Source organism: Meriones unguiculatus, chromosome 11 (genome assembly GCF_030254825.1).
Source record: "Meriones unguiculatus strain TT.TT164.6M chromosome 11, Bangor_MerUng_6.1, whole genome shotgun sequence".
Taxonomy (NCBI): Eukaryota; Metazoa; Chordata; class Mammalia; order Rodentia; family Muridae; genus Meriones; species Meriones unguiculatus.
Window position 1 is genome coordinate 111,827,095 of NC_083359.1, and position 72,089 is coordinate 111,899,183.

General features: G+C 47.0%; 1 long non-coding RNA gene across 1 annotated transcript; it reads left to right on the plus strand.

Annotated features, from left to right (window-relative positions):
* The first annotated feature begins 34,545 nt into the window (after positions 1-34,545).
* Positions 34,546-44,939, plus strand: LOC110559813 (uncharacterized). The gene is made up of 4 exons (XR_002477091.2): positions 34,546-34,842; positions 34,930-35,086; positions 37,998-38,208; positions 44,280-44,939. It is a non-coding gene; the product is annotated as an uncharacterized LOC110559813 (long non-coding RNA).
* The last annotated feature ends 27,150 nt before the right edge of the window (positions 44,940-72,089 follow it).

The window sequence follows — 72,089 nt, forward strand, 5'->3', positions numbered from 1 at the left end:
GTCTGGCTTGGAAACCAAGGCCTTCTGGATTCTAATCAGACAGGCTCAGTCCTGGCCTTTCAGAGGCTTTTACGACCGATGCCTGCCTGAGATGAGGAAGTTCCTCTTTGTCCACCAACAGGTAAAAAATCTGTGAGAGGTGATTCAATTTCACAGGCCATAAAGTTATATGCCCACTTCTTCTACTTCTTTTTCTTGTTTATTATGGTGGAAAACTTCTGAGTTCACCATCTATATTTTGTCAGCGGATGGAAATTGTTTTATCTTGCATGTTTCTCCTGTTGCCCTCTCCTCCTCCTGGCCTTGCCGCTTCTCACTCTGTCCCTCACCTGAGTCCTTAAATCTAGGCTGGCTACTGGCAGATGAAAGCATCTGTGGCACAGGCGCTGGGAGGCCTTCTCTCAGGGAGAGTTTGTGGGGAAGGAAGGTCAGATCAGGCAGCCATTGTGGGGCAGAAGGAACTACTTAGCCTCTGGTTCCTCCTGGGTTCCTAAAGTTTGCATATATAAACAGGTCTCATGTACAACGTGATGAAACAGCAACAACACCTAGATCCAGTGTTTGTTTCTTCTTTAGGCCTAGAAATCCAGGAAAGAGGTATGTGCCATAGTGTCTGCCTGTTCACAGCCCCCAAGAAGGCACCGTTTTTTCCTAAGTGTCTAATGGTTGGCATGGCCGACTTAACTAGCACTAAGCTACGATGGCCTAGGATTCACCTCGCCCAGCACTAAGGCAACCCATGGCGGCAGATTCTCCCTGTTGGCGGGTCTTTCCCACCGCTTCATTAGGAAAATCTCAAACCTTTAGAACGATGTAAGAATTACACTTAAATACCAGTCAGCCTGCCTGAGTCCTCCAGTGATCATTTCCTGCACCCCCCTCCCCCATCCTCCACCAGGCACCATCCTAGCCCTCTGACATTGTGCTTGCCATTAGCAGGAAAGGTAGCTGGGACACACAACTGTTGGCTGGAGAGCTTATTGGTAATTGGTGGAGGGATCAGAGCAGGAGACTTGTGTGGATGAGAGATCGAGACAGGGTCTGGAAATGAACACGTGGAAGGTTTTTCCTGAGAAAAGGAAATGAACAAGCAGCGTAAAGGAAGCAGAATCCTGCAACTGGCAGCTGAGATGCAAACAGCATCTGTTTGGGTTGCTGACTGGAGTTTCATTTTAGATGAATCTTGGCTTAAGAGTTGGACAAAATTTTCAACAATTTCTGAAATGGCCATAACCATATTTCTGCCAGTTGTTTTGTTTTCATTTATTTTTCTTGCATTTAAACATTTGTTTTTATTCCCAATGTTTTGGAAAGGCTGTATACCTAGATACCAGTACCTCATAGATACCCCCACCCCTGTTCTCTCTCTCTCTCTCTCTTTACACATACACACACACACACACACACACACACACACACACACCTTTTTTTTTTTCCTGTTAGTGTAATGAAGCAAAGATAAAAAGCTTTGGGTCTTTTATTACATAGTTGATACTGTTCCTCCTGAGTGATTGTTTCTCAAAATATCTCAACATTTCTCTTAGCTGCTCTAGTCTGAAAGTGGTGAGGATTATTCTTTCCAACTTATGTCAAGTAGAGACCTCAAATAAAACAGAACAAAACCTAGCAAAATGAATGACTGATGTCAGCCACAGTATTTTTTTTTAAATTGTCTGACTATCTCAGTTACTGTAACTATTTTTATTTGTGTGTGTGGTATTAGGGGTCAAGCTAGGTGGGCCATCTCTCTACTGCTGAGCCATACACCCAACCTCTCAAGTTAGAAAAACAAATGTTTGAAAATACCTGATCACAAAGATTGCTGCAAAGATTACTTGTTTTTCTTTTCTTTTTCAAAAAATTATTTTTTTAAGAATTTCATATGCGTATTTACATACTTTTCCTTCATATATGAGTATTAAATAATTTACATAATTTTCCTTTTCCTCTTTCCTCTGATTTCTCCCCTGAATCCTCCTTACTGCTTCTAAAATTCATGGCATTTTATTCTCTAATATTATTACATATATTCACACATATATTTGTAAATACCACTTGTTGAGTTCATTTAATGTTGCTCGTGTGTGTGTGCCTGTGTGTGTATGTGTGTGTGTGTTTAGAGGGGGCCACATGTGATTTCATAGCCTATTGTGTAGTTCAAACAGAAGACAAACAATTCATCTAAGGGGTTGGGCTGTCTTAGTTACTTTTATATTGCTGTGATTAGACACATGGCTAAGACAACTTATAAAAGGAAGTGTTTATTTGTGGCTTACAGTTTCAGAGGCTAACGTTCATGACCATCAGAGTGGGGAAGATGGCAGCAGGCAGTGACATTTTGAGCATTGACAATTATAAACTTTAAATGTCAGTCAATTCTGGAAGCTGTCAAAGGTGCTCTGCAACTTGCTGTGTCAAATACTCAGTCAAGATCTAACTCTTTATGTTACATTAAGCAAGCGTGACCATTGCTATAGCATATAAATTTGATTTATTTTAATAAATGATAAAATTATATGAATAGCAAACAATTATTTAAAAATACATTATTGATTTATTATCAGTAAATGTTGGCTTATATGTCTATAAACCAAGGAGTATTTGGGAAAGTGGTAAGCAGAAGTCTTCTGATCTTCATTTAGCCATGGTGTGTGAATTTTGGACAATTCTGACTTAGGCGAAGTCCAATTTGTAAACTCACAGTAGTTGTAACTTTGAAAAATAACTTCTTCCTAGAACTGGGAAAGCTAAAGCAGAAAGACATGGAGACTGCACACAGGACAGGATTTCTTATCTCCCAAGTGTAGGGAGAGGAGAAATTGAGCATCTTGGAAGTTAAGTCCATTGGCCAGGCTTCTTTGGTAACTGAGAGTGATCATTATCTTCTGCATTTGGAAATTAGAGGTATCTGAGAAGGAAATGTGGCATCTACTGGTTTCTGTCATAGTGTTTCACATATTTAACTCTTAGACCAATCCCTTGTGGTAAAACTTTAAAGCCTTAGATGTAGTTACAGAATCATCTGGGTGACATCATGGGGAACTCCTCTGCAGACTCCCCCAAATCCTTAACTTTTCAATGGTTGCCTCTCCATTCCTAGTAGGAGATAGTTCCTCCCCTGCTTGAGAGAGGCTGTTCCCTGATAGGTCAACAGGCATCATCCCAGGAACTGCCCATGTTTTCTTACCAGGTGCCCAGCCAGATACCATTGTAACTCCAGGGCAAGTGTTCAACTTCACTAGGACAGATGTACTGAATCCCACAGCAGATGCAAGGATTAGTCAACTGTTAAAGGCAGAAGCAATAAAACCATGGGAATGAATATTGAAAGTGTCCAGGGATGAGGCAGCATTCACTGATGTGGAACCCTGCCTAAGGATCTAGTTTTATACCCTGGAAAATACTTTGAAGTTTCTAAGTGATTCTAAGAAACCTGTAGAAAAGTAAGGTGTATGCAAAGCAAAACAAAAATATTGTGTTGCTGTAGAGATGGTAAATGAAGGGAAGTGACTGTTTGACTGGGTGTTCTTAGAGGTCAGAAGACCTATCAAAACATTTTTTAGAGGAAGATCAAGAGAATATTTTATCATGAAGAATGTGCTGAGAGTGCAGTATAGCATCACTCATTGTGTCCATGCTAACTCTTCTTTGCAGGGCATGTTTGGTAATAGAAGCAGCTATCACAAACTCTGACCATAAATGTTGATGCTTCCATGGAGGAGGAAGCTCAGGAGCCTCAACTGTACATCGCTGCTGGGGTTAGAGTTGAGACAATAGGCACTGACTCATTAGGGTTTAAGAAGATGATAAACATACTTAAAATACTAAGAGGAAGATAGATGGGCAGCGGAGGAGGAGGGTTCTTACTATAAACAATCAAACCTGGTAGGAAGGGAAAGCAGGAAGCCTTAGCCAGTCCACCAATGAAATGTCAGGACTCGGTGCATGGATTCTGGATCTTACACCAGACGCTGTTGAGTGAACCTTGAACAAGTCTAAAGATCTCTAATGTTACAGTGAATATGTTAGGAACTTTTTCTCCAAGCTTTGCTCCTGCATTCATGTATACTGGTGGAGTCCGGAATACCCAAACATTCCTAAGGTCAGATCTAGGGTTTGAGTTGACTTGAGACCCAGAGTGTTATCCCAGCACCCATAGCAAAGTGGGGGCACACAGGGACCAAGAAACAAATGAACACAAGATTAAAGTGGCTAACTGAGCCCATTTCTCGAATCTCCAAAGTTTATCTGGTATTAAAATCCTTTGTAGTTGGAGTAACCTATACACTGAGTCTCTGGTCTGTAGGGTAAGGTCACTGTTGTGAAAAATGCAAAGTAGAAGCTTCTGAAACTTCCTTTTCCCATAGCCAGGAACAATACCACCTTCTAGAGGGCAGTGATGGAGATGAGGTGCTTTCTATCTTCTGGGACCTTCTATTCCAACTCTATTTTACCATTTGTGGAATCTAAAGAAACAGATACATTTCTGCAGACAACTGTTGACCTGAATTCTTGTCACAGCTCTGACTAAAGGTCATGCTGAATATAATAGTTGTCTTAGGGTTTCTAATGGTGTGGTAAAACATCATGACCAAAGGTAACCTGGGGAGGTGTGTTCATTCCTGACAAAGGACTGTTAGGGCTCATGGCCTGAGGTGGCTTCCAGGGACGAGACTATAGAAGTCCTCAGTCAGAAAGTACAGGACCTGGCTTGGAGGGTCGGCTCAGAGATGAACACACGTTGGCTGTCTTGGAGATGGTGTGGAGGAAGCTGATTGGTCACCCAAAGCCATATAACCTGCCGTCTCTTCCCGAATAAATGAGTCTGCAGCTGCTCGCCCTCAGTTTGCTCTCACCCGACTCCAGGTGTCCGTGTGGTGACACCATGCTGCTCACCCCCTTGACCTGAACCCCCTGCCCTCACCCATGGACTGAGCCCTCGGGAGGAGAAGCAACAAGGAGGAATGCAGCTGGCTTTGCTGCTTCGTGGGTTCTTTATTCTCTTCCACCCTTCTCCACCCTTCCATCACCCTTCAACTTCCCACAGCACTCTATAGGAGAAAAAGAAGGATGAAGAGAGGGGGTATTGCTATTGTTAGACTACTTCCTGCTGATTAGGGAGCATCGAGTTCTTGGAGCAGGGTTGCTCTTCGATGACAGGATATCTAGTTTCTTCCGGTCCCTTTGCCTATGACCACTTGACAAACTGCAACAAACTGCAAACAACAGCAACCAGAACAGCAGCTCCCTCTGGGGCTCTCGGATTTACATACCCTCTCAACGGTCCTCAGATTCCAAATGTCAAACACTTGCAGAAACTACCTGCAGCTGGCAAAATCACGCCCCTGCTAGAACACGAGGCAAATCATAGTCAGCTGCTGTGGGCAGTGTGAAGCAGCCCCATTCCCCATAGCTGGGATTAAAACAAAAGCATATCCCATAACACTCCTGTGTTTTTAAAGAAACCAAATATCACTACAAAGGAAAAGGTTTATTTTATCTTCTAACGTGTAATCCATCACTTAGGGAGTCTGGGCAGGAACTCCAGTCAAAGACCTGGAGGCAGGAGCTGATGCAGAAGCCACAGAGATGCGCTGCCTACTGACTTGCTCTTGGCTCGCTCAGCCTGCTTTCTTACATCACCCGGCCCTGGTGTAGGGGTGGTACAGCCCACAGTGAACTGGGCACAGCCACATTGGTCATCAGTTAATAAAATGTACCGTAGGCTGGCCTGCAGGCCAGTCTGGTTGGAACACTTTCCCAGCTGAGGTTCTGGGTTACCAAATGACTCTCACTTGTATACAGTTGATATAAAACTAGAAGGCAGTGATCCAGCTGGAAACTTGACCAATTCTTTTTTCACTCATTAGGAAAGAGGGACAGAGTTGTTCATGTTGACTCCCTGTGAGAAACCTATTCCTGCTTTATCTCTGGGCTGTATTGACTGTCCCATGTCTTTATGATGTAATCTGAGAGACTTGGACATAGCTCAGGGTTTTACATTCTGATATACCAGTGATCTACTGACTACACAGTTTCTTCATAAGATAGTGCATGCCAGGGGATAGCAGATGAACTCCACAAAGATGAGACAGCTGGCCATCTCATAAGAGGATTCAGGGGTCTGATGGCCAGGGGGTGGGTCAGTCAGAAACACACATGTTAGCATCTTACACCCCAGTTATAAATAAGAAACATAGTGCTTTGTAAGACTTTTAATTTGGGAAAGGCTGCATTTCACACCTAAGTATACCCCTACTTTTCATGTCCTGGGGGATAAGGAGAAATGCCAACTCTGGCTGGGGCACAGCAGCTAGGAGCTCTACAAGTGAATCCAAGCTGTATGAGAACAGTGCTGTCTCTCTGACGTAGTGACCTCGTGGACACGGTACCCTAGAGGTGTAGGAAGAAGCGTGTTGGGATTCTCGGCAATTCCCAAGGGAGTTCCGAGATCATGGAAGCAGGCCCTGCCCAACGTAAACAAGCATTATATACCTTGTAAGAAGTTCCTGAGACACTACTGGGGCTCAACAGCTATGTAACTCTAGAGTTTGTGACATCTAGAGACCATCGTCATCACTAGATGAGTTCAGACTCACTAGGTCATAATGTTGGGCGGACCTACCACAAATCATCCTTAAGAAAGAAAATGGTGTAAGGAAGCCAGAGCCACAGCCATTGAGAGTCAGCACATTGTGTGAGCAGGGCTCTGAGAAGCCCATGTGCCCCACAGGGTGTACAGACATGCGTCCTCCAGTCTTGCTGCACCTGTCTCTCTCCCACCTGAGATGGATGAATGCCCAGGGCTCATTCTTAAAATGATGGCAGAAGTATAAGGTTCTGGGTTCTTCCATGCTGACACATTTTAACTTAGATGGAGTCTCTCTCTCTCTCTCTCTCTCTCTCTCTCTCTCTCTCTCTCTGTGTGTGTAAGTGTGAGTGTGTGGTGGTGGCGGTAGTGGTTCTCTGCTGAATACTAATTAAAACTATTCTCATCTAATCCTTTCCTCATGAATATTCAGGTTCCTCTCACACACAAAATATGCTCACCCCTTCCCAAGATGTCCCAGCCTCATCAAATTATGAATAGTCTCAGATTGTAGAATATCAGCATTTATATCAGGTTGGCTCTGTGTTCTTCATTTAGAAACTTGTGTACTGAAAATAACAGGTCCGCTTCCCTCCACACACCCAGCATTAAATGGTTGAACATGAAGAGCACAACCAGAATAGATGCTTCTATTTAAGATAGGCAGAATGAGGGACAGGCAAGCTAGCACTTAGCGTTCTGAAATGGTGATCCTACCCTGAGGGTAAGGATGATCATGAATGGATCCAAGCCTGTTGCCTGGGTGTGGATTGAGATTTGCCGTGCATTGAGATTTGCCGTGCACACAGCTCTTGGGTTTATTTTGACATTTGGGAACTCTTTTTATAATCTTAAAAGATAGAAGAGTTGGGCATGGTGGCATCCCAGCAGATGCAGCCATATCTCTGACTTTTAGGCTAGCCTGGTAGCCTTTGTAGTGGGTTCTAGGACAGCCAAGGCTATATATATAAAGACTGTCTCTCTCTGTCTCTCTGTCTCTGTCTCTGTCTCACACTCACACATACACACAAAGCTGAATTTCTTTTGCCATTAGCTTTCTGCCTGAAATGTAGAGGCCTGAGGTCTTCCCAAATCTCCTAAAGTGGGCTCTTCCAGTGTAGGCTTCTAACACTATTGCAGTACAGAACTCCCCAACACCCGATGGCCTGTCCACATGTTTGATTTCGTCAAATGCCCGTTCCAGCTCTTTCTGAGACACAGCTTTTGTCTTCTCCTGCTGTGTCATCTTCACTGGTTCTGTGTGAACATCAGAATTCCATACTCTGTAAGGCGACAGGCTTGGACTTCAGCAGCTCTCCAGTGCAGATGCAGACACCTCATGGAAACTGTCTCTATCCATCTGAGAGGTTGCCGTGTTGGAGAGCCACTGAGTGGAGGCTGTGGACTGCCTGCCCTGAACTGCCTTTTCTCTGAAATTGTGTTTTAATGGTTGCACTTTATTTGACAAGGAGAATTTCACTTCTTAGCCTAAGAGTATGGAATTTTCAGACCCCATTTTCTCCTAATTCTGCTGTGGCTGAGCCTGCCTTTTTCTCAGACTTTCTCCTCTTGCAATACCTTTAATGTGTAGTCAGCTAAAGCTGGCTCTGGTTTCCACATTTTGCTTCAGAATTCCTCTCACAACCCAGGATTTCAGTGGGTGCCTTTTCCACCCTCCAGAGTGTCACAAGAGGCATTTTACCAGAGATACTGCCCTCATACAGCACTAGGTGCCATTTTCTCAGCTTCATTGAATAGTTGTCTTGAGCTTGGCCATCTATTTTAGGATTTTGCTAACATAAGCATCCATTCGTAGGCACACATTTCTTTATTGCCCAACAATCACTGAAAATGAACCTCATTCTGTGTGCAGCCTACCCCGGCAGCACATATGACCTGCCACCCGTTGTTTCCGGTCAGCCTGCCCTTTCCAGTTGGTCCCCACAGGTAGACTGTGACGGCTGCCTCCTGCTTCAGCCACAGTGGCTTTGTTCAACCTGACACTTTACTTTATTTTGAAACTCATGAGCTATACAAGGCATTGGCAAACCCCAAGCAAACAGGAACACTGTGTGCATAATGTTTTTTGTTAATTTTTTATTTAACTTTTATTAATTACACTTTATTCATTTTGTAGAGTAGAAGGGAAAAGAACTGACCTCAGGGAACTGCACCTCCAAGGGTTAATAGACACACTGACAGAGGGCGCAGAGAGAAGGCCACCAGCAAGGCAAGGGCAAAATCAGGAGAGTGTGGGCCTGGTGAGGAGTATGCAGTTCACGGGGGCAGTTCTTAGGCTGCCTAGGAGGTATACATGGTATAAAATATCTTATTTTTCTTTTTCTGAGACAGGGATTTTCTGTATGTAGCCCTGGCTGTCCTGGAACTCTGTGTCTCTCTATAGACCAGGATGGCCTCAAACTCATAGATCTGCCTGCTTCTGCCTCCTGAGTGCTGGGATTAAAGGCATGCACCACCACTGCCTGGCTATATGCCTTTGTTTTTTTTTAATTACAATTTTACTTATGTATTTTGTGCAGGTGTTTGTGGGGTGTGGTGGTAATTGTGGTAGTGGTGAGGTCAGAGGAAAACTTTTGGGACTGGGTCTCTTCTTGGGTCATGTGAGCTGGATCAGGTTCGGCAGCAGGAACCTTTACCTGCTGAGACAGCGTGTTGGTCCAGGTAATGGTAAATTAATACTTATATTATAGAAGAAGAAATCTGTAGAAATTTGTAAGACGAACAGGGAAACTCGAGAATCTGGAAAAGTAACAAATGCTGAGGAAAGACAAAGGGCACATGATATTGGTCCTCTCAGCAATGCAACAGGACACCACGATATACCAGGTGGGGCTGACCACACCAAACATGCTGATAGAATCGGCAGAATTACAGAGGGTAGGGGAGACGTGGTCTGGACAGCTTTTGATAACTCGATACAAGCTAGAGTCATTAGGGAAGAAACCTCAACTGACAAAATGCCCCCACCAAGCACACAGCTGCGCACGGGTGAGACAAGGGTGAGACAAGGGTGAGCCATGGGTGAGCTGTGGGTGAGCCGTGGGTGAGCCGTGGGTGAGCTGTGGGTGAGCTGTGGTGTGTCTGCACTACAGGAAGTGCTGTCCTGGGTTGGTACTCCTGGGTGCTGTAAGAAAACAGGCTGAGCAAGCCGGTAAACCGTGTTTCTTCATGGCCTCTGCTTTGGTTTCTTCCCTAAGTTCTTTCAGCGATGGACTAGGATGTGGAAGTGTAAGCTGAAATAGACCCTTTCCTCCCCAAGTTGCTTTCGGTCAGGTCATGGTGTCTTATGTCAGCTCTAAAAATCTTAACTAACACAGGGTTTATCAGTTCAAAAGTAAGGCTGGAATAACTGGTATTGTACAGGAGAGAAGACTAAGCTTTAGATGCCACATATAGAAGAAGAAATGAAGAGTGCAGCAATCAATCTCATGCCAAGGAAGTTGGAAACCAAGAAAAAAGTAACCAAAGGAAGTTACCAAATCTTAATTAAGAACTGAAGCTGACTAGTCTAGTAACAGTTGAAGAGACTGAATCTATACTAAGGTTTGCTCATAAAATGATGGTTGTTTTTGTTCTTTAACAAAAATCCAGCCATTATACATTTTTTTCATAATTCATACTGATTGCAACTGGGAATTATAAATTATAATTATAATAATATGCAACAGACATGTTAATGAATATGGAATATGAGATATATTGTATATATGCAGGGAATAGTTGAAGAATAAAAGATAAACAGCAAAACATAGAAGAATGTGAACTGCAAACAGGAATTGAATTTATATACATCTCAACTCAAAAAAATGATGCTGATGCTGCAAATAGAAGTCAGCATTTTACAGAAAGTGTGCCAATCAGAGCTGTTATGTACTGAAAAATGTTAGGGCAGGAGAGTTGACTTAATGGTAAGAGAATTTGTTGCAGAGGACCTGGGTTTGATTCCCAGTATCCATATGAATCACAACCATCTGTATGTAACTCCAGACGTAGGGGATCCAGTACACTCTTCTGACCTCTGCAGGCACTGACACAGGTGTTGCACAGTCATAGACACACAGAAAACATGTATACACATAACATCTAAATGAATAAATCTGAAAAAATAAAACTTACTCTCTATGACATTTAACAAAACTTGAACTTTCCTATTTTATCTGGAAATACTCAGAGCGTTTGACCTAGGAACTCTGCTTCTCGGTTGGAACCTGGAGAACCTCTGGAGAAACGTATGTGCCTGAGTCTCAGCATGTTCCTGCTGGCACTGGTGGTGACAAATGGCTGGAACCCTAATGGGACAACTCTAAGCTTCACCAAGCACAGAAGGAGTAAATGGAGTACTGCATTACCAGGGAAACAAAATTAACCGCTGCAGTCCGTGCCAGCATAGATGAATCTTGGAGCTAGGAAACAAAAAGCAAGATAGAAATACAATGCAAGTACAGTGTGTCATAGAATAATGAAGAGCTTGGGAAAATGCACAGAAGTGCTTTCTGAGCAAACAGGGAGAAGGAGAAGGATGGAGATGGGATGGAGGTGCGCTCGCAGGTATTAGAAAGTCCAAGCTCTTCAGCCGTGAGCATGTGGGGCAAGTGTATGAAGCAGAGCAAGAATACCTGCATTTCATAGACAGCGAGACAGTGATGCAGCTCTGTGGTGACATCGGCTGACCTTGTGTAGCTTGTCACCATTCTTTAAGAGGAAAATGGGATGTCAGATTGAGTTTGGGGAACAGTCAAACAGAAGAACACATACTGTGCCCTTGTCCCCACCTCCAGTCCTGTCTCTTTCTCACCTTCAACCTCTGTGCTCATTTCTTCACTCTGTGACAAGGTGCCTGGGCACCATCAGGAGAGACAAGCTTTCAGCCCCTTGGCCTCAAAGGTCCCCATAGGCATTATCAAGGTCTTCCTTACTGTGCAGACAGCCTCAGAAGAGAAGGTGTCCAGGGCAAATAGGGAGTGTGTGCAAAACCAGCTACGCTAGGACAGTTTTAAGGTGAAAATGTGCAGGTCACTATTGAACATCTTTTGTTATGGTCAAGGGAAGACAAGGTCTCAGGATGTCCTGAGAGGTAAGTGCAGCCAAGCTCAGCTGACTCTCCACCTTAAAGAGGGCCGGAGCTTGGCAAGTTCATGTCTTCACGGTTCTCATTTTTGTGCTCTACTCTGTCTCCTTCTTCTGCCTTCTGTCTCTGTTCCTCTTAACTTTGGTTCTCGCCCTCTCTCTTGTTAGCTATATCTTTCCACACTCTTGTGCACTGATGATAATACTATTCAGATTCTGGGGAAAGATTAGAAACTGTGGCAAGGAAGAAGAGAGGACTCTTTGACCCCAGACTTCTTTGGATGTCTATGAATAGGCATGTGATCCTCAAACAGAAAGATATAAGACATAGCAAAGGAAGAATTAAATCCCAAGAATGAGAGTGGGCATATCAGAGAGAACCTTGATGCCTAAAAGATCAAGGTTCAACAATCGCGGGAGTTTGAAGGGACTCCTGCTGGTGTGTATGATGCTTTTCTACGTCGGGGACCAAAGCCTCCTCATGCTTGAGAAGCGTGAGGACTGTTACTGAAGTTCACAGGACAGCTAGCTGCGAGCTGCCGGCAAGCTGAATATCAATCAGGCAAATAACAGACCCGGGGTGACCACTGGAGGCTGGTGCGGCACTGACAGACGTGGGCTGCCCAGACAAAGAGAGATTAGTTTATTTCTGGCATGTTAAGGAAGCACTGATAAGCTTGAGTGTTCTCAGAGAAGATTAAATAGATGGTTGGAACACTGGGGACAATGACACAAGATGAATGGCTGCCAGCTGCAATCACGAAAAGACGGGCCAAGCCATAGCGAAGGGCCCAGGAGCTGCTTCCAGCATTTCAAGGACTGTAAAGCTCAAAAGCGCCAAGACCAAATCCACACAGCTTTAGAGGGCACAGCCAAGAACAAGGTCGAAAAGCTATAAGGAAGCAAATTTCCTTCAGTGTAAGAAACCCAGACATGACTGGGGTGTACGCAGTGAGTCACGGTTGCTCTCAGCTGCATCATCCGACTTTGGGAAGAGCTCAGGATGATCTATGGTGCCGTGAGCTGCCAGCACGCTGAGCACACTGGTGAATCACCTTGGACTAGCCGAGGCTGAGGACGGGCGGTTCCTAACTGAGGCTCTTCCAAGCCAGCTCCACAGCAGAGAAGGGGAGATAGGAAACCAAGGCGTATCACCCCACCCTGTCCCAGCATCGTCAAGGAGAAAGGTGTAAAAAATGGCGCCAGTGCTGTTCACCCCGTGCAGACCTGCTGAGTCAGGCATCCTTGCTTCCGGGGTTGTTGTTGGGGGGTTGGCGGGGTGGCCTGTCTGGAGAGTTCTACATTGACCCAGTGACCCGGAAGACTTTCTACACCAGTGCCCCAGGAAAGCTGCACTTTCTATGCTGGCTTTGAAGAGACTTTTTTTCTGTACTGTGATTGTCATTCCATTATCTACGATGATTGGACTCCATGGTCTTTAACAATTTTAAAGAACTCATGGTTTACACTCATCAGGTTTAATGAAGGCCTGGTGGAAGCAGATACATCTAGGATGTGGCTTAGGGGTGGGGTGCTTGCTTAGCATCCACAAGGCCCCAGGTTCAATCCCCAGCCACAATTTCAAAAGAGAGAAAAGATAATTGGTGCTGAATTCTGGTCCTGGTTAAGTTAAACAAAAATTATAATGATGATAGAAAAAAACACGTATTGTGCATTTAAGTAGCAACTTCTCTAAGCCTGGGAGCAGAGGTAGGGAGAAAACCAGGCACAACAAAGGCATCTGCAAGGACTGTTGGCATTTGGTTGATGGTTGCATCTGAGCAAGGCGGGGATGCAGGTACATGCCCTGTGTGTGTCCACAGACTTAAAAGTGACAGATACTTGCAAATGTGTACATATTTTTAAGTAAGGAAACTGGCATCCTGTATGCTTTATAGTATCAGATCTTTTACATGGTTGAGCAAAAATAATTTCAACAATATGACAGAATGACTCTTGTTTTTCTTGTGGAGCTCCTGTCACTTCTGGGTCCTTTTCTCTTTCCTCCCACTATTCTCAAGACTCTCTTTGCATCCACTAGCATTCGGCTCTGAGTCTCAGCATCTGTTTTGAGACACTGCTGGGTAGAACCTCTCAGAGGACAACTCTGACAGGTTCCTGTCTGCAAGCTTAGCAGAGTATCAGTCATAGTGTCAGGGGTTGGCACTCTCTAATAGGGTGGGTCTTTGGTTGGGCCAGGCATCGGTTGGGCGTTCCATCAATCTCTGCTCTATCTGAGCTGTCTTTATCCCTGAACATCTTGTAGACCATAACTCTAGTAGTGGGGACCACATCAGACATGGACTCACTTGCTATATATATTTTAGATCACCTTACTCAGGCAGGACTGCCTTGACAGGCTACCGGGGAAGAGGGCATGTTCAGTACTGATGCAACTTGATGAGCTGGAGTGGATGGGAAAGGGAGCTCCTCTTTCTGAGAGAAAGGGGTTGTGGGGAGAGAAAGTGGGACTAGAAGGGGAAGAGGATACAAGGATGTAAAATGAATAAAATAAATAAATGAGAAAATATGACAGGATGAGGAAAACGTGTTAATAGAGGTAAATGGTTTTTACTCAGCTATAGAAATTCTGTCTTAATGAAGTAATACATTGCTATATAAAATAAACTGTAGAAAATAGTTAAGATTAATTAGGGCCTAGTGATACATGCCTGCCATTCCTAGATACTCAGGAGGCTGAGGCAGGAGCATGTTAAAGGCTTGTTTATGCTACAGAGTAAGTTCAAAGTCAGGCTGGGCAGCTTAGTGAGACTCTGCCTGAAAAAAGTGCAAAGAGGTCTAGAGACACAGCTCAGTGACAGAGTTATGGTCTAGAATGACAAGGCCCTGCTGGGGGAGGAAAAGAAAAAGAAATGCCAAGGATGGAAAAAGCCCCCAGTGGCACACTTTCTCTAGCAAGGCTCCACCTCCTAAAGGTTCACAACTTCCCCAGACAGTGCCACCAATTGGAAATCAAGTACTCATTTATCACCAAAACCATAGCACATGATACATGTCTGTGCAGTGGGTGGGGCCTCAACTCTCAGAGAGAGAAAACAGAGTGTGTTGAAGGAGGAGTAGACAGTAACCCATGTGATCCCACCTCTTTCAAGATAAAGGAATTGAAAATATTAAGTATATTAGAAGGGCTAAAAGCACAATATGGTGGATTTGTGGCTTTATATTAAACTGTGAACCCCAGTATAGTGTATTTTCTCTTCAAGTATATAATGATGATGATGGTGATGGTGAAATGCTGATGATAGTGATGATGATGATGGTTGTTGGTGGTGATGATAATGGTGATGATGGTATGATGAAGATGATGATGGTGAAGGTGATGATGGTGGTGGTGATGATGGTGATGGTGATGATGATGGTGGTGATGATGGTGATGGTGGTGATGGTGGTAATGATAGTGATGCTGGTGGTGATGATGATGGTGATGCTGGTGTGATGATGGTGATGATGGTGTTGGTGATGGTGATGGTGGTGGTGGTGATGATCACGATGGTGATGATGGTGATGAGGATGATGGTGATGATGATGCAGTTAAGCATAACTTATCAGCATAATAAAAGTTGCTCCTAGATTCTCTTTAGTCAAAAGGAAAATACAAAAGAAAACTGTGGAGTTTATAGAATTGTATCTTCCTGAAGCTAATATGTGTTTGGAAAACACAGCTAGTGGGGAAGACTGCTAAATAATGATAGTATTAACAGGTCAGCAACACCCAAAATGAACTGCAACAGATGCTACAAGCTCCAATGAGTTGAAAGGTGTTATCTTCCTTTGTCTGTAAGAGAGAATCTCAATAGAAAGCCCACGCTAGCTTCAGATTCCTTATCTGCCAGCTTTAGACTGTCGGGGTGCTAGAACCACAGCCACTGTGCCCACCCTAGAGGAGAGGAACCTATTTACAATACCAACAAATGTATCTAGTGGTAAACTAGATATTTAGGATATTTTAAAATATCTGGTGGTAATCTAGATCCGTAAGAAAAGACACAAAGCATGTCTAGAAAGCTACAAAACAGCTAATATAATTAGCCATTCTCTCAGAAACGGTAAGAAAATCAGGTGGCTGTTTACAGTGTTCAAATCCACAGAATTGTAGAACACAGTTGACATGAACATAACAATTACAGTGCTCTTGTATGTTGGAAATTTTTATAATAAACTAATCTAAAATGGTTAATCCTTGTATTAAAAATAAAGGTATTCAAGGTCTAGTTCTATGATATTAAAGCCTACCTAGATCATTATATGAGTTAATTAAAATGATTTGATTAAAATTAAGAACTGGAAAATAGTAAGAGCTGGAGAGGACATGGTCTCCACAAGGAGAGCAACAGAACCAGAAAATTTGAACATAGGGAACTTCCCAGAGACTCATACTCCAACCAAGGACTATTCATAGAGATAACCCAGAACCCCTGCACAGATGTAGCCCAGGGCAGTTCAGAGTCCAATTGGGTTACATAGTAATGTGAAGCAGGACTGCCTCTGACATAATCTGATTGGCCTGCTCTTTGATCACCTCCCCCTGTGGGGGAGCAGCCTTATCAGGCCATAGTAGAGGACAATGCAGCCACTTTTGATGTGAACTGATAGACTAAGATCAGAAAGGAGAGGAGAACCTCCCCTATCAGTGGACTTGGGGAGTGGCATGCATGCAGAAAGGGGAGGGAGGGTGGGATCGGGAGGGAAGGAAGGAGGGGCTTATGGGGGGATGCAGAATGATTAAAGTGTAATTGATAAAAAAAAATTTCAACCAGACTTAGTTAAGGTAAATCTCTTTGAAATCTCTACTTATTGGAAAATTAATTCCATATAAATATCTCGGGCCTTTGGAAGGGACAGCAGTTTTCTCCACCCCACTCAGGCTGTGGCAGCAGAAGAGGGCTCCCATCTCCTCTCAGCTTCTGAGAACCGAGCAGAGTAAGCTTAGAGGGTGGGAAGCAGGGAGTGGGGCAGGAGCCACTGATACAGGGCTGTGCAATCCTGGGCCAGTGGTCAGGTCTAACTGTGTTTCCGAGGGACCTGTGTTGTCTCTTAGACTCTACTGGGGAGGGGAGTGGGGAGACAAAACTTCTGATGTAATCTTCAAAGATGTATTCAGACTATACTCCATGCTTGACTCGCTGAAAATTCCAGACAATTTACTCTTTCTTGGAGTTAATGCAATATGGGCAGAGGATGTTATCTCCTTCCATACAAAGCTGAGCTCTCACCCAGCCTCTCGTTGCGGCTTCTCACCCTCTAGGGCAGCTCATCATACCCTTCATGGTGAGCTCATCCACCTGCATGACTTTTCTCATTGTTGTGAGGGAGTAGTCTAGTCTGTGTTGGTGGGAAGGAATGGTGGCAGGAGCAATTGGTGGTTGCAGCACAGGCTATGTTTTGGTCTGGGTCATGACCCTTAAGGCCAGCCCCATGGTGATACACTTCGAAGCTCTACCTTTTACTTTATTTACTTTTAATTGATTAACTTTACATCCCAACCTTAGTTTCAACTACCTTCTCACCTCTCAATCCTTACCCCTTCCCCACCCGCCCCACCCACTCCTCCTCTTCTCTTCAGAAAAGGCCAGCCTCCCATGGATATCAACCAGCCAGTTGCAGTAAGACTAGTTGCATCTTCTATTGGGACTGGACAAGGCAGCCCAATAGGGGGAAAGGGTCCCAAAGGCAGGCAAAAGAACAGCCCCTGCTCCTGCTGTTAGGAATCCACATGAAGACCAAGCTGCACAACTGTTACATGTGTGCAGAGGACCTAGGTCATCACCACACATGCTCCCTGGTTGGTGGTTCAGTTTCCGTGGGCCCCTGTGGATGGGCCCAGGTTTGTTGATTCTATAGGTTTTCTTGTGGTGTCCTTGATCCCTCTGGCTTCTACATCCTTCCTCTCCATCACCCACAGGATTCTCTAATCTCTGCCTAATATTTGGCTGTGGGTCTCTGCATCTGTTTCCATCAATGTGTTGGGCGAGATCTCTCTGATGACAGTTATGCTAGCCTCCTGTCTGCAGGTATGGAAGAATATCATTAATGGTGTCATGGGTGGGCTTCCTCACATGGCAAGGGTCTCAAGCTGGACCAGTAATTGGTTGGCTGTTCCCTCAATTTCTGCTCCATCTCTACCCTCGTGTATCTTGTGGGCAGGACAAATTGTAGGTCGGAGGTTTTGTGGCTGGGTTGGTGTTTCAACCTGAAGCTCCTTTAAAAGTATCCAAGGCTCCTCAAAAGCCACGGACTGGAGACCGTTCCCACACATGAGCTGTCTCCACAGTTCACGTTCAAACCAGGACAGCGTCATCGCCCTGCTGATCTAAAACACAAAGAAGAAAAAATTGCAGATTCCAATAGTTGTTTAGTGTTGCCTAGTTTACAGTCTAGCTTTTCAACATATTCTTTATTTAACCCTCCCAAAGCCATAAGATCTATTATTTTGCCTTTATTATTTTCTTTTTGTTATATGTGCATGATCAAATGTGTACAGGTCCGTGTGTGTGAGAGTGTGTGTGTGTGTGTGTGTGTGTGTGTGTGTGCTCATCCAGAGATCAACCTCCAGTGTCATTCCTCAAGGACCATCCAGCTTGCTTTTTATCCCCCGACTAGCTGGGGGCTCCTGATTAGGTTGGGCTGCCTGGCCACTGAGCCTCAGTGCCCTTCTGCTCTATCTTCCCAGCACTGGCATCAGAAGCATATGCCGACATGCTTAGCTCTTCATGGGTTTTGGGGATGGAACTCAGGTTGGTTGTGTTTGACTCACCTCCGCAGCCCCATTGTTACTATTTTAAGTGGGTAAAGCCGTGTTGGGGTACTAAGTCATGGTGAGGCAGAGTTCTGATTTTGAGTTCTACGCTCATCCGTAGACTGGTGTTGTCACGTAGGATGCTATCTCCCTGGGCACCTCTGGACTGGGCCTCTTTATTTTGCTACCAGAATTGTGTCTTCGGGAGACACCTTTTCCCTTCCATATAAGACCATCCAAATCCTATCCATCCTTCAAGTGATGGGCATGTATTTCTTCTTGACTCCTGAGGTTCTGTGCCTCCCTTTTCCCCACTGAGCCAGCCTGGTTAGGCATGTGCGCACATATGTGCTCTGCTTGTGCTGTGTTGCCCTTAGTGGTGGTGTCTTACTGTTAGGACTCACAGTGCTCGCCTTCTGTCTCTTCCTTACAGCACAGAGCAGGCACACATGACGGAGTTTGGGGAAGTGCACGAGATTTTGCTTAATACAGTTTAAAGACATGCCCTCCCCCTGAACATGTTCCTCATACTAGGAATGTATGGTACGTAGAAGTAGTTCTTGTAATAAGTAGACAGGTTCATGCAGAGATAAAATAATAGTGTTAATGATAATAAGCAGTGATATAATAATCATGGTGATCTTATAACCTTGAGTTATAAGGGTCTTCTCATTCAGATTATAATGATTTGGATCAGTCTCATTTATTTTCCCAACATGCCTGCAAGCCAAGAGAAGGGTTGTCGGTGTAATGCTAAGAATGAAAACTTAGGAGGGGAACTTTGAACCTGAGGTTGTGTTTGAGTGCCAGTTCCAGCACTTGTTTGAGCAAGCTGCTTAAGCTCTTGGCGCCCTGCTACCTCTCTGCTCTTTATAAAATAGAAGCAAGATGCGACCAGGTGAGCGAATCCATCAGGAAGAAAATGAAGTAGGCAGAGTTTCAGCACAGGGGCTGGTGTGCAGCATATGTGTGTTATGTAGGATAGGTGACATTGGTTTAAGAGATGAGAAAACAGCATTAGACCCAAGATGCTTAGATTATTTGCTTAAGATGATATAATGAAAACTAGGACTGGAGATGATTACCACCCCGCCCCCACCATTCCCTGCTCCTTACTTCATGCTATACATGTTAGGCGCTCAAAATAAGGAAGATATCTGGGCTTTGTCCCCAGTTCCTGGGAGGTCATCTCTAAACCGTCAATGTTCCTGAGAAACAGGAGTGTTTTTGCTACTCATGGTGCTCCTGGAAGGTTCTTTCAGGAGATGGCTTGTGATGTAGCCCAAGTAGTTTACGTCAAGGGTGGGCCCAGGAGCAAGGCAGGCCATGCAAAGGAGCAGAGGCTTGGATCTGGAGTCAGTATGGGACCAAGCTCTGGGAGAGGCTGGAGGCAGTGAGAAACGGCCAGTGGTCTCAGTCGCCCTAAAAAGCCTTCAGGACACTGAAGCTCAGCTGACCTCCTTGTTGGTAGCACTTTGCACATCACCATTAATGGATCACGTGGTGCACACACGCCCCGGGGATAGGACAGAGGAAGTTCTGCTTTGGAGACTTCTCTCACTCTGGCTGTGCATATCTCTCCCCTGGGCTTTTTTGGTGGTTCCTGTCCTTTGGCTTGATATAACTGTGATGATAAACCCTGCACTTTTCTGAATTCTGCGATCTGTTCTCACAAGTGATGGAACCCGGAACTTGTAGTTGTGTTCTGAAGGGAGTCCAGAATCTGCGGTGACCTAACGTAGTTTCCATGTGACCTATGGCTCTACGTCTGGCATGTGCTGGTGGAGCCCACTGCAGCCCTTGACCATAGACCCTCAGCAATGACAGCAGATTCACCCCCAGAGACACGAGCGGGCTTGGGGAGCCTGGCATTTGTTGGCTGTTTTGGAAGGAGGTGTGCAAGGGGCTCATGGCGACCTCATGGTCCTTTACGTAGCAATCCCATCGACTTTACAAACGCTAAGGTATAACACATTCATACCTGGCACTGTGCAGCCTTTTCTCACAGAATCCCTCTCCAATCTCTAGACAAATTAATTTATCACCCAGTCTGAGGAAGAGACCAGGCAGGGTCTGTACCTGTGAGGTAACATTGGGTGTGGGGTGGGGTATGGGGTGTAGGGTGTGGGGTGGGGTGGGGTGTGGGTTGTGGAGTGTGGGGTGTGGATGTGGGGTGGGGGTTTGGAGAATAGGGCATGGGGTGGGGTGTGGGGTGGGGTGTGGGGTGGGGTGTGGGGTGGGGTGTGGAGTGGGGTGTGATGTGTGGGTTGTGGAGTGTGGGGTGTGGATGTGGGGTGGGGGTTTGGAGAATAGGGCATGGGGTGGGGTGTGGAGTGGGGTGTGATGTGTGGGGTGTGGAGTGTGAGTGCAGGGTGTGGGGTGTGGATGTGGGATGGGATGTGCGGTGTGGGGTGGGGGTTTGGGGAATAGGGCATGGGCTATGGAGTGTGGGGTGTGATGTGTGGGGTGTGAGGGTCACGGCGGACGGCTGCAGTATGGTGCTGGGGCTCTCGGCGCCCTGCTGGGGGAGTGCTGACTTGCTGGAGAAATGAGAATCATAAGTAGCATCCAGTCTGACTTCGGGCTGCAGACCCACCCAGGTCTGTTTGCAAAGTTTCACAACTTTGAGAACAGCAACTCTCCATTTCATCTGCTGTCTGCTCTGTTGGTACTAATGTATTTAGATAGATTCGTCTTCCGTGAGGCAGAGCCCAAGTTCATTAGAATCATGTGCTCTGCTTCAAAACCTCTCAATCTCCCCAGGTACACCCTGGGCTTTTCCAGTCGTGCTTACTAACCTTGGACGTAGGTATTAGGAACAATGCTAATGGTCTTAAATTGCTTTGTAGTCTCTTCTCCAGGATTATACTGGCAGCAAAAGAAAAAAATACCAATTAAGCCCTGAGAGCCATTTTGCAAATGCTCTTTCCCTTCAAGGGACCCCGAATGGAAAAGGTGCGGACAGAGCTCTGCTGTGCCCTGCATGTTGACTCCTTCCTTTCAAAGGGATCTAATCTTCTGAGTGGGCATCGGGCAATGCTTTGAATGCTGTATTAAGGCCAAAAAAAAAAAAGCTCTTCATGCATTCTGGATAATAGCATGCTGGAGCTTTGCTAATGCTCATCATAAGGGCACATTTGTTATTCATTACATATGGGGCTTTGGAGAGCTGTGCTTTTCCTTCAGCCCTCTCAGAGCAGACAGCAGACTGCTTCAAAACTTTCTGTTTGAAATTCTGGACTCAGCCTGGGTTGCATTGCTGCACATAGGGATGCCTTGGGGTGCTGCCGGAGAGCAGAGGTACTAATGGCAGTGGCCTCCAAGAGAGGAGTCGGCATGGCACAAAGACAAGGGCAAAGGCTCTTTAACCTCAGAAGTCAAGATGCACAAAGATGCGTACTCAAAAGAAAAAGAAAAGTATGGCTTCCAGGGAGAAGAGATTGGTCTGCAGAGATTTATACAGTGGATGGCAATCCAGCCATCCCACTTCAGCTACCTCGGCCACACTCTGAAGAGCATTAACTACAACGGTCCAAGCTGTAAGCCATTCAAGAGTTACCAGCTGAGCGGGAGACGGCCTATGGTGACAATAGAGTGCCACACAGCCTTTGAAGGAAAGGGCCTTTTGACATAGGTTAGCATGTGTGCATTAAGTGAAAGAGGCCACACACAGGACAGTACTGTGATTCCCTTCAGAGGAGACAGCTAGACAGATTCTTAGGGACAGAAAAATGGCAGTGGTTGCTGTAAGAGGGAGGGGAGGAGAATGAGGAATTAAGCGTTTTCCAGGTGCACGTGGTCCCAGAACGATATGCTCTTAGTGACACTGAACTGTTGCATTTGGAATGTCTAGAATGATAGATCTTATATTTATTTTATCACTGTTAGAACCAACACGGGCATGAAACTTGAGATTCTCCTCATTGTTTGTGCCAGGCAGCCCCCTGTAGTCTGTCCCTCCTTCTGGGGCTGCAGCACCTCATGCCAGAAGGGAGTAAGCATATGAGGCAAAGTGACCACCCAGTGACTGCATGCATGACAGAGGCGCTGCGCACACTGAGGCGCTGCGCACACTGAGGCGCTAGCCACAAAGACAGCATTTGCGCTGTCCGAAGAGTTGCTCAGCTGCAGAAAGGCCACGTGAACTCCGCTGTTTGGTGCCCTCTCTTCCACATTCTATGAAGTCCGTCCTGCTAGCTCTCGGGGAGTTACCCACCTTCCTTCATGACTGATTACAACCCGAGGTTCCATCATTTGTCAGAATGACGCAGAACTTAGAAAACATTGTGTCTATGGCCAATGCTATGTAGTAACCGATAGGAGTGAACGCCACAGGAAGGGATGTGTGTGGCAAGACACGGGAGGTCCAAGACATCACCTTCTGACCTGTGGTCTCACCCTCCCCATCGTGGTGGAGTCCACTGGCTTTGTGTGAGGTCTCGCGGAGCCGTGTGCTGAAGCTCACAGTGTTAGACACCCTCTCTCTGCCTGGCATCGAGAACCGCCTGCTAAGGTCCAAGTCTGAATTATGTTCTCAGGTGCTCTGAGCCTTTTGATATCGCGCGATGACATTGCCATCTACATGTTCATGCTCAAGAACGAAGCAATTAAGTCACAAAAAATTCCAAAAAATAATTTTCAAAATGTTACCTCTGTCTGTACATCTGAGGTCCTAGGATCCTGATTAGGGGTTGCAAGGGAATGAAGAAAGGACAGATACCTTGCACAGAAAAGTTGGAGGCAGGTGGGCTGTGGGCACTCTAGTGAGCCTCGGTCTCAGAGATTATTAGGGACAGCACAGAAGGGTCCATCTTGGTAGGAAGTGTCTGTAGGCTGTGAACATCCAGAAGGAGAAAGCTGCTGTTGCTAGGTTTTGTACAAAGTGGTTATTTGTAAACACTCCTACTTGCATACATTATCAACATTTGCACTCAGAGCGTAGGATAGCGTTTAAGCCTTGGGGGGAAAGGCTTTGCTGATATTGACATGGCTGTGTCAACAGCACATATTCACTCAAGGCGTCCTCTGCTCTCTACAAATGTTAAAAGTAAGTTTATGATTCTGTTCTTGGTTGAGCTCATTGCTATTGTGGCATGCATGTTGCCTGTCCCTAACCCCTCCCTTGAGGCTAAGTGTTAATCATGGCTCATCATGGGTCATCTTGTTAATCTAGACTCAGATGTGGTCCGAGGAAGCTTTTTGTAGCACTCAGGGGATTTGGGGTATCTTTATTTTAATTTCAGTGTTGTGCTCTAGCCAGGAAAAACAGGAGCACATTATTGCCTCGCAGGACCCACTGACACTATCTTCCTGTTCCAGATAATGCCTCCTGCATTCTGGTCATATGGTTGGCTATGATAGATATCAATTTTCCCAGCTGTCTGCAAAAAGATGAAGGAGAACAGCCCTGACAGAGCCTTTCAGTGCTGTTTGATTCACATCCCTGGGCTAAAGTGCTGTGACTTGCCTGGGAACTGATGGCCAGCCACAGGATGAGGCTAGTCCCTCCGTTCGGCTTTGTGAGCCAGCGCTCCTGCTGGTGGGCTGGGGATCGCATGCTCTCTGATTCCTCTTAGAGCATGAAGGAAATATTTCATGCGGTGTTCTAAATGTTCTTTTTTCCCGTTTTTCGTGGTCAGTGGATTAGCTAAGATTGATTTTTCTGCATGGCTAGGAAAGGCCTTAGGTTAAAAGATAAAAAGGTAAATTCCTTTTAAATGTAATTTAGATTTTCCCGCTGGCATTAGTTCCAACATCAACTGCAGAATCTCTTTGCTGTTGCAGAAACACCTGGGCCCCTACCATAGCTTCAGCAACTAGCAAACCTGGTTTGTAGCACAGCTCTGCAGGGTGGTCCAGGAGGATCTGCCATGGGGGGGGGGCCCTGTTCTCTTTTTCTTATCTTCTTCCCTCTTGTGTGTGTCTCTCTTTTTTCTCCCAGTTCTTTGAGAGCCTGAAGCTAGAACACACACTTGTTTGTTCTGTTCTGTTGTTCTTTCAGGCCAATGTATATTTATCTTTTGCAAAGTAAAGAGCTCAAGGGAGAACTGTCTCTGAATTACCGGATGGCAAGGAGAGCCAATTGGTTGAGCCAGGAACCTGTCAGATCAACATTGGCTAGAGGGGTGCTGCTGGCCAAGCAGGCACTTAATGGACTCAGCCTCGTCCAGGCCAGCTTCTTTGAGGCAGCACATATATCCTGCCCGATTGCTGCACTGATGTGATGAATGACCCAACCCTGCCCTGGGTGGCTCTTTCACTGTCCCACACAGCACACTAGCAATCCTGTCTGTGCTGTATATTGGCTGGTGGCTTTATAAATTGCACCATGGCAGGGATGGGCTCTCTCTGGAGCCTGAAGCAGGCTAGGAAGGACAATAGTGGGAAGCAGGAGATAAGATGCAGGCACACGCAGAGTGGAGAGGAAGGGTGTTACACTTCAAGTCCACAGGGTCACCCCAGCCGCCCAGACGCATGTGTGTGAACATCTGGTCCCCAGCTGGCGATGCTGCCTTGGGAGCTTGTGGAGCCTTTGAAAAGAGGGCGGCTGAGGTTCGGTCTTTGGAGGTTATAGCCTGGCTTCGTCTCATCCCACTCTCATCTCCTGCCTGCTTCCGTGTGAGCATGCAGCCATCCCACACTCCTGACAGTATACTCCGAGCTGTCATCACCACACCTTCCTGCATGGTGGACTGGAACCCTGAACTTGTGACCCAAAATCACTCCTTCTGCAAGTCACTTCAGTCAGTCACTGTGTCACAGCAACAAGAAAAGTAGCACAGAGGCTGGAGTCAGACATTCAGTGGATAGTGATAATCAGGGGAACCTGCTTGGAAAGCAAGAAGTGCTTACACTGCAGCCTAGGCCAGATTCCCTCTGCGCTCAGCACACCTTAAAGACTCATAAGCATCTGTCTCCCTAAAAGGGGAAAAGTGATATCATGATTTTGCATTTATGGGGGATGTGGACTCCTGTCTTATTCTTCCTCCCTCTTTCCTTCATTTTCTCCCTTTCTTCCTTTAGTTACTGATGAGATTTAAAGGACACCTGGGTGGTTTTTGCATGCTTCAGCCATCCTCGCAGTTGAATCCAGAGATATGACTTCAAGGTGGCCAGCTGGTGAGAAAGCTGTTCCTTCCACCTTCTTAGCCTCATGACCTCAATATATGACCGAGGGGAAGGGTTAGCCAGCTGGCCGAACCACAGTGAAGAAATAAAACAGAAGTCAGCTTGCTGTAGAGGAATCAGGAGTCAGGCAGGCCCAGACCAAGCACATGCAAACACAGAGGATCGCCTGGTGCTGGTGGAGAAGACCTGGCATAGTCAGAACCGCTCAGGCTGCACATACTGCAAGACGTGTGACTATGCGTGGGTGGAATACACAGCGTCATGCCAGCCAGCCAACGTGTGCTTTCTGTCACCATCACAAAGCAGCGAGGCCAGACAACATGAGAGAAGAGGACTTTATGGCTCCCACTTTCAGGCTCTGGCGCATGCTGGCAGAGAGGGCGGGGGAAGTGAGCAACTCACAGTTACCACACACACCAACTTTCTGATCGCTGCCTGTGGAAGTAAAGTGACCAGAGAGGGAGGACATTAAAGCAAAGTTCAATTGGAGAAGCTGGAGAAGATGGAGAAGAGGAGCAGCTGAAGATAGTAGGCTGCACACAGCAGGCTGTGGAGGTTTATTCCCGTGCACCCTTCACACACTTGAGCATGAGCTAGAGCTGGGGGTAGGGGATCTTTAGCTTTGGAGCATGGGCAGCAGCTAATCCCAGGAGCTGCTGGTTTCATTGGCCTCCTGTTCTGTTTAAATCCCTGGGTTGGGTCCCTGCTGCCACTGACAAAATTCCTGAGAGGATGGTGGCAAACACATACTATTTGAACAGGAAACACTTTAAAGAGCCCAGTTAACTTACCAATCTCACTTTCTTATTTAGTTTAATTTCGGTGACACGAAGGTAGAGGCATCCCTAGTGAGGGATGAAACAGGTAAGATTGTGTAGAAGAGATGTAGGAAGGAACACATGTTAGTTTTAATAGATAACAGGCTGCCAGCAGGGAAGTGAGGTGATAGGGAAAAGCAGACTACAGTTTGTTTAAATGTCCATGAGTTGAGTCTTTGGTGTCTGTATCTGACCTTTTTCTTGATAGAGTTCACTGTCTGTCTCTATATTATGGTAACCAAACCAAACCAAACCAAACCAAACCAAACCAAACCAAACCAAACCTAACCTAACCTAACCTAACCAAAACAAAACAAAACTGAGAATGAATGCCTTGCTGGTTGCTTCTCCCTTCCCCTTCAGCCTGTGGTGCCATGTATGTTCAGGATGGGTTTTACCCCTTTAGTTAATCCTATCAAAATACCCTCCCAGATGCAGTAAGAGCTGTGCTTTACTAACCTTCACAATGTCATCCCTTGTCAACTGAACCTAAACACTTTGCTTTAAGCCATACCATTCCCCATTAGCACAAAGTTCCTGCTCATCTCAGGATGGAGCGATTCAGTCCATCTCAAGGGTCTTGAAAGACCAAAGTTATTCAAATGTTCAAGTCCAAAGTGTCCTCTGAGACTCAAGATAATTTCTTAAGTGTCATCCAGTGTAAATACAGAAGTTCAGAACATCCCCATTCTGAAAGGGGAGTGGGACAGAAAAATACTAAGTCTGGGAGACCAAACCAAGAGTCAAACCCAAAAGAACTAACTGTAAGTCCTTCAGTTCCATGTCGTGTGTCTGGGGCACTGGGCACTGTCGTGTGGCCCCACTGGGGTGAGGCAGCCCAACCCCCACAGTCCTTGCCGGCTACAGCCCATATGGCCTCTATCTATGAGCCAGATATGCAGCTTTCCTTGGCAGACAGTCCAGTTCCTGGCTTAATTCCTGAGTTCACTGTTATCTCCAGTGTCTCTATTGCACGTCACGAATTGCTTTCTCTGGGGCTGTCTATGAGGTTCTGACCCTGCTCTTCATTGCCTGGCCTCCAAAGGTTTTTGTGTCCAGGACCTAGTGACCCCTTCATTCTGTCCTTCTGAGAAACATGTACTTCCTGAGTGGTGTTTTGATCTGTGTCCAGATTCAACAGCAGCCAGGATGCCTTGGGCCTAGGAGCTTATCATGGGAGAGATTTCTTAGGTACCCCAAGGTAACCAGAACTCTCTTTGAAAAGTAAAATCTTTGAACCCTTGAGTGCAAAGTGGAGTGGAGTCTGGAAAGTTCCTGAAATGTCCTCAAGCTCTTTCCTAAGATACTCTAGCATGTTTGAACAACCCTAATATGTTTCTCATCTGTAATTTCCTTGGCCTTAACTTATTTTTTTTCCTTCTGCACAACTCCAAGTTGTTCAGAACTGTCCCCTCTGCTTTTGCTCACAATGCTTGCTATCAATCTAGCTAAACACAGCTAGAAACAACCATGCTGCAATCTGACTGATGTGCTCCTTAGGATCAATCATCCCATTGATTTTAAACTCCACCTCTGACAAAGTCTCAGGACACAGGCAAATACAAACAACATCCTGTCAGAATCTCCATGAATTTGCTCTCAGACCCAGTTCCCATGGTGTGCTGTGGTTCCACTTGACGGGGGTATTTACGTCCTGTCCAGGTTCTGATCTGAACTCCCACTGGGTTTCCCCAGGCAGTCTGGCTCCAGCCTCATAGAGCTTGCCTAGTGCACATCTCCAGACCTTCCCAAGTTTCTCTTACAAGCCTATTCCAGAGGCACCTAGGCCACATCATCAGGGACAGTGACAGGAATGACACAGCTTCTCAGTGATGACTCACACCAAGTGTGATAACTTTAGGGAGGAAGATTTATTTTGGCTTAGAGTTTCACTCCGTCATATGGCAGGGAGGGTGTCAGAGCAGAGTGGTTCAAATCATGTCGGGAGTGAAGGTGGGGATGGGGATCCTTTCTCCATTTTCTCTTTGATACAGACTGTAAGGTGGTGCCACCCGCATGGAATAGATGTCCGTTCACAGTTAATTATCCCCGGAAACATTGTCACAGGCATACCCAGAGGTGTGTTCTATGAGTTTCCTAGGTGCTCCTCAATCCATCCAGTTGTCAACCAAAGGTAACCATCACATTCCCCAGAGAAGGTAAACAGATAACTCCCTGTGCCTACGGGTCCTAACCTCATTCTCAGTCTCATTTTCTCTTGGGACAGCAAGAGAGCCCCCAGAATTCCCAGATTCAGACTCTTTGGTGTCAGGAAAGGCTTGGGGTGAGGTTCTATTACAGTCCTTTTCTGGATTTGCTACCATGCCAGGGTACAAGATGTGTTCCCTGCTTGGGTGTTAGCTAGATGCTCACTGTTGCAGCTGGGAGTGGGGTCAGGCCTACTCAAAGGACATCGTCTGAGAGCAAGTGTGGTCCAATTTGCTTCGAAAAAAATGGAAATCTTATTTTCAGACTAGGAAAGGTACTGGCAGGCAAAAACAACAGATGTCTACCCCAGATGCCAACAAAAAGTCAAAATCATAAAAACAAACCAAGCGTAGCTATGCGCTAGTTTCTGGAACGCGCAAGGAGAGGGTCACATCTACCCAAGGAAGCGCTGCTTAAACCACGACACATCTGGCCACATCCAAAGGAAAGTCTTTTCTGGCAGCCGACTCCGGTCCAAGCTGGCGTGGCTGGGGCACATGCACCCTGTTCCAGAAGCCAGTTCCTCTCTAGCAGTGCGAATGTCCCAACTATCTTTTCTATTCTCACAAGCTCTGGTCGCATTCTTAGCCACGCTACCTGGCTCCTGGTATCCTATGTATTCTTGTCTTGTTCTGCATAATAATCGGAAAAGACCAGTTACACTGACACCTGGTGAACATGTCCATCAAAACAGCCTCATTTTATGAAAAGAGACACGAGATGTTGTGGCGTGAGTGGGAGCCCAGCAAAGGGAACTTGTAAGGGAAGAACCAAAATATTTAAAAGGAAGGGGAAAAGAATACTCACTCACTACAAGAGCAGCCCTTATTGAAAGAGTTCACGGAGCTGGTGGCATCACCCATATGCCCAGTGCTGATGAAGAAAACATCAGATTGCGTCTGAGGGCCAGAGCAGAGCTGCGGGGTAATTATCAAAGTCCCTCCATCCCCGTGATAACAATCCTGGCAGGCCGTGATGGCTGCTGCCAGCAGAGAGAAAGAAATTACCCAGGTTGATGCTTCCAAATAATTGATAATTTGCCTAAATGAACAAATCAAGTAAGACTTAAGTGTTGGCTGGGATTGCTACCCAGCAGCGTCAAAGTATCTAATCGCCCGGGGCCTCACATGGCTGTGTATGTGCGAGCGTGTCCTCCTCCCATCCTCCCCCTTTCTCTTTCTAAACCAAGCATAATTGTTTAATGGCATTGATGGGGAATAGGCTTGGACATTATAAATGACACTGTGACAGAACTGTCAGCTGGTGACAGCTCACTGACAGCCCCAGTGAGAAATTAATCATTTGAGATGCTTCGTGATTTGCTCATTTAATGGCGCAAATAAGATTGTGCTTTCTAATCACACAGCATCCTTTACTTACAGAGTCCTCATCTCTCCCCAGGAGGATGTGGTTGTTTTCCTGTCAGTGAGATGGGTGCCAGCTGGGTTACAGTTTGGGACTGTTTGGAGGTAGTTCACCCCCAAGGAGCAAGGAGACATTTTCCCTTGGGAATTTTTCACTGCAGCGGAGTCTGAATTTAGTTTTCCTCCCTTGCTACTTGTTTAAGAAGGCTTTCAAAGGGGAAGCCCTAACCTGTTGAGACACATGCTAATGAAGATAGAGGGCTAAGGAAGCAGCAGAGCTATTTTTAGTCAGATAATGGGGAGTAAACGGGCCACCCTGTGGTATGCTAAGAGATGCCTCACTCATTTCTGCCGGGACTCCCATAGTCTGCTGGGCAGACATCTGTTAATTGCTTTCTCTTGGACTTCGTTTGACATTTGGAGAAATAGAAGGAGACTACTTACCTTTCCCCCTCCTTACACTCCTAAATGCTGTCTGTGTAGGGTTTTGGAGCCAGAGAGGAAAGGAGGCCAGGTGAGTTTGAGCCTGCTCTCCGCTGGGTGTGCCTCAGGCGCTGTGGCCTGGTTTGGTGGCACGCCGGTGTAACTCCAGGCAGTCCGAGGCTCTGAGGCTTCCTCCCGCTGCCTGGACCGCATTTGGTCAGAACAGTGCCTAGCTCTGCTTATCCGCACATGTGCACACCAACCCGAAAACAGGGTCCTAAGACATCGTACATGGAGGAGAGATGCTCAGTGCCAACGTGGCCTTCTGTAACACAGGACCACACACAATGAACATGCGCAATGGCGATTTAAGACAACAACATAACACATTTCCCATTTTACAATGAAACACCTTCTCTTGCTAGTTGTGTGCCATTGGTGCTTGCTTGAGGAGCAGTACTGTCAACCTGCCAGGGGTCAAGGACTGAAGGTTGCAGCTGCTTTTCTCTGCGTCTTCTAAAGTGCCTGCTCACCGGCGCTGAAGCGCTTTGAGACTTAGACCTACTCTGAACAATGGCTGCTGGGCGCAGCAAAGGCCTCTTGGACTGCCCACTGACTGGCAGTGACTATACAGGGGAAAGGGGCCTGCCTTTTTTCGTCACAGCAAGGACAACCTGTGGGAAGCCTGGAAACTGCAGCAAGCACTGTTCACATGCTTATTGTTTTACCCATGTTTGCAATCATCCTGTGAGTCTCACAGAGGCTAAGCAGTTGACTTCCCAGGGGCACAAAGTAATGGAGCTGAGATGTAGCCTCAGTCATGATGGAGGAGGGAGGCTGATTTGTAGTCACACATTGCATCATGCCCCGAAGTCACTACACTCCCAGCTTGAAAAAGTCACATGGTTAATATCTCTCCCTGACCTCTCAGGCTTTCTTCATCACAAGATGAAGAAAAGGGACATGGAAAGAAAAAGAAAAACAAATTTACTAAGGTAAGTAGAGCCTTCAAGTTGGGGATTTATGACTATCTAGTCCAGGCTTCTCTCCCGCCTCTCCCCGGTACAGCTCTGAACCATTCCATGGTCTCTGCTAGGCCGCCTCTTGCCTGTTTGCCCACTGTTCCCTTCTGCTCCGGAAGGGATGCGGAAGGAGGTGAGCAGGCATGTGGCTCAGTGGTAGCATTCTTGTGAGCAGGCATAAGTGAAACCTCTAATGCTACAGCAAGAAGACAGGATCAATAAAGACCCGAGGAGGGAGAGGATAGAAGCCCCTGCCGCCCCCGCCTGAGAGAGCAGAGCTGGAGAACTCTGCGATGCCAGCTTCCTGCGCTTCTGCCGAGGGGCTTTCGGGGTCCAGCCTTCAGCTGCAGGCATGAACAAGACATTCAGGTGAGGAACTCCCATCTGAGCCCTCATAATCTGGGACACTGTCTTCCCAGTCAGCCTGGTCGCCACATGGCTGGTGTTTGCAATGGAACTGTCACTTTCTGGGCTCTCCAGAGCTGAGGTACTGATTGATCAGCCTCCATGGTGACACGAGCCACCTCTTTACAGCAGATCTGCTTACGTTTGTATGTCTTTGCCATCCTGTTCACTAATGCAGATGTGTGCACACACGCACACACGCATGTGTAGAAACATGTACACACATGCATGCACACCCACACACGTGTGTATACGTGTACACATGCATGCAAACCTGTACACACATGTATATGCACACAAGTACATACACACACACATACACACACACACACAGTCTAATAGTTCCTTTCTTTGGAAAAGCCCTGACTAGTTTATGGGTTGATGATAATGACAAGGAAAGTCTACGTTCAGCTGTCCTCAGCCCTGCACCCTCATTTCTGGCTCTGTGGCTGACCTGGGTGCCGGCACCACACTAGAGGGCCTTTGTGTTGGCTCTGCTTCATCTGTTTGTAAGTCCCAGTATCCCTGTACTATACTGGCAGTAACTGTAAATAGTCACAACGAGAGTAATTATGAGTTCCATATGATGCCTACATGTTTCTCAGCAGTGCTTTGCAATCAGTTCAGTGTCTGTCAGCTTTGTTAGGCAGCCTTTGCTTCCTGTCAATCTGTTATCAGTAATGTCAGTAAAGTAACTTACTTGCCCTTTTCATAAGTGGAAAAACTCTAGATGAGAAAAGAGGAACCCTCCTCTCAAATCTCTGTCTCCTACTTTCTTGGAAGGGATGTGGGGTCAGAATGGTTGAAGGAGTGAATTTCCTTGTGAGTAAACTGCCAAGGTTTGTGGAAGCAGAAAACCTGCAGGTCGTGGCCCCTGAGCTACTTACTGGACAGGTGGCAGCTGGGCTGTGAGTAAAGTGTCGGGGTAGCATCTGATGCAAGGCTGAAGAAGAGAGACTGCTGGGGACAGTGGCCATTTCTGGAGTGACAGTTCCTGGCTTCCTCAAACAGAGATGTGGAAAGGGAACAGATTGCCAGGGAAGCCTTCATAGGAGGCCACCTGGGGGCTTAGTATCTTGACTCACGTTGGCTTTTGTAACCTCCCAGTGTTCCAGATTCTTCCTAAGGAGGAAGGAGGTCTCTGTGATGGGCGTAGACGTTCGTGGGAAGAGCCTGTTCTGGGTACCGTCTGATGGTGGAGACGAACGTCAAGGTTGACTGTTGCAGGCTGCCAGTGTTCTTGCTGCCCCCCCCTGCCCCCGACGCTTCTCATTTCTCTCATTCACAGGAGTTGTGAGGCCTCTGTGGTCTCAAGCCTGTGACTGACACCTCTCAGAAAGCAGCAGGATCTTATTCATGCATACAATTCAAATCAGACAGTTCCAGAATCCACATTTTATTCTGTTTTATTTTTAATATTAACACACACCAATTATACAAATTAATGGAATTCACTTTGATATGTCCATACAGGTACACATACCCACTTTTCTACCCTCTCCTATTCCTTCCTGGGATAATCCCCTCCCTCGTCCTTAATAATTCTTCTTTCATGTCTTTTTTTTTTTTTTTTTTAAATAAAGAAGACACCATGTCTTTCCAATGTCTGGCTTACTTTGTTTAACATAATGATCTTCTGTTCCTTTCATTTTCCTGCAGAAAACAAGAATTTGTTTTTTATGGCTAAATAACACTCCCCTATGTTTATATGCTTTTTTTTTCTATTTGGTGAAGTACTGACAAGCACAGAGATCAGTTCCACGCTGTGGTTTGTGGATAACATTGCACATAGGCAACACGCAGCTGTCTCTTTGGTGTGCTGACTTTATTTCCTCCATCTTTGCATGCAAGTGAGAGATGGCTGGGTCACATGGTAGATCTGTTTTTAGGTTTTGAGAACCTGAAATGCCATTTTCAATAGTAGTTTCCCTCATTTACATTCCCTCCAGCAGTGTACAAAGGTTCCTTTTATCCATACCCTTGCTAGCATGTCTTCTTGGTAGTAGCCATGGAACTCCGCATTTTAAAGTTGAATTCTCTTGATTCTAATCCTTAAAGTTGCTTGCTGCCTACATCCATGCTTCTGTCTGAGGTCTAAGGTCCTGACGACACTAGCTGGACCTTTACTGCACCCACCCTTTGCCATCACGCCTGAGTCATCCAGGCGTGTAAGGCTCATCTTTCCCCATCAGTGTCCCCAGGGCAGGCATGCAGGAACACATGAGCGCCACTTCCTCTTCCAGGGTCTCTCTCTCTTCAAATAGTTCCTGTAAAATCCTCCCAGGGTTTTCATGATGGCCACTGTCCTCAGAATGCCAGATACAACTCCACTTTTCACATTCTGAGCTGTGTCCTTGACTGCCTGTCCATCTGACTGTTGGCAATCACTCGACCCCTCTGTCCTGCTTTTTAGGTTTCTTCCAATTGTTTGCTCCTGAATTCAGCAGGCTGCAGTATGTCTGATACCTCTTTGCTTCCCTGCTGGCCTTTGTCCAGCAGATGCTCAACCCTTAACTGTCTCATCTTATTTCCTTCCTTCAGTTTGAATTACTTAGGTGGTATGATAGAATATACTTTACAAACAAGGCTAAGGTGCGTAGAGAAGTCAGGCCTGATCTCTTCTTGGCCCAAATAGTCTAATAAAGTTTATATATATATATATATATATGTTTATATAAGCATTTTTAAATGTTTGTATGTCACATGGTACTGTGTGTATGTATGTGTGTGTGCATGTGTTTCTGTGTGTGTCTATTTGCATGTGACTGCCCATGCAAAATATGTCCTATTTCTGTTTTAGGAGCCTGTTTTCATCTAAGTAGCATCATACATGTCTTACTGTTCCAATGAAACACCATGTGCAGGGAGCTTACAGAAGGGAAAGGCTGGTTTGGCTTACAATTCCGCAGGGGTGCATCCGTCATGGCGGGGAAGCACAGCGACAAGCATGGCGGCTGGAGCTGGACGGCGAGAGGAGCTGGACGCTGGGAGGAGCTGGACGGTGAGAGGAGCTGGACGGCGAGAGCTCATGTCACAAACTGTAAGCACAAGCAGAGCGTGTGAGCTGGAAGCAGCACAAGCCTTCAGCTTCCCGAAGCTGCTTCCGCTAACACACTCCTTCCGACAGGCCACACAGCTTACATCTCCCAGAGACCACCGGCTGCGGACCAGGCCCTCAGTACACAGGCCTATGGGACATCGTTATTCACCGTCAGGTGTTGGCCATCTCTCCACATGGGACCTTGGATGAGGTGTTCTGGCTAACCTGCAGAAGCTGGCCGAAGGTTTTAAGTTTTTGTACCTATATCCTCTTTTACACAAGAGATTTCTATGCTAGTCCAGCTGTATGGAATAGGCTTACAAAGCAGACAATGGCTGATTTTAAAAATTAATGAAATTTATATTAAAAGAATTCTTTGGTATACATATAATTCTACCATTTATCAAAGATTAAATTTGCGTACTAATGATAGATATGCTTTTTGTTTTTAGGTAAGCGATTAAATCTTGTCCAAATATCTGACACTGTAGGCATATCACATCCTCAATGTTTTCAGAGATGATTGATGATGTGATTTCATAAGAGTCAATGCTGAGAACTTTGATTTTCATAAATACATACTCAGAACCGCCAGAAGTATGTTTAGGGTTGTACCAGAAATGGTTGGAAATTCTGTTTTAATCCAAAGACAATATTTAATTACTGATTTTTTAATTTATAAAACTCAAGCCCGAAATTAAAATAGCACAGTTTCAAGTCAAATAGTCCAACACAGTACAATCCAAGATAAACTAATTTGATACTTGTGTGCTGGAATGATGTAGAAAAATATTAAAGTCTTTGCTGTCTATAATTGAACCATTCTGTTTCCATAGAGCAGAAACCTTTGTACACTCAGTGAAATCCCTGCAGTTCATGACGACAGGAGTCTCAATTCTGAGCTGATGAGCTTTAGATGGGTGCTACGTGGTGTGGTGGCTTGCACAGAGGGCAGAGTTCAGGCTGTGCGCTCAGAGCCATGCCTGCAGGGGTGCGGTGGGGCCCAGGCGGAGGCCTCCAGAAACTCCTCGATGCACTACACGTTGTGCTTAGAATTAGTTCTGAGCTGCTGTGGCTCAGCCTTCACGTTCAGGCCCCTGGCCTCAGACAGGGCAGACAGGGCCAGGCCTGGTTTAAGAGCCCACTCCACAGGCCCATTTGGCCTTCGCCTCTCCGGTGATCATTAAGCTGTTCAGGGCTCAGGTTTAGCGATGTGGCTTTACTAAGCACACAAGAAGGCCCCCAGTCTGTCTTCTCAGGCCTCCCGCTTGTCTCCCCGCTGCGGAGTGGAGAGCAGCCCCTAGGCAGCTCACACAAGGCACCTTCAGGGCCGGGAGTACGGAGCGGGTGGGCATTGCCTCCATTCCACAGAGGAGCAAAGCAACTACAGACCGACCTAAATCGAGTCTAGTCATGGCTTTCCTCTTGCTTTTTTTGTTTGTTTGCTTCTTACAGTGCTGGAGGTAGAACCCAGGGCCTCACACATACTAGGCAAGTGCTCCGCCCGCTGAGCTCTGCTGCCAGCTCATGAGTGAGGGGTGTTAATTGAGATTAACACACGTTCTCACCCCAGTTCCTCATGCTCACTTCTTCTACTCACACTGCCATGAATCCCATGGTGGGGGAAGCTGCAGGTCATATTTCTTTTCACCCTCTAATATGTCCTAGTTACACAATAAATCTTAATAAAGCTTGATTGATTATTTGGAAGACAAATTAAGGCTATCATCTTAACTAGGGAAGTATTTTATTTAGGTAGTTCAGCAATAATAAGAAGATGCTGGCATCCTAGATTAGCTGGTTAAAATATTATTAGAAGTTAATTCATATTTTAGCAGATAATTCCTAATTAATTTGCTGTAGTTATCTTGTTAAATGTCAATTAACTTTCTCCACATCCCTTATAGGTTTCTGCCATTCCTAAAATGTAATTACACAGTTATTGCTCATGTACCTTTACTGCTCGTACGATCTCCCAGTTAAATATAAGTCAAAAAGATTTATCTTCCCAGTTCTTAATAACATCACTAAATGTTCTAATTAATAATCAATAATCCATTTGCATAATTAATTGGGGAAGGAGTCCTAGTGGGATGGTGCTTGTGGCTAGCTCCTCTCGGGCTGGAATTGCTATCTCCTGCTGCAGTCCTGGCCCAAGCGGAGAGTTTATCTAAGCTGCTCAGGTCCCTCCAGGCACAGTGCGGTGGTGCAGTGCTCCATGGGAAGTCCTTATTTATGCCGCCGCTTAACAGTATGTAATATGAGTGTTCCTGTGTAGCAGAACCTATTTGTTGGATATGAATTTTCACAGACATAGGCTCCAGTGAACAAAAATAAGTTAGCTCATTTTCCTAAATGGTGATTTAATTTTCTGCATCTGAATCCTCAGAAACTTAATTTAGTCACTTTCAGACAATGTAGTATCTGCTAAGGAAAATGAGGTCAGAACTCAGTTATACTGTAAATGACTCCTAGCAGGGGCAGGGTTCTGGGGAAGCACAGTCCTGGGCACAGGGCTCACCTCTCTTGGTTCTAGGCTGCCATCTTTAGAGATGCAGTGAAAGTCTGGTCCCACATAGGGTCCATTTCACATAGCTTCGTGTTCAGTCACATTTTATTATGGTTTTCCTTGGCACCAACCTCAGCCTCTGGAGTTCATGGCTTTGCTTCAGCTCAGGGATCACCCATCAGCTGCTTCATTTCCCTCTCATATGTCTGTGCCTATCAGTTCTTCCCCACCACCTTCCTCCTCCTCAAGCTTGGACCAGCTCTCTATGACCCTAGAAAGAAGAGGAGCTTATCAGGGGTCTTCATGGTGTGCTAGCACACCCATGCACTCTCCTTCCTGCTTGTTCACACATGCAGAGGCAAAGGGTTGTGAAGGGAATGCTGAGGTCTGTGCTTGCCTGTGGGCCCCACGAGGCACAGGTCTCATTGCCAGACACAGTGACTCTTTTTCACTTCCTCTGTGAGATCTCCGGAGAGTGGTTCCAGCTCTTCCTTCTAGCCCCTCCTACCCCCTGTTTAAGGAGGCTGTAGGCAGAGGCGGCTCCACACAGGGCTGTCCCTATTGTAAATTTTCTGGCCTTCCCAGAAACCCTTGCATTGTGTCTTAAAGAAACTGACTGTGCCCTGCCTTTCTTCCTTTGTTCTAGGTTGAGAAGTGGCCTTGGAACAAGGATGGTCACAGGGAGTCAAGGAAACAATAAAGCAGATATCCTCTCAGAGAGGTACTCAGCCACACCATTATCCTGTCAGAACCAAGGCTGCAACACGTGGAGTCATGTGATGCTCAGCCCAAAGAGGGTCAGACCAAATGTGCACCACAGGGGCAGGGAGCCACGCATGTTCTGAGGGTTCAGGAAGGTGAGAGCCAGACAGCTGTGAGAGCCACACAGGGGGTGTGAGTGAGTGTGGACCACAGCTCTCAGAAGTCTGCTGTCTAGTGGAGAAAAGATGTTTCTATGATTTGTTTTCCATCCCAATTCTCTGGCTTCATTTAAAACATAAGTTTATATGCTTAGAGCTGAAATCCCACTGTTCTACTGGCTTCCAAAAGGCAGGAAATGTGGTCTAACATAAAATCCTGCTATTGTTCATTGAACTACCAGTTGCAACTGGTAGCAGAAAAGAATGCTTTGATTTGGAGAAGAAACTGCTGCATCTAAGCACACCCAAGCCTTTGTGCCATTGTACAGAAGAACCGTACTTTTCGCCCCTCAGGAAGTAGGTCACACATCAAGGTGCGCACCGGGAAGAAGCTGCCCCTCTCAGTGAGATGAACTACGCACCAAAGCTCCCGAAGAGCTAGCCGTCGTTTCAGCGCTGGCATATTGGACAGCGGCCGGCACCCTGGGAGGGCTTTCCCCATCTTCAACACTCTGACCAGTCCTTGAACAGCTTAGCCACACAACGGTGATGGACTGAAGAAAAGTTTATGTGTGCCTTCTAGTCTTTCCTTCTTGGTGTGTCCTCTGCTTTTCCTGTCCTCGGGCTTTTTGGGGATTAGCTGCCATGGAGGAGGACCTCCTTGAGGAGAGTGGTGCTGAATACAAGATGTTTAATCATTGATAACATGTCAGGAAACTCTGAAAGGGATATTGATACAGGACGAACTTTGTAGACTGTCCTCAAACAATGTCATGTGAGTAAGTTAAGGCATCTCTCTAGGGAGTGGGCTCAGCTGGTGGGAACCTCAGGAGAGGTGCAGGAGGCAGTCCTTACGAGCTGTGATACTTTGTTCACATCAGACCTCTCTGAGCCTCATTTTCTCTGTCTGTAAATTGGGGGCAATCAATGCACTTCATCGCCTGCTATGAGGACTCGCCAACGACATGGCATAGACACTGTAGGTAAAGTATGCCTTCAGGTTGCTGTAGCTCTCTCAGCCATTCCCACCATGATTACTCTATGGATTCAGTCGAAAGATCTTGATATAGGTAGTAGAATTTTAAAATTTGTTAATGGAAGTAGTTGCTCGTCCTACTGACATATCATAAATATTTCTATGCAGCCAACAAATGCCCCTCCTTCCCCCATGGTGGCACAGTTAGGCAAGTGCTGAGGAGGAGGGGTTCTGTAGAGGGTAGTGGGAGTGTAGAGGCCAGTTAGCATGTGAGGAGAGCTCCTGGTTTTCAGTGACTAGCGCAACAGCTGAGAGCTGGGCTGAAGACATACACAAACCACGTCTCCATAGCTTATATTTCGCAAGACTGATCCATGTTGGCACATCTTCATACTGAGACAGAGCTTTGCATAGCATATAGCCAGGTAGAGAGACACTTCATGAGTTGTTGAAACCTGGAAGAATTATGAACTATAGGAGAAATAGCCACCGAGGAATAGCTAAGACATACTTTCCCTCCTCCATCCCCCATCGACATTGCTGCATATGTGCATCTTCGGGCTCACAGGAACAATCACGCACCCCATATATTCTCCTCTTTTTATGGCTCTTATTGGTGGAGCAGCATTACTCAAGCTCGGCTCTCCAATCTCCCAAGACGATTTCTTTTGCATCTGTGTTTATATGGATGCCATTTGAACAGCTACCCTCCACTCCTGCTTTCTGCTCCCACTCCACACTTCACATATTATGAACTTATTTAAACAGAAATCATTCTCTCTGGGTCTGTTTCTTTCCTATCCGTTTTACTCCTGCCCCATCCTAGCACTTCTCATCTGACATCAATGCCGCGATACCATTCTCTGATACTCTCATTTCCTAAGCTGCCTCTGTACCTTTCTGGATGGAGGGGGCAGGGATATAGAGCGCTGGTGATTTACATTCAGGATAATGCTTCTTACCCTGAATGCTTCTGGAAGTGTTACATCAATATTTAAGAACAAATATCTCACCAAGGACCGTACTTCATACGTGCAAGACGATTTACAGTTAGTTTTAAAATGCACTTTAATTTTAGGGATGCAGGAGGAAAAGCATGGCTTATTATGCAGACTGCTCCAAATGTCTGTACTTGAGCTGTGTATGGTTTTGACCAGTGTCTGGGTGTCCAGCCTCCCTGTTCACAGGCCTCCACACGTATCTCCTGAGCGCTGGAATCACGGTATGGTAGAGATCGTGAAGTTATGGTTCTCCATTTATTAAGCAGCTGAAATATTGAGAGGCAAGTCTATCTCTGAACAGGATTGTATTTTAGGTTAGTAACATGTTCTAGTGACTTCTATTGAGTCAGAGACTGTGTTCTGTTTCTCAGATCCAGGGTAATCTGTTACTCCCCCTGCCCCCTCCCCAGTTCTGTCCAGTTTGTGTAAATGGGACAAAGAAGAGGATTCATCTACCAAGGGTGAATGTTTCTCCTTCCTAAACCAGCCTCACCTAGATGAAAGGCCCAGAGCCTTTGCCTGCTCCTGATGCCAGAAGTGGGGTCAGGTGAAATGTATGAGCAAAAATTAGTCTTTCGTGTCTTTGAGGAAGCACAGGTGGAACCAAACTCTGGTAGCAACTTCTTGGGTCATGGTGCTGCATCACTGTTACACACGGCATTCCTGGCGTGGCACTTATGAACAGACAAACAGACACCTATCCATCTGTGTGTGCGTGATTAGGTAAAAGATTATCTCACAGGACATTGAACCCTGAATTGAGAAACACTTTGCCAAGTAGAAATCTTTTTCAAGGGTTCATGGTCTATGTTAAAATTGCCTCATGTGTTAAGAACATTACCTGCCTCACGTGTAAAGACTAATCCCAAGGTAGGCTTTAGAGCCCAGACCATATCGAGACCCTTGTTCTATTTTTTTTTCTACCTTGAGAGAACAAAGGGTTCCAGTTGCCCCCCCCCAGCAAAACTGTTTTATTAAATATACAGACACATTTATTTCACAAAAATTTTAGCACCATTTCTTCCTGTATTCTGCCCTGTGAGGCTGTCACTTCAGAGCCTGTGTTCACATAAAACCACTTTCAGCTACAGGCGAGACAAGAAGGGAAGGAAAGAGCAGTTTTGAAAGTAAAGCTACAGACCTAGCATGGGAAGCAAATACAGGTGGCCCTTATCTGGGTCTCAGTCTGCAAGACCTGCTATTGTTCACTGCCTTTCAAGAGCAGAAGCGTCCAAGCATTAAGCAACCTCACTCACTCTCTGGCAGCATCTCTCTTTTCAGTCCTGTCCATCCTGGGGTTCTAACTACGTTATTTGGAACTTCCGCTAAGAAATCTCAGCCAGGTTTACTCCTCGCTAACTGACTATCTCCCTTTGAACCTCTAAACAACAAAACAGAAAAGCAGTAAGTTTCAAGAGGATGTCAGTTGAGACCTCCTATTTGAAACTTCTTTCTTAGAAGTCACCATCTAAACCTGCACAGCTGGAGACAACAGATGATGGAAACAGCTGCAAATATCCCAGGTGCCCAAAGAACCCCAGTTACTCTAAACCTGTGGGGTTAAAGTGCTTACGAACCACAGTGGAATAAAAGTGTCCCTCATTGCTCAGAAAACTCACTGCTTGCTTGCTTGAGGTTATAGGCATGTGCTGGAGCTGGTTCCTAAGATCCTTAAAGTTTAGTCCTTCTGGTCTTAAGAAGTCTTATTAAATTCAGTGTTTAGTTTGGGGCCATAGTAGGGGCATTTGCTGGCATTGAGTAATTCCTCCACCCTCGCCAAAATTTCCCGAGCACACCCATTCCTGGGTGCTCATCAGCACACAAGGCAGTTTCTTCTCCCTGAGCTCAGCTTTATTTGGTTTCTGCTCCATCCTGCTCTGTCCTCAGCGGGTCTGTGGAAGGATTGACTCTATGGGGGTTGGAAGATTCAGAGATGAGCTGTGCTTCCTCAAATCTCAGTCACTGGGTGACCTCGGTCACCTCAGGTTGGGTCAGCAAGTCAGCCTCAGATGGGATATTGGTTGCTTTCTCTGTCTGAGGCGGATGAAGAGATCATTCATCACAGGTCATGAAGACAAAGCCTTTGTAGTCACCAATAGCATGTTTTTATTTCCAGAGTTTTCCTCTGCTCTTCTTCCTTTTCTTGACCTCTGAGGTCTGACTGATTACATTAACAGCCCATGCTACTTCTGTATGACTAATGGCATTCTGATACCAACTTCGTGCAGTCCCAACCCCTCCCACACAGAGGAAGGCTATGTGGGATGTTTCATCCTGGTGAAAATGCTTGGCCATAGGAAGGAGACCATGAGTTTCCTCACCTAAGAAGTGATTTTTAATAAAGCAGTTCTTGCAGAGTACCAGTGCTGTGTGGAAACTTAGGATTGCTGCCTGAGGTGTCTGGGTCAAGTTCGAACACCTCCGTCTGATCACCTGTGTGGCCACATGCTTGCCTACGATGTGGAGAAGAGTGAAGGCTGTTCTGCTGTGAGGCAGCTTTGACTCCATCTTGAGCAGGCCCCTATCATTCATTTCCTGAGCTGGTTTTGAGCTGAGGGGCAGGTCCAGTTGCTTTTGGAGTCATTTTGAGTTGGAAAGGGCATAGTGTCAAGTTTTGTTTGGGGAGCCGATAAGGACAGGCTGTGGGTGCAAGGACTCTGACAGCCTGGAATCAGCCTTGGGCTGGTTTATTTGCTGTTATCTAAACTGATAATCATTTGTCTGTTTGTTGTTCTTTGGCATGCTGGTGCCTCGCTCTAATCTGCTCTGATAATGACTGAGGTAAACAAGTTGAAAACTTCTCACTCTTTCCAAAGGCCCCACAACAGGGAAAACAAGACCCAGAAAGCAGCCTTGTCAGGGTGAAGCAAAGGCAACAATTACATCATGGATTTATTCTTCTCACTTTTTCCATCTTCACAGCTTTGGAATCTGAGCTGGGCTTGGGGAGGATGTGGGCAGGAGGAGACGGAAGCTTGTTCTTGTTGTTGGAATTAAAAGTTCTCTTTTTCACATAGGCCATGGCCAAGCTGCCCAATGTCTGCAACACACACATACACACACACACAAAGGAGCCTCACCTTATTCAGCCTTCACAGAGCTAACATCCAGGAAAGGCCAGCCTCCCTGAGTACAAGTCTTACAGGCAGCTTGTTCATCTTCTTCTCCTTAAATGCTGTTTCTTTCCCAAATTTATTCTCATGGATTTCTGGTCACAGTGACAACTATTGAAATCACACACCTTCCTTGTGAAAGTTTAGCCACTCTCTGTCAGCTCCTTTCCATCTCATTTGGTCCTATTCTCCCCTTCATTCTGGAGAGTGTCAGAACCCTGACTGGAAGCCAGGGCCCTCTGTGGAGGCTTTCCTTCTCTCGCTGTCTCGCCAAAGCTCCATTTTGGTAGTTTGGTGGAGTTCTCATTAGGGCTGAACTGCTTTAATCATTGTACCCCCCAGCTCTCTAACATGTGAGAAGATGGGGTGCAGCCTCTTAGGAGGCCGGGGCGGGATGTATTAACAGTGTGGGGCATGGCCGGGTAAATAGAGGAAAAGAGTGCCAGTCAAAGGAAAATTTCAAACGCATAAAATGTAGTTATTTCTCTTCCCATCAACATTTCTCTCCTCTCATGTGGGTCCTTATGTGAAGCCACCCTCCCCTTTTCAAGTCACAGAAGGCATACACTACATGCCTGTCATATGTCCATATGTGCATATGTGTGTGTGAGTGTATGTGTGTGTATGTGTGAGAGAGAGTGTGCATGTGTGAGTGTGTGTGTATGAGAGAGAGTGTGCATGTGTGTGTGTGTGTGAGCGAGAGAGTGTGTGTGAGAGTGTATGTGTGTGAGAGTGTGTGTGTGTGTGTGTGTGTGTGTGTGAGAGAGAGAGAGAGAGAGAGAGAGAGAGAGAGAGAGAGAGAGAAAGAGAGAGTCACTCTTTTGTCTCTAAAAAACGTCAGTCTTGGCTCTGGGTCAGAGAGAGAGGAATTCTGAAAACACGTGTCTGGAGTGGATTAACAACTTCATTCATTTTAAAAATCCCACAAGCATTGTCATTCATACAGGAGACATTAACTAAACACCTACTGTGTTGCAGGTTACAAGAAATGCCCAGGATGCAGATGATGAATGGGCAGTACGGCAGGCAGTGAGAAATGATGACCAGAGCTCACGTCCTGACTTACGCTAGGCCAGCCACACTTGCCAACCTATCCCATCCATCAAGACAGGGGAACACAAGGAAAGAGGAGGACATAATATAATGCACACTTGGATGTAATCCGTGCAACTCTGACTGTGATTTAAGGAGAAGAGGAAAAGCAAGAAAAACGCTTCAGCTGGAGCAGGCTGCGAAGCATATTTAGAGAACCATTTCCATTTTAGTAGCGTGTGTCTTTCCCATATCAAATGACGCGTCTGGCAAACACTAAAGCGCAACACCTTTTGGGGCTCTAAGTGTCTCAACAATAGATGAAGTCATCTTAAAGGGACCACAAAGCCACTTAGCATCTGGCACTTTGTCTCCACCCTGGTGGGGACAAGAGAGAAGAGTGCTTGAGTGGCAGAGCACGCGTGGCTCCTGTCTGGATGACGCACAGGGAGCCCTGTTCACCATGTGACCTTCTCATTGAGCCTGTGAGGAGATGACTTCCCAAGTGGGGTGTAGTGCAAAGGTATTATCCTTCATCATTACACAGACGGTTTCCACAGAAATCACAGCAGCATGCAAAACAAAGAATAAAAGGCACTTACAAAGCCTGGGAACAACCAGTATTGCCGTGTGTAAATATCTGATTTTTCAAAATTCCTGTGTGTGCGTGTGCGCGCTCGCATGCAATTGTGTGCCTGTGTGCACACAATTGTATGTGTTTAAAGCAAAGCTGGATCTACTAATTATTCTCTTTTTTACTTAACATAGACCTAGAGTTGTGGACAGGTAGCTTCTGTGAATTCTGGGTTTAATGCTCTGCTTTTACCATCATGCAATTGTTTTAAACAATATTTATTTTTATCTATTTAGTTAATGTGTGTGTGTGTGTGTGTGTGTGTGTGTGTGTGTGTGTGTGTGTGTTAATAACTTCCTCAGTCTCCACCTTGTTTTTCTTTGAGGTAGTGTCTCTCACTGAACTCAGAGCTTGTTAATTTGGCTAGCCTGGCTGTCCAGCAAGCTGCAGGGATGCTCCTGTCTTTACCTCCTCAGCTCTAGGAGTACCGTGATGTCTCGCTTCTTTTGCGAGTGCTGGGGGTGTGAACTCAGGTCCTTGTGCTTGTGTGGCAAACACTTTCATGACCGAGCTGTCTCCCCTGCCCACCACCAGGGACTCCCTAATTTCCCCCTCTGTCCTGTGCTTTGTAAATGAAGTTTGAAGAGATGCTTGTAAGAAGCAGCGGTGGTACAGACAATGTGACAGCCTCTTCCTGCTGTGCTGCTCACAGGGAACTCACAGTGGCCCAGCACAGAGGTCTGACGGGCCCACAAGGCAAGGTCCCTTCTTGAAATCAAAAGTGAGCATAGGGTATCTGCCTACACCCAAACGCTGGCAGTTGGGAGAGGCCACTGTCCTCTGTGAGCCAGAGCATGTTTGTCATGCAGAAAGAGAACGAGAAAGCTCTGCAGAGCACGGAGCTCAGAAGACCCACCGTGTCCTTCTTAGCTCATGCTGTCAACCTTGGCAGCCACCATCAGACGCGCCAGAGCAGGGAGAAGAGGGGACAGCACGTCCTCGTTAGTGAAACAGCAGAGGGAGTTGGTAGATGGCCTCTGTGTCAGGAGGTGAAGCTGATTTTATTTTTGCCCAACTTTTCCCCGGTGCTGGCAGAAGGAAACTGTGTAAGAAGAGCAGAGCAGAAGCCAAGTGATTTGCTGGGGTCGGGTGGGGCTGGGATGCACATGAGTTGAATGCTTTTATTTGTATTTTAAACGGTACTGTTTAGTTCAGTTCAGGCTAATGGTTTAAACAGTAAGTTTTCTTTTCTACTTAGAACATTAGATAACGGATTTCAAAGATGTCATATTAAATCAAAGGGGTGATCACTGAAAATGGGTAGTAGTGCCTTTTGCCTCTCTCAGGGACTCCGCACGCGTTTCCCATCAAACCCCACAAATCATGCAGCCAGTCTTGGCTGGATAATACATCGGGATCATTTTTACAAGTCATTTAATGTAATGTATTATTTATCTATATCTTCCAAAGGACTTTACAAAAGAGCAGAAGGTCCGTGCCTTGCTGTGCCTGTCACAGGGTCCCCACAGAGCCATGCATTCAAACCTACACTGAGACCTCATTGCTACCCAATGTCTAGTACACATTACATTCATTTTTGTCTCTGTATACATACTAAATGGTGTGTGTGTGTTCATGTGCACATGTGTGTGGAGACCAAAGATCAACCTTGAGTCTCACTTCTCAGGTATCATATCCACCTTGTTTTCTGAGACAGAATTTCTCACTGGCTGGGAACTTGCCAAATAGGCTAGGGCGATGTCCAGTGAGCCCCAGCGCTCTATCTGTTTCTTCCTCTCCAGCACTGGATTAGAAGTGTGCCACCATGCTCAGACTGATTTTTTACAGGAATCCTGGGGACTGAACTTGGGACCTAGTGCTCACAAGCCAAGCACCTTACTGACAGACGCATCCTGGTGTTTGGATTCTATACGTTTGAATGAAAGGATAACACCTCCACATTTACTCCAGGATCTTACAGAATATCCAGCGCTTTACCTACCGATCCTCTGTGAGCTGTAAGCACGACTTTAAAGACCATTGTTAACATCTGCACAGCAAATGGCTTCGGTAGATAAGTGTGTTTAACTTAGCTTCTACAGCTTTGGGGACATTTAGATAGTTTACAATGTGTTTACAATTAATTGTTCATTATGATAAGATGAAAATCTTACAAAATTAAATTCTTATATGCACACATGGTTATTCCCTAGAGCAACATGCAAGCAGGATTTCTGAATCAGTGCATTTTGAAGGGTGTGGAGATATAGCCACAGGGAAGTTTGTATCAACTTGTAAATTTCCTCTTACTATATCATACAACCTTCCGGTTCCTAATCACACCATCTCATCCTGTCTCTGCCAATTTCAATGCCTTATTTATTTACCAAAAACACCTTCTTTGTACCAGGCAGTGTAACGGAGTCACAGAGACAAAGTGACAAGCAAAATAAAACCCAATTTTGTGGGACTTTCAGTCAAATGTCAAGTAATCCCATAAAGTTCTCTGCATTTACGAAGTTGATGATTCTTGTGAAGGAAAAGAAAGGACAGTCTGTAAAGGACAGTCTGTAAAGAGGGCTTGACTTACCCGCAGCATCAAGAAAGTTTCCCTTAAAGAACTCGCATCCAGGTGTGATTTGAGGGGATGGGCAGAGAGACAGACCAGGGTGTCACAGCAGGGAGTGCCAGCCCCGTGTGGCCTGGGGCACGAGGGTCAAAGCAGGGTCTTGGAACCCGCAGAGCAGTTTGACAAAGCGCAGAGGCAATCAGGAGGGTGAGGCAGGAGAACCATCATGCCAGATGTAGTTATCTGTCTGTTTTTCTCAAGAAAGCTTTCATGGAAGACTGGTGTGCTAATTCATTTTGTATTGTCAGTGGTTGACTTTGGATTTCAGTAGCAGAGCTGAGTGGGTTCAAGAGACTTTGAAAGAGTTCATGTAACCTAAAACAGAAAAAAAGTGCTACCTGCTAGGCAGTACCTGGCTGCGCAGCCTTCACCTCAGAGTGGTGGGGTGATTGGGGTTGTAGCGAGTGGGCTCTGTGAGGAAGCATATTTGGAATGGACTTTAGGAGGCTCGAAATGCTGTAAGCAGTCAGGAAAGATGACTGTGGTGTTCCTGGTGAGAGCTGGTGTGGGTGATGACACGAAAGACCACACAGAAGAAAAATGAAAAGGATGGAAATTGGTGGGTGAGGGGAGGTGGTGCCTCATATCACCTCAGGTTTATGTGGTGGTCCCTCGGTTACACGTAGGGAAGGTGGAAAAGACCCAGCAGCCCTCCGCTGGCTACTCATGCTTTATTAGCTTTACTCTGGTGAAGGCTCTGAGCTCAGAGCAGTGGTAGTAATCTGCTATCATTATTTGGCCCAAACGCGCATTCTGTCACAGTGTACATCTTCTGGGTTTGCATTTGTTGTTAATGTTTCAACGTGAGAGAGTCTCTCCAGTGCCTGGGATGTGCTAAGACTGACTCTCTTTAAGGGCATACAAACAGAAAGCAAGCATTGGTGAAGAGCATTAGAGCTGAGCCCTAAGCCAGCTACTGGAGCAACGGGCAAAACTAAAGCCCTAAAAAGAATCGGAACACCGCACATTCCACCGGGAAACAGGATGAGCTTTTGGGGGCAGCACAGGATCATGAGGCTGAAAGCGGCCAGCTGCAGCCCAGGAGAGCTGGGAAGCACCGGTGGGCTCTCCCACTTTCACTAGGCCGGGCAATCCGCCTGAGCTCAGTGTGGTGCTGCAGCCTTGCTCTGCTCTGGCTGGCTCTGAACTCTGTCTCTGCAGAGTGCTGAGTGCTTTGCCACCCGCGTGGAACAGAAGGCACCTCACTCCCATAGCAGAGAGAGAATCACTCTCTCCTCTGCTTTGTTACATTGCTATAGCATTTGCTTTTGTCACACGCCTTTAATATCCAGTATTGTGCATCTCGGTCTACCAGGAATGGTTGTCTTAAGGATCGTGTCTCTGTCTTCTCCATCTCTGGGCCAACGGTGACTGACTACCACAGGGCTAAGTTGAACAGAAGCCAGGAACTTCTGGCTGGAGTGCAGGCAGGTTGAGTGATCTGATGAAAAGTCTCAGGCTGCGTGCTGGTGAGGCCTGGGAGTGAGAGAAGAAATTGAATTTGAATAATTGAATTTTAAGGAGCAGGCATATGCTTCTGCCGTAACCTCCCCACACCAGACAGCATAGCCCAGATGCAAGTCAAAATGCATTATGTATTTAATGTGTCTCCTGGGGTTGGCAGCTGAGATAATAGGAGGAGAAGGTAGGGATTAGAATCAAAGTAGCAACATCTGAAGACATTTAGTGGTGGTGAAAGGTCAGGCCAATCCTTAGCTATTTAGTCAACCTTGTGCTAGGGAGGAGGAGATGTGATTGAGGGTGTGTGTGTGTGTGTGTGTGTGTGTGTCTACGTGTCTACATCTACATGTGGGTGTGGGAAGTTTAGAGAAGAGACAGGAGCAGTGCTGGTTCCAGAGCCCCAAGGCGGACATTTCCTTGGGTTACAGTAGTGGAATATCAATTCTCGTTGTTTATATTGACCTATGGACTCAGAAGGATAAAACTTTGTCTGGGAGACTGCTCTGCTACCCAGCCTCTCCTGAGGTCAGGGCCAGTGGAAGCAGGGTTTTGTGGAAGCAAGAAGGGATTGTATTAGCTGGAAGGGGAGAAGTTTAGCACCTGCCTCTGCCGAGCCCTGACCCATAAGCACACCCCCAGAAAAGCTGTGAGAGAACTCCATCTTTAGTCAGAGGCATGGAGGCTCCCGGAGCCTGTAGGGAGTCCGGAACACCCCGCAGGCAGAGTCAGGGTGCAGAGCCAGGTTTAATTGAGCCCCAGCCCCCTGATGTTATCTTGCCTTCAAGGTTCTGAGATCTGGAAAGAGATTGTAAAACTCCACTGAAATCTCCTTTTATGTAGACTCATGAGTGGTGGGCAAACATACGGACATTGTCATTATATGGACACATGGCTAGTGAGGACAGGCAAGACCTCGGGAAGCTCCAGTTCTTCCTTCATACCTGTGGCATCCATAAGAGAAGCTCTCCAGTTCACTCCTGACTCTGAGCCCATGGCTCTGGGGGATCTGCCGTTATTTAAAAACAAACAAACAAACAAAACGTTTATTCATTCTTTATGTATTTCACATCATTCACCCCAATCCCACTCATCTTCCCATCCCTCTGTATTTTTCCTCTGCCCTTGAAATCTCCCCCCAAAAGAAAACAAAATAAAAACAACAAACTAGAGAAAAAAACAACATAAAAGATTAAACTAGGTGTGGTGGCACATGCCTGTAATCCCAGCACTCAGGGAGGCAGAGGTAGGCAGATGGTTCACAAAACGAGCCCAGGACAGCCAGGGCTACACAGAGAAGCCCTGTCTCAACAACAAAATTACAGATTAAAAAAAGAAAATCTTGCTGTGGAAGTTGCGGTGCGTCACCGTGTGTCACGCGGTTCAGCACACGGCGTGCACTGCCCAAACAACGTCACTTGCAAGTGTTCGCTGCAAGGGTCACTGGTGTGGTTCCAGGCCCCGGCTTCTGCTACAGCATCAATACTGGATGCTCACTGGCACGCCTCTCAGATATCCCGCTGTCGCCCTGGGTCATGGGATTCTACAGCTTTGGTCTTGCAGGGCTGGCCCCTTCATGCAACCCAGCAGTTCACAGATGAGGTAGACGTTGTGGTGGGCCAGCTCAGAGCCCTGGCTCTGAGAGTGGTGGCTGCATTGTTAGTCACCAGATCTCCTGTGCCCGCGCACCAGGGCCAGCTCCCCAGCTCTGTCCAGCCAGGGCGGGGGGGGGGGTGGGAGGAGAATGATGGGTGTGGGGGCACCACCTCACTCCCCTGCTTGTGGCAGTCAGCAAGAGGCGGGACTGGCTCTCCCAGGCTCACACCATCAGGGGTCAGCTCTCCTGTGCCCATGCCACCATGGCCACCTCTCCAGCTCTCACACCCTCAGGCTGGCTCTCTCCCAGGCCCTCAACGCCAGGTGAGGCTTACCGCTAAGCCCAGCCTGCTCTGAGGGCTGCAGCCGATGAGAGGCAGGCTCAGCTCAGCTCTCCCACCTGCCAAAGGTCGGTGGGTGAAGGGTGGGTGGGGCTGGGTGAGGGGCTGGGGGTGAGGTGGCCTTCCCAAGCTTACACCCTCCTCACCTGCTCCCATGCCACCAGGGCCTGCCCTCCTAAGTGCTGTGGCTGCTGAGGGGAGGGGCCAGGTAGCCTCAGCATTGCCTGCAGACCCCAAGCAGACAAGCCACAGGGGTGGGGGCAGGGTGGGTGGTAAAGGAATGACACCTGGCTACAGGAGGCTGAGGAAGCCTTGTGAGGTGTCACTAACTACCCAAACTACCTCCGTCATCATTAAGCTGCACCACTGACCACCTAAACTACCTCCGTCATCATTAAGCTGCACCACTAACCACCTAAACTACCTCCGTCATCATTATGGAACTTTCTTTCTACAGATAAGCTGAAGCCCAGGGATCCACTCCAGAACTGTTTGCTGTCACAGGCTGACCTTGGAGTCTCTTTCATGTGGGCACCCCTGTGCTGCATACCCAGTCTCTAGAGTACTGATTTCCAGCCGCGAGCTTGTTCCGTGGTTATTCTGCAGTCCCTCCCACACCCAGGCTGTCGGAATGCCTCTATTCCCACAGGAGCTTGAGAAGCTCAGCACTCTTTATGGAGCCTTTCTTTCAGTTAGTTCTCAAATCCTAGACAGTTGCTAAGGGCTTAACAGGACATCTCTATTATATTGTATATGTTAAAAAAACAGAGGGGAAAAGAAAACTGGCCAGGGCTGGAGCTGAACCTTTGCTCAACACATGCAAAAACCTAGATTCCATTCTCTGCACTGAGCCCCAAACCCCAAGCAAAAAACAACCCCCACAACTATTTCCTATGAAAAGGGAATATATTCTTATTATAAAAACATCAGAACAAACACAAAATTAATAGAAAAATTAATTTTCATTATTTTAGCTATATGATATCATTTACAGCACTTAAGCAAGAAGTCTGTTTTGTTTTTCTGTATTTCCACGATACAGCAATATGAGTGGAAGGTTTGGGATTAGGAACTGAATTTTAGGCCTGATGGACCTGTGTGCATGCACACAGGTCCATCATATGTGAGAACATGTACATAGTGTATGCATGTGCACCCACAGATGTGATAGAAGGAGAGACTGCTGCGGCAGCATACCAGCCCAACAAGAAAAGCCACTGTATCACTGAGACATGAGCTCTGTCTTCCTCGGGAGAGAAAGTGCCTTGCAGTCCCACATATCAACAGCTCGTTTTCTATGGCTGTCAATCACAGGAGGCCATGAAATCAAACCTTGGCCAGAAAAATCACAATGTCTCTTTATATTGTGTCCAATCAGAAAATCCAGCAAAGGAGAAGCATGAAACAAAACCAAGAACATGTCACTCAGGGGTTGGGACTCCCCTGGGAGAGGGTGGCTCTGTACTGAGCTCTCTGTCTGTCCAGGAGGAAGGGAACAGCCTGAAGAACAGCTTTCCACGTGGCACGGGGCTCTTCAGCATTTCTTGCTGTCTCTGCTGTTTTCCTGATTATACTTCTGGAGTCTGGCCACAGCAAGCAGCGTCCTTGCCAACCCCAGTAAGGCTGGCTCTTGTGCTCTGCCTAGCTTTCCATTAGCCAAGAGCCCTGTTAACCAGAAGCCTTTACAGTGCCTTGAGGGCCTGCTGGCTAACTCCCGCTGGCCAAAGCTGTCTGGGGCTCCAGACATTTTAAAGATCAAAATCTGGGAGAGAGAAAAATCAAACCTCCTTTTGAAGCTGCTCCTCAGCTCTCTTTGGATGCAGAGAGCCTCCTCTGTACCCACCGCCCCAGGCTCTGTCTGACCCAGACTTTTATGTACTTATGCTCCAGAATGTTTCCAAAAATATACATCAGCTTAAAAAAAAAAAAAAGCAAAGGGAGCCACTGTTCTCTTGTAGGAAGAGACTCCAACCTCTTTCTTGGAGAAGGACATGGGAAGGAAATGAAGTCGGAGGTTACAGGGCTGGGCGGCTTCATGCATCTTAGTTTTGCTCTCATGAGTATTGGGAGGGATGGTACGGAGGGATGGTACTCTCTGTAGATCGTGGTGCCATTTGGATGGAATGACACCCTGTGGGTACAGTGGCACACTCTGGGAGGAATGGCACCGTCTGGGTACAGTAGTGAGTGCATTCTGTGTAGAGTAAAGCCCTTCTGTGTGGCATGTCACTGTCTCACGGTCATAGTCCACAACAGAGTTCTAGGAAACAGGAGGGTAACAGTTGCAGTGCCGCCACTCAATGAAGCGACCCTGAGCAAGACACTTAACCCTCTGAGCCTCAATTTCTTCTTTATGAGTTGGGGATAATGGTATTCATCTACGGGGCTTCTGAGGTAGGTTAGGACATGTGCCTAATGCTAAGACTGCTTACAGAGTCAGGGAAGCTGTTGCAGTCATTCTCGCCATGCCCGTCTATTCCTGAATCCCCTTCTGTGGGTCACCCTTTTGGTTGAGCATGCTGTATTAGTCAGCTGCTGGGGTCAGGCGTCTGTGGATTGAAATGTGTGGGAGTTAAAAACACCCAGTGAGTCCCAAACCCGACCCTTTTTTTAAAATTAAATTTTATTCTTTATATTAATTACAGTTTATTCACTTTGTATCCCAGCTGTAGTCCCCTCTCTTATTTCCTCCCAATCCCACCCTCCCTCCCTCATCTCCTCCCATGCCCCTCTCCTAGTCCACTGATAGGGAAGGTCCTCTTCCCCTTCCATCTGACCCTAGCTTATCAGGTTTCATCAGGAATGGTTGCATTGTTCTCCTCTGTGGCCTGGTAAGGCTGCTACCCCCTTGGTGGGGGGCGGGGCAAGCCCTACCCTTAAGAGATGTCAAGAAAAAGACACAAGGCTGGAGAATTGGCCTGGTGATTAAGAGCACTTGTTGCTTTTGTGAAGGAGCATGGTCAAATCCCAGTGCACACATGGTGGCTCACAATTGCCTGCAACTCTAGTTCCAGGAGAGCCAACGCTTCTCTGACGTCTTTGGGCATCAGTACAGACATGATACACAGATACACATGCAGGCAAAAATTCATACACAAATCTTTAAAATTAAGAAAATAACAAGAAAAGGACCAGAAGCAATTGTGCTACTAGTCAGGGAAGAAGGTAAGGCAGGACTAAATTTCAGAGTATTAGAAGGGATTCATACCCCCAAAGATCCCTCTTCTCACTGATGTCTGAACCCCAGGACTAAGGAAACATTCTTTGTAGCACTGTCTCTGTTAGAGAAAAAGTTTCCCAGGGGATGATGCTGTAGCAGGTGCTTGTCTCTGTGTGTGTCTTGGGAAGATGCTGACTGCTGGGGTAGGGCTGGAAAACAGAATAAGAAACTATCAGAATCTGTGGTCGTTTGAAGGTATCAAGGAAAACGAGTACCCAGGCTGTGCGTATCACCTTCTCTTCAGATCCACCTTTTCTCTCTGAAATTGTGTGGGAAATCCAAATGCCAGCTATATAAACTGTGTTGAGGTTCTGCATTAGACTAGAATGTTCGAAGGCTCTCTACCATGGGCCATTATTTTCCCTGGAATACCAGGATGAAGTCTCTCATACCCAGCCCTTTTGGCCACATGGCTGGGCATCCAGGAGCATTTGGCACACAGCACAAAGTTCACCGTGACTGCGGGCTGCTTTGTCAGAGTGATATTGTCTGCTAAATGCTCATTTCCTCTCATCCAGGTCAGCACTACACGTGCTAGAAAATAGGAGTTTTAAGCAGCAGTAGAGCCCTGCCTTTCTCCTCCGATAGCAGCTTGAGCTCCCCAGCATGCTCCCCCTTTTTTCCTCCTTCCAAGGCCTCTATGTTGGGGCATGAAAGGATATCAGATTAGGTTTCAGTAGATGGAGAAAGTCTTTCTAACTTAGCCTCTGCCATCCACTTTTCCTACATACTCTGACTCCAATGCACGGAAGAGTTAACTCCCTAGGAAATATCCACAGTGTTATTCAGAGAAGGGAGTCATCAACCAGACAGAACTTCTTGAGCACTGGCTACGTGCCTGGTGCTATGCTAGATGCCACGTGTTGGTGTAAGCGAGGCTTCTTACACTGCATAATGGTGGTGAGATACAGTTAGCAACTTTAAAGAACGAGGGTTGAAAGACTGGAAACCCCCATGGCAGAAAAGGTCAGCATGGCTGGAGAAGCTTGTGACAGAATGAGAGAACCATTTAGAAATGGAAGAGTGTGAGTGATGAGCAGGAGAGACCCAGTACCGACATAGATAAGGGCTTCGTTCTAGTTTCATTTCTATTGCTGTGATAAAATACTCAAATAGCAAATGAGGAAAGAAAGGGTTTCTTATTGGGGAGGGTCCATTACAGGGGAGTTGGAAAGGCAGGAACTTGGAGCATTGTAGTCATAAGCATAAATGGTTATGGTTATAAGCATCTTTGCATGCTTGTGCTCAGCTGACTTACTTGATTCTTAGACAGATCTGGGCACTGAGTAGGGAATGGTGCCACCCACAATGGCGTGGGTCCTCCCACATCAATTAATAATCAAGAACGTCCCCACAGAGATGCCTCCAGGCCAACCTGATCTACTCCTCAGTAAGACTCTCTTCCCAGAGGATTTTAGGCTGTGTCAAGTTGAGAGTTAAAATTCAGCAGTGCAGGCTTCTTGCATGAAGGGTATCTGTGTCGTAAAATGCTTCTTGAGCCACTGAGTGTGTGGATGAAATAAAGATGGTTGAAGAAGGAGGCACGAGACAAATGTGTGGATGTCAGGATGAGGAATCCTGCCTAAGGTCAGAATCACATTGGCCCTGTGGAAAGGTACACAGCCCTAAGGTGGAGGTGTGAGCAGAGATGGGGAGTGGGGTGGGAAGCTGCGTGAGGCCCTGGTGGAGCAGCCCACACCTAACATAGTAGGTAGTGTAAAAGGAAAGTTCGTTTGCCTGCTTCAATTGTTGTCTCAGGATTACTAACCCAGGCCTAGTCCTGGAATCTTGTCGCCTCCGTACAATCTACCCTAGTCCTAGAATGTTTTCAGCCTCCGAGACTTACTGCTTAATAAGTTCACCCTTTCTTCTGTCTGTGCTCTGGGCTGGCTGGTTCAACTCAGCTGTTCTGGCTCAAACTCCTCTCCCAGCTGACTTATTCAATCAGGCCTCTCTCTTGGCCCCTGAATTGCTCTGCTCCGCCTTAAAGTAACTCAAGCAATCTGCTCTAATCTCCGGGCTCCTTCTCATTGCCTGGCTTGTTCTGCCTTCACCTGAGTTCGATATCTGCAGTCTGTCTCTCTAGTACTGTCCTGGTAAAACTGCCTTCTTTCTCTCTCTCTGTATTGCCCCTTAAGTAGCTTCCCTTTTCTCATGAGAGTTGGGAATATCCTATTACATCAAATTTTTCTCTGATTCATCACTTTTCTGCCACTCAGTTAAATATCACTTTCAAACATGGGTGCTTCCTTCTACAAACTAATATTACCTTTACTATTTGGGATTAAAGGCATGTAACACAATGCCTGGACCTAAGCTTTTCTTTATGTAAAGATTGCTCTACACCAGGATGGCCTTGAACTCAGATCTGCTTGCCCCTATCTCCTGGATTAAAGGCATATCCTCTACAAGGTAAGGTTGAGATAGATTAAAAATTTTCCCCATCAAATAATATAGGCTTTCCCAGGACCAGGCACTTACCTGTGCATTGGGATAGAAGTGACTTGGAATATCAGTGAGTGGGAAGAGAAAGTGTAAGGCCCTGCAGTTAAAGTCAAAGTCTGACATTTCGGGATAGCCTCTGAGCTTGGTATAGGACAATGGAGCCCCTTCCTCAGCAGGGTTCCCTCTCAGACTGAGCTGGAGAACCCCAGATCTTCTAAGGAATGCTTACACAGCCCTCAGGGAGACCACAAGTCCCTCCTCAGGGAGAATACAAGTCCAACCCTTTCCTGATAAGAAATCCCTTCAGCAAGCACCTGGGGATTCCTGAAAATACCACCCTATGCTATGAGATGCCTTGATGTCTTGGCTTTCAACCAATGACCTTTAACCTGCACCTGGGGTTCTCCCCCCACCTATAGGATAATTACTGTGTTCCCCCTCTTGTGATGGGGCTGTGTTACTGTATGTAAGTGATGTATCCCTGGTGCCCCTAGTCCCATCGAATCAAACATTTTCACCCTCAGAATCCCTCCCACTGAGTGAGGTTTCTAAGTCCCTTGTTTCACAGGAAATAAAGAGGCCCACATCATCCATTTCACCACTATTGGCTGAGACTCCTCATTTATTCTGGGGAGGGACAGGCTCCCTTCTCCCCGAAGAATCCGCTGCTGGACCTCCGAGGTCTGGCCACTGGTCAGTCAGCCGACCGCAGCAGCGCAGGCAGCACACCATCTTCCTGCTCTAAGATGGGCCACACTGCTGCCACCATCTTCCCACCCACCACAGTGCCGGGAAGGAGAGTGGAAGCTCCCTGGAGCTTTCTGGAAATAAAATCTAGCTGAATCACCAAGTTCAAAGTCAGTGAGAAACCCTGGCTCAAAAACAAGGTAAATAGAACCAAGAAGTGATAGCTGTAGCTGTCCTCTGACCTCTCCATGCAAGGACACACATATGTCTGGGCACACACAGATAAGCACACAAATGTACACATGTATACACATGAGAAAGAGGGAGAGAGAGGGGACTAAGAGATTTACCCCGAAAGTGTGAATCGGGAAGTCTTAGGAGTGACTGGAGTGACTGATGCATTTCTGAACACTCCCTTCTCTTTATCCTGAACTGAAAGGCAATGAAAATGTCTCACTGAAATATGTGGCAGGCACCTCACAGACTTCTGTCAGAGGCCTGTGCTGCAGCAGATGATGAAGACAAGGGGCTGTGGGGAACTTGAAACTTGTCCAGTAACAGAAAAGTCATATCGTCTGTCAGCTCAGACCTGAAACTTATAAACCTACCTTCTCTGTCGACTGCTCCCCAATTCTACCTCAACACACCAGCCAACACTTGGAAGCCGAGGAACTGATCCTGCAGGCTTCTCAGTGGAACATCTGGAGAGCTTTCCCCTGGTTCCTTTCTGTGAGCAGACAAGAAAGCTGGCAGGGTGGGTGGTGGCCTCCACTCCCTTCTTTCTGGGGGCCCATCTCAGAGGTCCAGGTCCTGCTCTGACTGGGGTTCCTAGCAGCCACCATGGAGGAGACAGGCACTATATAAATGCTAAGTAGATGAGGCCGTGCCTGTCTCCAGGATAAATAGACTGCCAGTCCCTGCTGTCAGCGTTGCGCCTTTATGAACACAGATGTGTCTCCCATCAAGACGACACGGATCCTGTCTGTCTCCGGTCTTCATTGCAATTTCTCTCAATCTCGATAACAAAATGTTGGGCTGCTTTTATTTTAATTTCTTTTTGGTAGTATTGATTTCTTTTTCCAGAAGGGCTTTATGGTTTGCTATTTTAGTTTTCTGAATTCATATTCAGAAGACAGGATGCTGGGATATCTTCTGGTTACCCTTCTAAAACTGAGAATAGTAATGACAGTCCTTTCCTCTCACTCTTGCCTGAGTCACCTCATAAAGCTCTGTCAGCACGGGATGCCAGTGGACAGGACTCCTGTCGATTCTACCACCCACTCTGCGTAACCTTTGGTTTATGACTTGGCCTCTCTGAGTCCTGGCTGCTGCATCTGTCTAGCTGTCATCTTGGCAGATCTGTTCTTCCTACTAAGGAGAGTAAGGTAATTTATTTGGAAACTTTAGGGACCAATTGATTTTCAGAAGAGAAATCTGCCACTGGAGTAAGGAGCCACTTTGGTCCTTGTCCTGGAAGTTATCAACAGCAGAGGGTCTGTATAAGCAAGGTTCCTGACACCTGTGTTCTGTCTACACACAGCTCCGAGTGATGTCGGGACATGGGCAGGGCAGATGGGTGTGGAAAGGATGTCACAGGATGCACTAACAGAGCCGGCCCACACGGGTCACAGCCAAGAACCTCCCTGTGTGCCGGCCACTGTCGCCTCCCTCCACGGGCATTGCACTGCTTCTCGGTGGTGACTCCGCAGGGCCTCCTCCCTGCCATCTTGTCATCCTCTCCCACACCTGGCCTAGGATCATGAAGGCCGGAAAGGAAATTTCCCTTAGACAGCTTCAGGGTTGGTGCGACACAGTTGGTTTCCAGGAGACTTTTGAGGAAGAAAGGGGCAGAAGTGGAGACCAGCAGACTTTCCTCTGGAAGCCATTCCCTTCATGGTGTCTTCTGGAGCCTGAATCTCTAGAGGGACAGCACCAGACTCTGTTGGAGGGCATGCTATAGCACTGAGTGCTGGGCTCCCTCCTTCCAGAAATCCCCATGTGTTAGGAAGACAACTTACATTTTAAACACATCTTCAGGTGATGTGATCGTGCATCCCAGAAGAACATTGTTGGGAACCAGGAGCCTACAACATCAGAAAGATACACAACAGGGTGTCTGTGTCCCTGGCTCTCCTCTTCCAAACTCACCTGCCCTGAGTAAGAGAGACACTTAGCGGTCTACTCCGGGGTCCTCTGTAGACATGTGTAGCGGCCAGGAGCATGCTCATGGGGCCAGTGGTTCGAGATGTGCCTGTGGGCTGAGGACTGTGGCTGTTTGTTGTGGGTGAGCTACTCACTGCAGACGGAGTAAATAAACCAGACACGGACCTAAGGATGGCCCCCAGCCTCCCAGGGAGACCTTCTCCTCACTTCTGTTGTTTGTTCTGCTGCCTTCTCATCGCCTTGTGCTGACAATAGTCGTAAATAACCACCGTGCTGTAGAGAAATCATTTTAACAGCAGAGAGTCAAATAAATACATTAGACCTGACAGCTTAACTACGCAGAGTCCATTTGGATGTGGTGGCCAGCTGCTCCCAAAGACTGCAATTCGAGGAACAGTCGCAAGAGGGCGCACAGAGCTCACCAGCTGCTTCCAACTGCTAGGTGTGGACGGAGCAGTACCCAGCCAAAGCTGTGTGCTGTTTGTAACTGGGCTGGGGGTTGGAGATGGCAGTCTCTCTCTCTCTCTCTCTCTCTCTCTCTCTCTCTCTCTCTCTCTCTCTCTCTCAAGGGTGGCGTAGTCACAGTCCCAACATTCTACCCTTGTGCCTTCTAGCCTCTTACAGACACTCAGGACCTTCTCTTTCTACCTGGGTCTTTAGCACTTGTAGCTGACACCACTGTTTGACCTGCCATTGCAGGTTCAAGGCCTGCTGTCTAATCCTGGCCATGTTTGTCTTTCCTTTTCTGTATTTAGTGCTTCTGGTGTCCTGGTGGATGCCGTGTATTCATGTTGCCCACCCTTTCTGGAGGGTGGCGTGCCTTGGGGTACAGGTTTCCTCAGGGCTAAGTTAAGCCCTAGATTTCATCCATGACACTCAGTGATCCCTAGGGTCCCATTTCCGGGAGCTGTGGTCCTGGAATCAGTGCGGATCAGATGCTAATTCACCAACCGATACAAAGTAACTGGGTGGGAGGAGCAGGATGCTATAATACGGCTATTCCCTTGCAGCCTCACACAGCCCGGCAATTCCCACAAGACCCTAAATGGAAGACAGGCAGGGCCATGGGTAGCTGTTCTACTGTGGATTCTGTTCGCAGCCTAGAGAAATAAGGGCAGCTGGAGGAGGCATGGTAGAGCTGAAAGGAAGGGCCTAGCAGCCCAGCCCAGGCCCTCTGTCTAGCTCAGTGGGACTGGGACAGGAAGGGATATTCTGCTGCTATCCCCAGGGTTGAGAGTTCAGAAACAGTCAGCTCAGTGTCCCTGGCTCTGATGCCAGTACAAGATTGCTTTCTCTTTGCTCATCTTCTTAGATTCAAGGTATCAAACTCCTGTTTACCTAAACTTGCTTTTAGTTACTGGAGTAGCTGCTACACAGCTGTCTTTTCTTCAGAGCTTGATTAAAGAGGACACATTTTGGGAACAGTTAGTAGCTGTCTTTGGATCTATAGTCATGAGAATATTTCATGTTCTCCAAAGGGAGTTTAGACTCCAGCAGGTCAGACACCAGAAAACAGTTTCTGGCTCTGAAGCTGCTGTGATGAATTCTATGAAGACTCTTGCCTTTCTCTTGGGACCACATGGCATCACACCATGTCCTTGCCTCCCCAGAGCTGAAACTATCTCTCTGCCTCCATGAATGGAGCCCAGGGTGGAGGGGCTGTCCGTGGGACTGCCCTCTCTCTGCCATCTGGCGCCTGATGGGTGTTGGCCATTTATGTGCAGGCTGTAGGAAAGCAGCCATGTTAAAAACACCACTCTGCCCATTGCCTGTTACACTGTACGAGTTGACAAATATGATCTAAGCTGACTCCAATACTGTACAGCCCCACGGTCACAGAAGAATACTCCAGAGTGGCCAATGCATGAAACGTTCATCCAAATATTTCCACCAGGCATTTTGTCACTGAAATTGAGTTCCTGGATAGTCAGATTGCTTTCAGTAACCACATTTCCCAGATTGTAGATGAGAAAAGCAGAGGAGAAAGTCTTTAAAACAATGCACACACACCAGGATGGGATGGGGAAAGAGGAAGAGGGGGGGCATCGAGGGAGGGAGAGAAGGAGGAGGAAAACTGCATCCAGAGCAGAAGTCATCTGTGCCCATAGCCTGTGCTCAATCCTTTCAGAATGGGCACCAGCCACCCTTTTGTCCTTGACTCCCGGCACACTGCAAGGACAGAACTGAGGTCTGTGCAAAAAATGGAGACTTTCAGCCCTACCCAGAGCGGGGAAGTAGAGCCTGAAAGAGTCCTTGTGGTCATAGGCTCTCAAAGGACAGGTTGGTGACAAGGTGACAGACAAAAGAATGTGTCAGCCCCAGGTTAAATACAGCTTGGAGTGTGTCTTTCCCCTCTACTTCTTATTCCTTTTAACCTTTGCCCTTTCCAGCCTGTGCACCCCCACCCAAGCCCCTACTCTCCCTCTTTACCATTCTCCTGTAGCCCATGCCCTTTACAGTCTTTGGCACTGGTTCCCACCTCAGCATCTCATGAACTATTGCATTCAGAGCCCCCTCCCAGTGCTTATGGCCAGAAAGAACCTTTAACTCCAAGGCAAAATTGATAGGAAAAAGAATTAAAGAGGGAGAGGTGAGAGAAAAGCAATGCCCAGTCTCAGCATTTTGTTCCTGTCCACTGCTACGATTTGTGTGTTTTGTACCATGTCTGCTTCCTTGTGGGAGTTTCATAAATTGATGATGATAACAGCATATTTCTCTTAAGTCCTTAGACATTCAGTCTTTATTGCTTTCTAAAGTCTGCTTGGGGCACAGATGAAATGAGGCTGCTGAGCTTTTGCTCTGTCTGTTCTGTGAGCTTCCTTGCAGAATTTGCAAGGAAGCCACCGGGCAGCTTGTATTCTAAGGTAGTAGGTCATGCTGCCAGACATGCGTGAGGCTGGCACTGCGAGGTCTAGGGCAGATGGTGCCAGGGAGACAGAACAGGCGCACCTTGGTAGCCGGACAGAGACGACGGTCTTGATTAAAAATCATCTGGGGAAAGCATTCATAGCTTTAGAAAATCTCTACCTGAACTTAGAATTACCTTTAAAAATTATGCAAAATTAATTTTCTTGCCAGCCCTACAGTTAGGTGTAAGTAACACAAATAGCAGGGCTCTGAATGGAAGAGTCGTAACTGTCTAATTACGGCCTCACAATGGGCTTCCTCCCATAGCTAAAGAGCAGCGCCAGCAGTGGTGCTCTGACACTTACTCTCTCAGCCAATACGCTTTTGGCTCTAATGTTGATTTCATGAAATACAAATGTGTGTATTTTGGAGTTCTCATCAGAAAACAATGAATTCTGCAGTGTGTCATTACCTGCCTACGCGAGGTAGGCGCTGAACTCCATCCATGCTGGGTAGAAAGACTTTGCTATTAAAAGGAACCAGTTCTTTTCAGACTGAGCTCTAACACCAGGAGGGAAATGAAAGTAATCTGAGGCAAGTGGATTTTCAGCTCATTTCACCAGCTTCAGCCCACCCATCACCACCGAGTCCTCTCTCGGGCCGTCGCGCACCCCTTCTCTTTCTGGAGACTGACTTGCGCTATTCTGGTTGTGCACAAACATCCAGATAGTCTAGTTCTTTCTAGCAGGAGCAGTCGAGACTCCCACAGGGTGTGCCAATCACAAAGCTGTGCCTGCGATGCGAGCCCCGCAGCCCTGGCCTTTCAGCTGCAACAGCGTCAAGGAGCCTGCGCTGCGGGCATGCTTGTTGAGGACCGTAAAATACTGCCCTGTCTCAGGGGCTCATGTGTGCTACTTTTACTTACAGTGGATGCAAAGGGGACGTTAGGACAAGACTGGGTGCATGGCTAGGTGCCTGCAGGTCAGGTCATGCATGCAAGGAAGTCTGCCTCCTAACACGCAGACACCAGGCTTGCACGATCAACAAAGCCGACATTTCAGTGGGCACACCCGTGTGCTCGCAGACGCGCAAGCTGGGCTTGAAATCAGGAACGAGCTGGAGATTTACTGATTTTATTGTCAGGAACGCTCAGAGACAGAGGGGACTGTTTACTACTACTGCTAGAATCTCATTTTGAAATTGCAGTCGTACTGCGCGCCATCTAGTGGCAGGAGTGTGAAGGTGGAGGTAGAGATGGCTGTCCTTGAGTCCCAGGACAAGTGGGCAGGGATTGGTTCATGCTTCCTTGCCAGCCGCTATGACTCTAATCTCAGGCCCCATCTCAGCCTGAACTGCCATTGCTCCCTTGCAAATCCTGGGCTCACTGGGCCACACTGACTAAGAATAACAGAGACTACCTGGGTGGTGATTTGCCAGTTGTGATCAGAGTGCTAGATAGTTCCTCCTATGTCTTCTGTTTGGCTCTGATTAGTAAACACCAGAGAGTGGAAGAGAGGAGGACACCTGAGTTACAAACATCCCCTTTGCTGCCCCTGCCTTCCCAGACTGCGCTTGGAGAGGGACACCTCAGTGGAAGAAGAAAGGCCCTTCCTTTCTTCTCTGCCTGATACCCAATGTTAGCTTCTGAAAAATGTCTGAATGATTACTTGTGACCCAGAAAGAAGTATTTGGTCCTTGTACCTGGTCCTGGAATAAAGGGGCCTCCTAAAAACTTGTAAGAAGTTTTTCAGGGATAAAAAGTGGCATGAGTTTCTTCCCAGGCTTTGGTACTGAGGGTTATCTGGACAGCTTAAGATGGCAGGGACAAAATCTTCAGCTTCATCCTCCCATGACCCAATGGGCTGTGCTTACCTAACCAGGTCTCCATGGAAACCTCAGGCATAGGTCAGCATGTCCAGGCTGCTGATAGGTGAGTGGCATAGCTAGGCTCTCTGGTGCAGGAGCTCCTGGCTTGCCTGGAATTCACTGTAGGTTCCTCTTCATTCCATCCTTCATGCTGCCTTTTATGATAGAGTTCATGGCAACTACAAACTTCACTGAGTTCAGTGAGCACTCTGCCAAACTGGTAAAACAGCAGAATGATTGTCAGCACCTTCCCCTTCGTATCTGATTAGTCAGAAGGATAAGGCACCCACGGAACTGTTTCTGGCATCTCAAGTGGGAGAGATACAAAATCAGGACAGATCTGAAGTGGGGCACTGTGCCTAACCAGTGGTATTTACCTTAACTGTTGGGAATCATCTGCTAGGCTGCAGTGGGTTGAATGACCCCTCACCAGTGTCCGGAGACTTAAAGAATGGACTGGCTTGAGAAAAAGCCCTGTTGGGTTATATCAAACCTGTGCAGGGCTTTCATCGCTGTGGCAGCCAGCAGTGGAGAGAGCTGGGGTAGCCCATCCAGACTGGTCTGTGCCACTGCAGCAGAGCTTTGATCTGTCATAGCAGCCCACTGCCTCAGCACAGAGAGCCTCGCAGTGGCAGAGCTTTGGCCCAAGCTTTGGGGGATGTTCCAGGCTGCTGTCTACCTCCAACCCATAGTGGCCTGCCCTAAGCAGGGACAGGCATCCAAGTAGTCTCAATGCCCTAAAGCCTTGGTGACCCACTGCCACCATCCCCCTTCACCACTGCAGCAGCAAATCTAGGCTGCCCACTGCCTCCCCACCAGCTGTGCAGACACACACCCCTCCACAGAAGCTGTGTGTAGCCCTTGAGCTGCAGGTCACTAAAACTTAAAGTGGCAGGCTGCCAGGCTCTCCTTCACACCTCAGGGACAGCCAGTCCCTCCTTTGCACCCTGAGGCTGTAGAGATGGGAGACAAAATGGCAGCCCCTGACAGCAGCTCAGCGGGAGCTGTCCATGGTGAGTATTCCTGTCTCAGCCTACTGCTATGGGAACCGACACTTTTCCAGCCTCAGAATTCCTCCTTTCTTGGATTCGTCCCTTCAATAAATCTCTTTTGAGAGATTTACTGCCTGCTGTGATTCTCTCAGGAGAAGCAATGAAGAAGAAAAGAAAAAGAAAATCAAGAAACAAAAAAAAAGGAGGCACAGAGACTACAAAGCTCCTCAGCTCATCAGGGGTTGGGACAATCCTCCCTTGGGAGCTGCATCAGCTGGAGGAGGAGCAGGGCTCAGGCTCCTAAGCTCATCATCTCATCAGGGGTTGGGACAATCCTCCCCTGGGAGCTTCTTTGGGTGGAGAAGGAGCAGAGCTCAGGATCTCAAACTCCTCAGCTCATCAGGGGTTGGGGTAGCCTTGCCCTGGGAGCTGCAACATTTCTGTTGAGGATACCTTCTCTCAGAGCTGTGTGGTTCCTGGGCTCCTGTGCCTTGGGACTTTCCCTCCCCAGACCTGTGAGGTTCCTGGGTTCCCGTGTTTCAGGATACACTTGGATATGCTTGGGATACTGTCCCATCCCAGAGCTGTGTTGTTGCTGGGCTCCTGTCCCTCAGGATAACCTTGAGACACTGCCCCACTCCAGAGCTGGGATCTCTTCCCAGGCTTTTGAGTTGTGAGTATCCTGACACCTTCCCACTTGCTCAGGAGGGCAGGCCACTACCAGCATCAGCAACAAGCAGGTTGTAAGTAAAAGGAACTCACCAAGACAGACATAGGCCCTCTGCATGTTTTTAACAGTTATGCAGCTAAGTCTTTATGGAGACTCCTAAAGCAGGAGCAGGGGCCATCTCTCAATACATAGCCTGCCTTTGGATTCCTTTCCCCTAACTGCGATGCCTTGTCTAGCCTCAATAAAAGAAATGCCCAGACTTACTGAAACTGGATATACCAAGGCTGGTTGCTACCCGTGGGAGGCCTCCCCTTTTCTGTGGAAAAGTGGAGGAGGATTAGATGGGGTAGGGTGAGAAGGAGGGACTGGGTGGAGAGGGGGAGGGGAAGCTGTGATCCCATAACCTAATCAATTAAAAAAAAAGGAATCTGTTGCTGGTTCTTGTAAAAAAACAAAACAAAACAACAACAAAAAAAACCTAATGCAGACATGGATTTGTTTAAATATTTAAAATCCCTTTAAGCTGTCCAGACAAAGCATAGCTCTTACTCTGATGGGAATAAGAGTTTATTATGAGCCAACCACATTGACTGTGGCCATGGCCCAAGAACACAGATTTCTGATTTCTGAATGGCTTGCTTCATGGTGAAAAAGATTTCATGAACAGTTTAGTCACAACCAGAAGAAGCAAGAAAGTCAGTACATTTACCAGCTCTGGCGAAGGCAGGCTGATGACAGCAGAGCAGTGCCTTCTCTCAGCTCCTTGCTGTCTACAACACTCTGTCTTCAGTGTTGGTAGAAGCTGGAGGTTCGCTAAGTTATGCATTCAAGTGTCTACCCAATCATCAAAAAGATGGCCAGATACAGAGGCTGGTAATGGCCGATAAGGAGACCAAGGACAGTCTAAGATGACTCCATCTGTCCAGTGTCACAGCTTTGACAGTGGACAGGATGTTCTCAGATGCAGCTTTGAGGAACTTTAGGTCACAAACCCAGAATTCCAGCCGTGTATTAGCAAATCCTAAATCCTGGTAAGAACCTGCGTTTACTACCTCCAGGCAGAGCTCAAAGGTCCATGTGACCCTATCAGGTCACAATGATTACTGTAACAGGTTACGCTTGAGGAAATTGAGGATCTGGGAGGCAGGAGTGAGATGATAGTGGTTTAAACAAAATAGAACCCACTATGTTCTCCCCTCTACCTGCCCCTCTACACTCCCTCTCTCCCCTCCTCAGTCTTCCCCTTCTCTTCTCCCCCTCTGTTTCTTCTTTGTATTACCCATCTGTTCTCCTGCTCTCTTCTCCTCATTTGTCCTTTCCCCTCTGTCCTTCCTGTTCTGTCCTTCCTGGCCCAGGATCTTTCTCTCTGTGCTCCCAGCCATCTCACCTCACTTTGTACTCATGGACTTGTCTCTCGACAGTCATTGATGATCAATACTTTAGTATACAGAACTCTCAAACCACTGCACTCAATTGCTCAGTTTTTAGAGAGAAGAAGGCTTTCCTGGCTTCCTTTCATTAGTTGTCTTAAAACCATTAAAAGGAAAAATATAACAACACCAAAATGGAAAGCAAATAAGTCATCACACACACACACACACACACACACACACACACACACACACACACAAGTGTAGAACACTCTGCTTCCTAGTATAAGGTCCAAGTTTATATTGTAAAGCTTTCTCTGAGGTCACAGGCTAGGTTGTCCATGCTTCCTAGCATCTCAGTGGTACCCAGGAGATGGGAACGGTGATCAAGGACATGGGAGCTTGGCTGGCATTGCCTGGAGGCCTGGGGGAGGAAGGGACATGAGCACAGGGCTATGCTCCAGAGCGGTGTTCACAATCAGTCCATCATCTGAGGGAATGCAGAACACAGGCAAACATGTTTTGAAGAACAGCAAGCCAAGATGTTCCAAGGCAGGCCTTACTTCTCCCTTGCATGTGGCCTAAGAAACTAGCTTACTCTTTGGGCTAGAGCTCAGCAAAACCCCAGCAACTTTAAGCTCCATTTTTAATTGATAATGGGCAAGATGAGAATGGGGCAGCCTGTGGCCATAGATGGCTGTGTAATACAGTCCTTGCTAACCTCATAGGCCTGTGGCCTGCAGCTGCTTCTGGAAACCTGTTTGAGAAATTCTGGTGGCTGTGGGAATGCTCCTGTGTGAGCGTCTTTCTCAGGATGGCTGAAAGGCACATATTTATTCTCTCCAGAATTCACCAGCAGGGATGGGGCCTCAGAGCCGAGGCCACACACACAAAGCAAGATCCCAGCACACCTCCCTGTGCCTGGAAGCAACACTGCCTCTCTGCTGGGTCTCTGCCCTTCAGGAGGTGAACCTGTGATCCGGCAGACCAGGAGCCTGTGGGTGGCTTGCATCTTTGCTTCCCATTAAAGTGGAAACATTTATCTTGCCAAATGAAGCCACTCTATACTATTCAAAAAGCAAATGTCCTTTAGCTGTTCCTGTCTGATGTTTGTCTTCCTGTGTATTCTCTCTTATCTGGGGACTTTGTGGATTTTCCAGAAAATCAATATAAGAGGCTAAAAGGAAGTTAGCAAGAGTTATCTATAAAAGCTACATTAAAAAGGGAGAGAGGGAGAGGGAGAGGGAAAGAAGAAGCCATCGTTAGTGAACATCTGTGTGCCTAGCTGCGTTAGTGTTACAGCGATGCAGAAAACCGACGGCTGTGCAGCCGCGCTGGTGTTACAGCAACCGAAAACCAATGGCCATGCAGCCGTGTTAGTGTTACAACGATGCAGAAAACCGACGGCTGTGCAGCCGCGCTGGTGTTACAGCAACCGAAAACCAATGGCCATGCAGCCGTGTTAGTGTTACAGCGATGCAGAAAACCGACGGCCGTGCAGCCGCGTTGGTGTTACAGCAACCGAAAACCAATGGCCATGCAGCCGTGTTAGTGTTACAGCAACACAGAAAACAGACGGCCGTGCAGCTGCGTTGGTGTTACAGCAACCGAAAACCAATGGCCATGCAGCCGTGTTAGTGTTACAGCAACACAGAAAACAGACAGCTGTGCAGCTGCGTTGGTGTTACAGCAACAGAAAACCGATGGCAATGCAGCTCTGTGGGCCTTGCAGGTGTTTCAGCATGGAGACAGCAAAGAGGCAGAAAGCCTGGATAGTGAGCACAGGAATGGGGTAAGTCAGTTCTGCACCCTCCCATGATTAAAGGACTTCTACATTCTCTGTCCCAGCTTTGATTTTTGAGAGCTGAGATAAGAATCTATTTTTTTTCCTTCAAGAAAGTGAGGTGAAGTTGCAGGAACTCTCTAGAATAACCACTATGACAAGCCCAAAGTGGCTAAATGGTTATGCATGTGGATGCTTCAGGGAGATGAACACAGTCCATAAACTAAGAAGAAATGCCTTGTTCCCTACATGGCTACAGCATTTAATAATAGAGTCATGCTTTATCTAAGTAGCTCAACTCCATAAAACTGTGCTGAGGATACAAACATGGAATTCACATACAAGAAGACAGAAATGCAAATGTCTCCCTCACACACGGGAGAAGAACCCAACAATGAGATAAACCCAAGTTAACACCAAAATGGCCATTGTCTCAAATATCATTTGGGGGTCTGCTGGGCTGGGAGGATGTTAGGGACATCTTACTGTGTTGCTAAGCAGCTTGGCAGAAGAATAGAAAAGTCACAAGCGTAGGTGGCAGATGCAGTTATAAAGACTTGTCTACAGCTGTAGTCACACCAAAGTGGTTTTAAGCTGCAGCACTATCGCAGGAGACTGGGAATCTTCTGGGTTCTTCTGAGTAGAATCTTAAGTAATGGAATAGCTATGCAAATGTGCGTACAGTTGCATATGAAGTGTGTATCTGTATATAGTACACACACTTGGCCCTCAGTTCCCACAGGTTTCACCTCTGCCATCCAACTAACCATGGACTGAAAATATTCAGATAAAAAGTCTACAAAGTTTCAAAAACCCAAACATGGCTAGGTTCACAATACTACCGGTGATTTTCCTTCTGCCGAGTCTGAAGTCCGGTTAGACGGCTGTTCACTACCTGGAGGTATGGGGGCCACCGTTGGCACCTCTGCAGATGCCTTGATGTGCTGGTTAGTCTAATGGTTCTCAGTGTCACAGCTGGTTAGGAGTATTGCCTTTCTCCCTGGGCTGCTTGCGTGGCCCCTTCCAGCACTGTGAAGGCCAGTCCTCAGGCAGGGAGCATGGCCCCTTCCAGCACTGTGAAGGCCAGCCCTCAGGCAGGGAGCGTGGCCCCTTCCAGCACTGTGAAGGCCAGTCCTCAGGCAGGGAGCATGGCCCCTTCCGGCACTGTGAAGGCCAGTCCTCAGGCAGGGAGCATGGCCCCTTCCAGCACTGTGAAGGCCAGCCCTCAGGCAGGGAGCGTGGCCCCTTCCAGCACTGTGAAGGCCAGTCCTCAGGCAGGGAGCATGGCCCCTTCCAGCACTGTGAAGGCCAGTCCTCAGGCAGGGAGCGTGGCCCCTTCCAGCACTGTGAAGGCCAGCCCTCAGGCAGGGAGCTCGTAGGACAGATGCAGCTCCGTTCTTCCAAGTCCTATGTCCTACGTGCATGACATCTTCACCAAAGGGGCTTCGACTTCAGAAGACAGCCAAGGGCAGCACCAGTACTCTGCATTGTCTTGGGATTCTTTTGCATTCCTCTGACTGAAAACTCACGCTTGGTACTAGTTTTTCTGTTAGGTAATCTATGAATCTCGAGGGAAACATTATCACACTAAGTAGAGTATCTTCATTTACACTATATACATGTGTGTGCACACTCATATAATGTGTTATGTGTAATTTTAGGACAGCAAAATAATATGATTTTCTATGGTTTTTAAAAGCATTCTTCTTCTTCTTATTTATCCCTCCTCCTCTTGCTCCAGTAACCCCCCACCTCATTCTTACCATTTCTCCTTTCCTGACACCTGCGTCCCATTAGTCTCTTCTCTAGAGATCTCAGGACCATGAATTCATCACATACCAAAGACAATTCTGAACTCACGTGAAACAAGTGAATGAAGTGAGATAACCCTGCTACAGTTCCCAGGAGATCATGGTTGCCTCCAGCGCTCATCATGGGGGTGCTGTTGGCCCCACCTCTCATTTGCATACCATATAGTAAGTTTCCTGCTTCTCTATTGCCAGAAACTGGTAACATTTGTTGTCTCCAAGGAGACATGTGGGTTGGCAGACAGGGCTGGGGAAAGCTACTTTTGTTGTGATGTATGGGAAGACAAAATGGTCTTTGAGAATGATGGAGACTTTCCTTGTGAGCCAAAGTCTCAGAAACTCAGTGACCACTAAAGCTGTTCTGGACCACAGTCCGATGACAGAGGATTAATTTGAATATAAAAAAAGAAGTTTATTGTAGATTATAGGTGGAAGCTCAACAGGGAGAGTGGGAGGGAAGGAAGGAGGAAATAAGAGAGAAAAAATGGAAAGAGAGAGAGAGAGCCCTATACACCAGGGGACATATTTCCAGGAAACAGGATACTATTCAGAGCTTTGATAGGACTTGTGGCAGAGCCTGGCATGAGGGGTGGGGGGTGTCCAGTTGCCCCTCTCAGTCACATGCTCATGTACCTTTAGTCAAGGTAACAAAGCAAAAAAGAAGCAGGTCTCTCTTCTGCATCCCGCCTCCAGCAAGTACTGTCTCAGAAGGGCCCTCTGGGGCCTGTCCGTCCCCGCCCGTTGCTGTCACTTGTTCTCATCAGCTGTACGGACACTTTTTGAGCTTTGGAAGTCAAGGTTCCTGAAGTCAAACACACACTGTTCTTTCTTCTTGGAAAGATTTCTGTTCACTCTGTAGTAGGTGCTTATTAACCTGAGAGCGGATAATGAAATGCTGGCCCCTCTGGATGCCCATCTAGCGCTGGGTGACAGGCATGTGCCTGACGTGTCTGTAGCACCTCCATTGATGACTCTATTCAAAGTGATCTGCTTGCACGATTTTTAAAATTTGTGGCAACCCTCAAAATGTGGATGGTTACTATCACCCACTTCAAACAGATCAGGAAATGGTGCCACCAAAGTGGCTGATCTGGCTTGTGAGTCAGGTGCTGCCTCTGGTGTTTGTGCTCCTGGTACCAGGGCAAGTCACATAGTCTGTGTGGCTCAGTGACAAGGTCTCCAGTTCCTTGTTTGAAAATTACTAACAAGGTCAGCATCAAAGCAGAACATTAGGCCAAGTGTAAGGCCCTTCTGAGCACCGGACCCCAGGTGACTTGATGAGCCACCCCAGCTTACGCTCCAGACAT